Here is a 69696-nt window from a genome sequence, read left to right as displayed (position 1 = left end):
CTGGTTCCACACTGCCCGTCTCCTTCAGGGAACGCACCACTGGGCTGAGGAAGGAAGCAGGGGGACGGGAGGTTAGGCTGAGCGACTCCTTATTGTTCTGTTGGCTTCCAAAAGCTAAATAGGCTGGCAGGTGTGTTAAGGTTAAGCGTTACGAGTATTAGGGTTGTTAGGGTTGAACCAGGATGTGGACATAACGCTCAGTTTAGGGTTAAGGTTAGGGTGATAGCTAGGGTTAGGGTTGAACCAGGATGTGGACGTAAAGCTCAGTTTAGGGTTAAGGTTAGGGTGATAGATAGGGTTAGGGTTGAACCAGGATGTGAACATAAAGCTCAGTTTAGGGTTAAGGTTAGGGTTGTAGCCAGGGTTAGGGTTGAGCCAGGATGTGGACATGAAGCTAGTGTTAGAGTTAGGGTTAAGGGTTAAGGTTGAGCTGGGATGCATGACATACGCTGGCAGGAGCAGGAAGTTGAGCCTGTCAGCCCTGTCCCTCTCAGCCTTGTACAGAGAGGTTCTCTCCTCCACCAGGTGCTCCAGGTTCCTGGAGTACATCTGCAGCCTACGGATCAGGTTGTCCATGTAGCTCTCATTAGCCTGGTTGTGCAGGTTGCTGAATGATTGTGGAACATGGAAAAAAAATGACCAAATCTCTGTAATGGTAAAAGCCCAATAGCTCAGAAAATCTTTAACAAGAGAAAAATCCAAATTGGAGATTGTCTATCACGCCAACGTTTGCATTGATAGAACTCTACATTTTTAAGACGTCTGTATGTTAAACACAAATCAGCTGTTGACATGCCATGGCTTTTGGTTTGTAAAAAGGGTTTTGATTGACTGAATGTACTGAGTGTACAAAACATTAATAACACCCGCCTTTTCCATGACATAGGCTGACCAGGTGAATCCAGGTGAGAGCAATGATCCCTTATTGATGTCACTTGTTAAATCAACTTCAGTCAGTGTAGATGAAGGGGAAGAGACATTTTTTTTTAAAGAGAAGAGAATTTTTAAAATATATATTTTTAAGCCTTGAGACAACTGAGACATGAATTGTGTATGTGTTCCATTCAGTAAAGTGCTTTGAATGGGGTATGGTAATAGTAATAGGTGCATGGTGCACTGGTTTGTGTCAAGAACTGCAACGCTGCTGTTGTTTTCACAGTCAACAGTTTCCTGTGTGTATCAAGAATGGTCCACCCCCCAAAGGACATCCAGCCAACTTGGCACAACTGTGGGAAGCATTGGAGTCAACATGGGCCAGGATCCCTGTGGAATGCTTTCAACACCTTGTAGAGTCCATGTGAGGTGCAACTCAATATTAGGAAGGTGTTTTGTACATTCAGTGTAGATTTGGAATATCAGGCATTTTGTAAACACACAAACAAACTCACACATCATGCACTCACACTCTCCCTCTCATAAAGCACTGGGCTTACCTGAATATCTTACCCAGAGATCCCTCTATCTTCTTGAAGTCTGGCCTCCTATCTGGGTCCTCTTCCCAGCAGTTCTTTATCAGCATGTGAAGCTGCAGGAGACAAGTACAATGACAACCATACATACAAACTAACACAGATATGCATGCGTACGTGAGGAATGCTATGAGGGGCCTTGTACCTCCGCCTCGTTTTCTGCTGCTGTCTCAAAGTTCAGATCTGGCCTGAAGAAGCCAGTTTGACTTGGGTACTGCACCATGTACAGCTTCTCTGGGGAGGAAGGAAAGGGTAATTCAGTTGACAGACATTTACAGTAAAATAATATGAATTTCACTCTCCTTTTGCAAAATCCCTAGAATAGTAATTGATAACAGTGATCCCTAGTGAGCAGAAGTTGTATTTACATGTAATGGCCTTCAGGAGCCGCTGTTAAATTACCAGTGTGAGATGTATAGACATAAAAAAAACTTGATAACTTTTACTATTGCTGAAAACTGTTCTGCATGACTCTGACTCTAGCCGCCAGACCGTTGTTACCTGCGATGTCGGAGCAGGCCTGGGTGAAGAAGGGGTTCTTCCTCAGTATGATCTCCTGAGCGATGATGGCAAAGCTGTAGACGTCCCCCTTCTGGGAGATCCCCTGCTTCCGGAGGTGTTCTGGAGCCGTCCACAAGTCTGACAGAAAGGAGAGGGACCAGAATGGGATATCAAATCACTCTCCTGCTTGAGTTTTTTACTAACTTCATGGCATAATACTTTCAGGTTGAATCATTTACTTGTGAAGGAAATAGTGGGCAGAGGGCTTCACCTTTGCAGGGGTTGAGGATGGTGTTGCAGCCAAAGTCTGTGATTTTGACCACCATTCGGTTGTCCACCACACAGTTTGAGGACTTCAGTCGGCCATGGACCTCAATGTTGCTGGAGTGGAGGTAGGACATGCCCTGAAACCGCCACCAGGGTGAGCCCCACACAGCTACAGCATGCAACACCAGTGGTTCCCAACCAGGGGTACTAGGACAACTGGGGGAACTTGGCCTATCCATAGGGGATACTTGAGAACTCATGAGACCATAGGGTTAGTGGTTCAATGAACATGAGGGGGTACTTAAGGGGTACCGCGGCCAGAGCAAAATTCAGTTGGTGGTACAGTAAGCAAAAAAGGTTGGGCGGCACTAGATTACACCATATTACAATGTCAGTGCATTTACCTACAGTAAACACATAGTACAACCAAACTATCTAAGCATACCTTAGCTATGTCATACATGACTGATATCTTGAATTCCAAGTCCATGAAGGTCTTTTCAGGATAGGAGATTGTGTCATTAAGGACATACTGTAAAGACAGTGAATTACAGAGTTTACTGCAGTTCAGTTTATGCTTGAGTGTTTTTGTTTCTGCCTGGTAGGGTATTTGAAAACTGAGTGAATGTAACTGTGATTGTGACCCAGGCGCTGTCGGTAAAGGAGTCCTGTAATTAACATGTGTGTAAATGTCATTTGCTTATCATTGCACAATGAAGATATATGGGTGGAAAGTAGGCCACTGATTCCCACCATAAAGTCATGTTCTCTGCCAATCCTCTTACCCTCAGGGATCCCCTCTCACAGAATTCAAACACTCCAAACAGACCATACTCAAACTTCACTGTGCCATAGAACTTGGTCAGGTTGTAGTAGTCAATACGCAGGAGCTGAGAGAGGCAGAAAGAGAGAGAGGAAGCAGGAGAGAGAAAGAGAGAGTCAGTGTGAAAGACATCCTCTCATGGGTGATCATGACTTCCTCACACTTATCTACCTTTATCACCTAATTGCTCACATAAGGTTACATAGTCTATCTCCTCTGATTGACAAGGAGATGAAAGATTCCTCCATAGGGCCACAAAGCCACAAAACATACATACGCAAACCTCTGTTGTTCATATCACATCAAGATAAGCAAATATATGGTTGACCTTGAGCTTGGGCCATATAGCCACTCAAAATGGACACTAGATCAGTGGATAGCTGACTGGACTAGTGTTTGAATCGGCAGGTTAGGAGGAACTACGATAGCAGGGGAGAGGAAGTGACATCACTAGCAAGAACCTTACAGTGTTGAGCTCAATCCTCTGGATCTCACTGAAGTTGCCATCTGTGTGTTGCAGCTCCTTCAGGATCACGGGCTGAAAATAACAGATCCATAATAATAGAGTAGAAGTTATGCCCATTTCAGCCTTTGAGAGTAGTTACTGGTGGGTCGTTCCTCCAATTCAGTGCCTTTCAAGAAGTGTCACTGTCACAAAGAGCACATGTTCAACTTCATGAAAAACACTTTTTCCCCATCTCAAGGGGTTAAATAAAAATATTACTATAGTAAGTGCCTATTAAGTGTCAAATAAAGTAACAGGGTTGACGATTTCATCTTAAATCAGCCTTAATCCCCGTGTGACGGGAAATGGAAGCTTGTTGTGTGCAACAGGGGGTTGCAAATTAATGCAACCGTCACAATATTTTTTAAATTGTTCTATCATTTCTAGCCTGTCTATCTATGGGTAACCTGGTTGACGTGTTATGCTCGAACCGCTCAGTTTTCCACCACAAACACCAGAAAATTGCCACAAAGACTAGAACCAGCTCACTTGCTTTTTACACTATGATTTGACAAATAAGGGAAAGGGGATATCTAGTCAGTTGCACATCTGAATGCATTCAACTGAAATTCTTCTTCCGCATTTAACCCAACCTCTCTGAATAAAGATGTTTATTTTGAGAAAAAAAATTCTCTCTGAATAAAGATGTCTATTTTGAAAAACATATTTAAAAGGAATAGTTATACCATATTAACGAGAGTTCAGTTCAAGTAACAGGGTTGACCTTAAAATGAGGAACAAACGTAAATGAACCACTAATCACATGAAATAAATAATAACCTTCAGAAACAACTTTGTCAAAGCAACAAAATAACTAGGGCTTTACAATGATGGTGAAATTCGGGGGCTAAGTGGGTTATAATCTTCCTAGACGTCAGAGAGGGGGCACAGAGGGACATGTCACAATGCTGAATGTTTGCACTTCAGCAAGTCTTAATTAATTGATTGAATTCTCCATGTGGCCTACATTAAAAGGCAATTCATTTAATATAACAGGCTTTTAAAATGTTATATTGGTGCACAAATCAAAGGGATACAAAAGGAAATATTTTCGCGGAACGACCCTGGTATGACAACTCACACCACGTCTTTAAGTCAGTTTATGGACCAAAGAGTGTAATGGCACCTTTTTGTCATAGCGAGCCCTGTGAATCTGGTAACAGCTGTCCTTCCTGTTGTCTTCATCGATCTGATATATAGAAAGAAAAAGGGATAAATAATGTGGAATTAACCGTCAACATTAATAAAACATCACAAGACTATAGGCATCCAATTAGATCCCTGGGTATTAGAGAACACAGGGATTATCAGAATGTAAATGAAAGAATTTAAACCAACATCACTGTAACACCAGCTTGTGTTGGCCATGCATTATGGGAGGTTGAGAGATGACATACTATAAATAGAAATAGACAGGCAAAAACATAATGATAAGGAGGAGGTGAGGGAGCTCACCTTCAGTGAGACCAGGCTTAACTCTTTCCCATCCAGCGGAGTAATCAGGTCTGGGCTGATGTGGGACCACCTCTTTTGGTTTTGACGTTCCTTCATGTTCTGCCTATCGGCCATAAATCAAATCAAATCAGAGTTTCTTTGTCACGTGCACAGGATACAGCAAGTGTAAACAGTACAGGGAAATGCTTGCTTGCCAGCTCTTCCTCAACAATGCAGTAATGCTAAGTAACATAAAAGAAAAATAGACACGAGAATAAATACTATATACAAGGTCAATTTCAGCTCCAATCAATGAAATGGATTCTGGTGACAGTTGTGTAATCAGGTTTAAAGTGACTGAGCAGAAGGGTAAATATAATAATAATAATAATAAGGTTAATAATAATAATAATAGGTTTAATAATAATAATAATTATAATAATAATAATAATTAGACAAACACAGAGGTGAGTGAGACATGTCATCAAGTAACAATGTGATTGGACAGAAGTGAGAACACAGAGGTTGGTGTGGTGCATATTTGACCTGTAGAAGATCAGAGCGATGGCAGTCACCACCACAACACTGACACTCAGGACGATCACAATGATATCCTTTGTCTTCAGATCTGGAATCACAAACATAGAATAAGTATTCCCCCCAGCAATACTGTATCTTCGTAACAGAAACTTCAAAAGAGCTTGTGTACTAGAATAAACTTTGTACTGTTACTAGTAGCACTAGTGTTTATAAATAAAATAAAATAAGTGTTTGTCACATGTGTCGAATACAGCAGATGTAGACCTTGCCATGAAATGCTTACTTACAAGCCCTTAAACAACAATGAAGAGTCTTTAAAAAGTAAGAAAAATTTGCTAAATAAACTAAGGGGAAAATAGTAACACAATAAAAAAACTATAACGAGGTAATGTACAAGGGGTAACGGTAGCGAATAAATGTGAAGGGGTGTGGCTTAGTCGAGGTAATTGAGATAATATGTAGGTAGGGCTAAAGTGACTATGCATAGATAATAAACAGAGAGTAGCAGCAGTGTATTGGAAGAGTGTGAACAAATGTGCATGTGTGTGTGTGTGTGAGTATCCAGTGAGTGTACATTGAAATGTATGCACTCACTACTGTAAGTCACTTTGGATAAGAGTGTCTGCTGAATGACAAAAATTGAAATATAATAAGGGGGTCAATGCAAATAGTCCAGGTAGCCACTGTTCAGCCATCTTATCGCTTGGGGGTAGAAACGTCTACTGGCCTGTATTCAGATCCCTTGACTTTTTCCACATTTTGTTACGTTACAGCCTTATTCTAAAATGGATGAAATTGTTTTTGTTTTCCTCATCAATCTACACACAATACCCCATAATGACAAAGCAAAAACAGATTTTAGACATTTTTGAAAATGTATATTTACGTAAGTATTCAGACCCTTTACTCAGTACTTGGTTGAAGCACCTTTGGCAAAGATTACAACCTCAAGTCTTCTTGGGTATGACACTACAAGCTTGGCACACCTGTATTTGGAAAGTTTCTCCCATTCTTCTCTGCAGATCCTCTCAAGCTCTGTCAGGTTGGATGGGGAGCGTCACTGCACAGCTATTTTCAAGTCTTTCCGGAGATGTTCGATCAGGTTCAAGTCCGGGCTCTGGCTGGGCCACTCAAAGACATTCAGAGACTTGTTCCGAAGACACTCCTGCAATTGCCTTGGCTGTGTTTTTTAGGGTCGTTGTCCTGGTGTAAGGTGAACCTTCGCCCCAGTCTGAGGTCCTGAGCGCTCTGGAGCAGGTTTTCATCAAGGATTTCTCTGTACTTTGCGCCGTTCATCTTTCCCTCGATCCTGACTCATCTCCCAGGCCCTGCCGCTGAAAAACATCCCCAGATCTGTGCATCGACACAATCCTGTCTCGGAGCTCTACGGACAGTTCCTTCGACCTCATGGATTGGTTTTTGCTCTGACATGCACTGCCAACTGTGGGACCGTTTATAGACAGGTGTGTGCCTTTCCAAGTCATGTCCAATCAATTTAATTTACCACAGGTGGAAATTGAAGTTGTAGAAACATCTCAAGGATGATCATGGGAAATAGGATGCACCTGAGCTCAATTTCGAGTCTCATAGCAAAGGGTCTGAATACTTAAGTAAATAAGGTAAACTTGCTTTCGCTTTGTCACTATGGGGTATTGTGTGTAGATTGATGAGGAAAAAAAACGAATTTAATACATTTTAGAATACGGCTGTAACGTAACAAAATGTGGAAAAAGTCAAGTGGTCTGAATACATTCCAAATACACTGTATGCCATTACCGTTAGGGTTGATTGGCTTGTCATCTGGCAGTTGGGACCCGGGCCAGGGCAGTGAGGGGGTGTTGTCCTCCACTCTGGTCTCATTTATGGAAGTATCAAACACAAACAGAGTTTTGTACTGGAGGGGAGGTGCAATGACAGTGTTATTAAGTGATCATTAAATGATGTCCTGCTGCTGTTTAACAGGGGACGGAGATGGTGACCATTCCAACAGTTACATTGGATGAAGCCTACCTGTTTATCGATGGTGGATGTGTAAATCACAGAGAAGTTCACGTCCCTGTCCCCATTCTCATCCAGCACGTAGTGTCCCCCCATACCTACACACAGACACTATTATGTCTAACCCTTTAAGAGTATCACCATTTATCCTCCTGAGCAGAAAACTGTTGACTGAAACACCTGCCCTTAAGAACCATTTGCTCCCTTATTATAGCACCAATAATCACACCACTGTGAGCAACAATTCCAAAGAAATTGAGGCTATGACCTAGTGCTATACTCAAGGTTCAAGTTGGGAAATGTTATCTAATACAAGAGGTTGCAGAAGACATATAACCAGCTGAATTACTATGGTCCTCAGCTTTAAATGGACAAAATGTGAAATATTGTCCATAAAAGTCAGCAAAGAGAGAACACTCCAATTAGCCATGTACTGCACTGTAAAATAAATCTAAGTGAATGGGTTTCTGCATAATGTGTGGCTTTTTGTTCCTGTGTGGAGAATGACGGTGGTGTGACAAAAATGAAACATTTACTGTTCTGGTTTGCGCAAGTTCCCATTGGACGAGAGTCAAAGATCAGATGCTAAAGGTTGCTGCCGAGCAGCTTTGCCAAGTCCAACAAGTATAGGTTCTCACCATTGCCTGACGTAAAATGTTATGGTGTTTAAATGGAGGACTGAGGACAGGATGGACCATGGCCCTGGCCATTAGGCCCTCCTATACCTTGAAAAGAGACATTCCTGAAGGGGTTTACATCGGTGAGCTCTGTGGTGGTGGGCTGTGTTGCTCTGCCTCTCAGCTCACTGGTCAACCTCTGCCTCAGCACATGGCCAAAGAGCAACACACCGTCATGGTACCCCGCCACATAGTCATTTAACTTCTGCAACAGGAGAGGAGAAGCAGTCAGGAAGACAGAGAGAGAGAGGTGTTATCTCTGTTTAGACTTTAGGAAGTCAGACGGACTGAGGAATGAAGACAGATGAGTGGAGCAGGGACTAACCGTGCTGTTGTAAACTACTGTGTTGTTGTATTGTCTCTCAGGCAAGGTGAGCACCAGAACATTGTCCATGCTTGGGTTGGCAGTCATGTTAGTGTGATACCCATGGCTAGAAGATAGAAAAGTTACATGGTTTCAACTTCCAATCAGTGTCCTCAACAAAAAAAAAATGTAATGTAGTGTAACAAACTACCAAAACCAGTCTCACTTATAGATATCGATGAGGATGAAGACAATTTCTGGGGGAATCGTTGTTTCGTTCTTTATAGTGGTGATGTCATCTGGGGTTCCACAGAGAATAAATACTGGAAAATATTGTGCAGGGGCTATAAATCTGTGTGATGAAATAACATCTAAAAGATTGTAGCTAGGTGCCAAAAGTTTAGTTTTAAGTATCCATTGATTTACTTCCTATTTGTGTTGGAAACAGTGGCTGGTGTGTAAGGCATGGATAAGACTTGAGAAGGTATTGAAGAAGACAGAGGGAGATACACACCGTTGCTGTGTCTGTTTTCAGACTGAATAGCTTTCTTTAGCTCTTTCTTGCTGCGTAGCATCTCTCTTAAGATTGACATAGCAAACTGGACCGAGGGTGCCTCCAGAGCATTGATGTACCTATGACGATGGCAAAAGGGAAGTGATGTAACGGTGCACCATGGAGCACCCAACAATAAACGCTTTTCTCCCTGGCATCAAACTTACTCTAGATATGTATGTTACAGTGTTACAATCTACCATACACATGCAATGAGCATCTCTGTACTTTCTGTATGTGTGGACGTGGCAGAAATCCCCTTTCAAATGCACAGGTGTTCCATCTCACCAAAAACAGTCTTCAGTTTGGTCTGCCTTCTTGTAGACATAAGCCCTCCCCCAGTGCATCTTCAGACCATGTCTGGTGAAGTTCCAGAAGTGGACAAAGAAGTTGGAGATCTTGCGTGCCGGGGGCAGCAGGCGGGACAGGTTGGCCTTGTAGTCACAGGACAGACCGAAGCTCCCGGCGGAGATGATGGGGATAGTCAGGGTCAGGCCTATCTCCACGCTGAGACACACAGACCGGGGGTCACAATCTGTCCTTATCTTACAGGACAGCATATTATAAACCAGCATAGCAATAAACACTGTTATCATAATCACCTAGTGGGTCATTTACCACACATACACATCATCAACTACTAATAATCAGGCAAAACAAATGCTTGTTCAATGGGGATGACAGAGACGGGGATCATTGACATGTGTGTGTGCGTGCAAGACAGAGAGAGTACTTACTCCACCATAAAGAAAGTGGCAAATGTACAGGAGGGTCCCAGCATGGCACATCCCACCTCACCTTTAGTCTGGAGCACAAACAAATATGTACATAAACATAGGCACTCATGTTGTTGAGTAATGGGGAAGGGCTTGTCCCTGTCTCGTTTCTCTTACTGAAATAATGTCATCTTTATTAATCTTATAGGCCCTCTTCTTCAGCCCAATTTTAATCTGACTGAAATTACTGCTTAGTTTCAGTATAGTAATTGCAGTATACATCAGTAGGAATGGAGACTTCTCCACCTGATGTCTTAGAACAGTTTTACTAGCCAAGCGGATCCGCCAACAGTGAATGGTTGAAATTACACTTCAATGGCAATTCATCTTCTCATCTGCACATCAAAATCAGTCTGTCAGTCAACATATATAGTTGAAGTCGGAAGTTTACATCCACCTTAGCCAAATACATTTACATTCAGTTTTTCACAATTCCTGACATTTAATCCTAGTAAAAATTCCCTGTTTTAGGTCAGTTAGGATTACCACTTTATTTTAAGAATGTGAAATGGCAGAATAATAGTAGAGAGAATGATTTATTTCAGCATTTCTTTCTTTCTTCACATTCCCAGTGGGTCAGAAGTTACATACACTCAAATAGCATTTGGTAGCATTGCCTTTAAATTGTTTAACTTGGGTCAAATGTTTAGGGTAGCCTTCCACAAGCTTCCCACAATAAGTTGGGTGATTTTTGTCCCATTCCTCCTGACAGAGCTGGTGTAACTGAGTCAGGTTTGTAAGGCCTCCTTGCTCGCACACGCTTTTTCAGTTCTGCCCACTAATGTTCTATAGGATTGAGGTCAGGGCTTTGTGATGACCACTCCAATACCTTGACTTTGTTGTCCTTAAGCCATTTTGCCACAACTTTGGAAGTATGCTTGGGGTCATTGTCCATTTGGAAGACCCATTTGTGACCAAGCTTTAACTTCCTGACTGATGTCTTCAGATGTTGCTTCAATATATCCACATCATTTTCCATCCTCATGATGCCATCTAAATTGTGATGGCAAAGCACCCCCACAACATGAAGCTGCCACCCCGTGCTTCACGGTTGGGATGGTGTTCTTCGGCTTGCAAGCCTCCCCATTTTTCCTCCAAACATAATGATGGTCATTATGGCCAAACAGTTCTATTTTTGTTTAATCAGACCAGAGGACCTCGATCAGAAACTATGTCTTCAGGCACCCCGTAGTGCCCTAAGACGTGTGTAAACAGTCTGCAGGGCCGTAGGGAGACCGGGCAAAGGGAGGAGACGACAGGACTTAGAAAACCGATACACAACAACCAGGATCGTGGTGTTGCCCTGTGAGAGAGGAAGATCGGTCAGGAAGTCCACCGACAGATGTGACCAAGGCCGCTGTGGAACGGGAAGAGGGTGTAATTTCCCCCGGGGCAGGTGCCTAGGAGCCTTGCACTCAGCGCACACCGAGCAAGAGGAAACATAAACCCTCACGTCCTTGGCCAAAGTGGACCACCAGTACTTCCCACTAAGGCTTCACACCGTCCTACCGATGCCCGGATGACCAGAGGAGGGGGACGTGTGAGCCCACCAGATCAATCTGTCTTTTTTAATATTTTTTATATTTTTTGTACCCCGTTTTCTCCCCAATTTCGTGGTATCCAATTGTTTAGTAGCTACTATCTTATCTCATCGCTACAACTCCCGTACGGGCTCGGGAGAGACGAAGGTTGAAAGTCATGCGTCCTCCGATACACAACCCAACCAAGCCGCACTGCTTCTTAACACAGCGCGCATCCAACCCGGAAGCCAGTCGCACCAATGTGTCGGAGGAAACACCGTGCACCTGGCAACCTTGGTTAGGGTGCAATCCGCCCTGCCCACCACAGGAGTCGCTCGTGCGCGATGAGACAAGGATATCCCTACCGGCCAACCCCTCCCTAACCCGGACAACACTACGCCAATTGTGCGTTGTCCCACGGACCTCCCGGTCGCGTCCGGATACAACAGAGCCTGGGCGCGAACCCAGAGTCTCTGGTGGCACAGCTGGCACTGCATTACAACGCCCTTAACCACTGAGCCACCCGGGAGGCCTGAGCACTCTTCTGACCACCCCTTCAGAGTCCTCTGTTGCCACGAGATCTTGGGGTTGTGACGGGCCAACCAGGGTATCCCCAGCACCACGGGTAACGCTGGTGAATCAATAAGAATGAGCCCCGCCCGAACAGGGAGAGGAGCCACCTTTGGTGGAAGTTGTGACAGATATAGATACTTTTGTACCTGTTTCCTCCAGCATCTTCACAAGGTCCTTTGCTATTGTTCTGGGATGGATTTGTACTTTTCGCACCAAAGTACATTCATCTCTATGAGACAGAACGTGTCTACTTCCTGAGCGGCATGATGGCTGCGTGGTCCCATGGTGTTTATACTTGCATACTATTGTTTGTACAGATGAACGTGGTACCTTCAGGCGTTTGGAAATTTCTCCCAAGGATGAACCAGACTTGTGGAAGTCTACAATTTAGGTCTTCGCTGATTTCTTTAGATTTTCCCATGATTTTTCCACAAGCAAAGAGGCACTTGAAGGTAGGCCTTGCAATCCATCCACAGGTACGCCTCCAATTGACTCAAATTATGTCAATTAGCCTATCAGAAGCTTCTAAAGCCATGTAATCATTTTATTGAATTTTCCAAGCTGTTTAAAGGCACAGTCAAGTTAGTGTATGTAAACTTCTGACCCAATGGAATTGTGATACAGTGAGTTATAAGTGAAATAATCTGTCTGTAAACAATTGTTGGAAAAATTACTTGTGTCATGCACAAAGTTGATGTCCTAACTGACTTGCCAAAACTATAGCGAACAGGAAATAGAAATTTGTGGAGTGGGTGAAAAATGAGTTTTAATGACTCCAACCTAAGTGTATGTAAACTTCCGACTTCAACTGTAATTCAAGTAGCAATGGTCTCCTGGAAGAGATGGTATCAAGATGGGAATGGACATTACTGTCTAAAAAAGACTGGCTCACATGCAGGGACTTGAGTATCTCCACTCCCTCACAGGTGCTGCTCCCACAGCCCCTTCGTTTGTACAGCGTGGTGTTAAACCCATTGAAATTGGCCGTTAAATTGGTGTTCAAACCTTGGCAAGGGAGAGAGTGTTATAGGAGGATGAGATAATAACTGTTATCGAGCATAATGAAATGTCCAATAGGTTTGTGTGGTAGGATACAGCTGAATTTTGTTTAATCACTGACATGTTTGTTTTATGTTGAAATGAAAAAATAAATGCATGTTTCTGTACCTGCTGCCATGTTCAGTTGCCTGTCCGCTTCAATTGCTTGCAACACTGCAACCTTTACAAACCTGAGGCTCCAGTCTGAGGTTTGATCCTCCAAAAGTACAACGTTCATGGTGTATTTGGGTTTGGATTTCATGCACTTGTCCAGCATTCGGCTCTCAACAAGAGCCACAAATAAGACTCCCACGCAAAGAAAACAATGTGAATTCAGCATTTTGATGCTGTATAGAACAGGATTTTTTAAAATACTGTAAAAAAGACTCCACTATCTAAATCCCGATGTAGAAATTCTTAACATCTTTAAAGACACACCCTTAAGGGTTACAGGCCACTCCAATCCAAAAAGGTAGAAAAGTTAGAAATAGAAATAAGAAAAAAGATTGTTTTAAAAAGCGGGACTGTAAAAATAAGAAAATCTATTTGAGTAAACTACTTCAATTCTTAGACAGGCTAAATATAAAATGAAAAACAATGGACAGACCATCAAATACAAAAACAAATGAACACTAAGTTAGTTGCAATCACAGGAGACACACCTACCAGAGCTAAGGTAGAACAAGAACAAATGGGATAGAAATAAGTTGTTTATGTCAGCTCAACCAACTCTCTGGATAAAGTAATGGTAAATTAACAAAAAAGTAGACAACCCTCTGATATTAAAAGTAGAAAGGTTTGAAGGAGTAGCAAAGGCAATAGATCCACCAGTGAGCGCTTCAGTGAGATAGTACCTGCCAGCCACTCTGTCCCACGCGTTAATGAACAACCACCAGTTGTGCACACAGAAGAGGGAGGGCAGCTATGCCTGACACCTACAGTTAATTTATTTATATATCTCAATATGAAACTGAATGATTTAATTATGTTTATAAACATGCTATTTGTCGACCCTGCTCATTTATGGGAATAATCCTGTAGTATGCAGAACACCCTATAGAAACATTGTAATTGCCCGTATTAACTTATTGTAGGCCCTACAATAATCTACTTGCCTCTGAGAATGTATCTCTTTAAGCATGGCCTTTATTGAGTCTCTATTGTTTCCTTGTATAGGATACAGGTGAGTAGGCCCAAATCCAATGTTCAACTGACTAGAAGAAGGAATTGGAGGAAACAATGTGTTTCTCCTAATGAGAATTAGGAGAAACGAATATACAAGAAAGGAAAACAAAGACAAAGGAATGTTGACCAGTTCACAAGGAGGTATGTGAAAATCAAACAGGTAGATGTCAAATCGTATTGAGGACAAACAGATGTGAAATCAATGGAAATTACAGAATTATTATACAGCAACACAGTCTAGAATGCCCCAGAAACTCCATGTTCAGTAGAAGGGAGAATTTTTGCAGGGAGAGGGGCGAAGGTCACAAAAGGCCATAAAATGGATACCTTGTGTGCTACAGATAAATGTGTCGGTTATAAAAGCAGGTAGATTGCAAGCCTATAAAACTGTTTGCTATACCTTTAAAGGGTCAATCCGCAGTTGTAACAATAACAAAGTGCTTCCCCGCCACTGTTTTGGTAAAAAGCTGAGTAACGTGGCTGGAGAAATGTAACCACTCTCAAATTCATAGATAGAGCTATGAATGCAAGGTCTGACTATCCAGGCTGCATCACATCTGGCCATGATTGGGAGTCCTATAAGGCGACGCACAATTGGCCCAGCGTCGTCTGGGTTTGTGCGGGGTAGGCCATCATTGTAAATAAGAATTTTTCTTAACTGACTTGTCTAGTTAAATGAAGGTTAAATAAAAAATAAATTAAATATCCATGATATCAAAACGATGCAATTTATGTTAACATTTACACTGTTTACAAACATTGGAGTAAAACAATCAGATATTTTATGGTTCTGATGGGGTATGACAGTTGAACTAAGCTCATGAGTTATTTATGAGTTATATTCTTCAAGAACCAATGGGTACATACTACTAATTTATAGGTCCAAAAAATGGATGTAACAACTGCGGATTGCCCCTTTAAAGCACACACACTACAACATTTTGTGAAATATACACATTTTGGAGAGACATATCAACTAAAGATTTTCATACATTTATAGGCTATTACACAGTTTTATTTTCAATTATCCAAAACATGTATGGTTCATGTAAAATCAAGAGAACTGGTTGCAGAAACAAATATGCCTTCTCTGTGGCAGAACCTGTGTGTACTGTAGTCTAGACTATAATACATTTTCCAGACTGGCATATGTGTTTGAGTTGTTATATTCCACCCCTCCTTACTGCCCTCCTTCCAAGATTGTGCCCAGTCTCCATGTGTATCATTCATTATCGTGCTCGTTATTGTTCATGTTCTCACATTGCTGTTGTTTTGCTCCTCAATGATTAGAACATCATGACTTGCCGTGTGTGTGTATTGTTAGGGTTGCCATGTCAACATCTTAGCGTATTTACTCTGAGTGTGCATCTCTTTCTGGCATAAAAACATATTCGCCCCAATACCTTGAACTCTGACAGTAACTCCATCATGTTCTGAGGCAATGAGCTGTTAGTTCTGTTTACTCAAGTCATATACTCTGCACACGTTCTTACATGTAGACCGACGTGTTCAGGAAGGAGAACTGGACACCGGGGCTGTAAAAACGTATATAAATATTACATGGAATGTGTCTAAGTGTAATGACTGGGTTGGTTTGGGAAACACAGTTATTCTGTCACGTTAACACAGAGAGAGAGAGAGAGCTGATAATGCTTCCGTCTTCAAACACCCCAGTTGATTAGCAAATGGAGTAATAATGTGTTTAAGGAACAAGAGATTGTTTTTATAGTGACTGTAAAGCTCTCTGATTGCCACTGGACAGAGTGGCATGACACATGCCTGTTATGGATGTTTTTGTTTTCCTCAGAAATATGGACTTTACTGAACACTTCAGTGCATCTATAAAAAGATACATGTAGAAAGGCTGTCTATGTAAATGCTTCCTCACACACACAAACACAGACAAAACCTGTAGGCATACCATAAATAAGAAAGAAGTCATTTTTAATATAAGTACTACTACTTAAAACATGAACACATTTTCAAATATAAATCATAAATTGTGTAAAAAGTTCAATCTTGCCTACTGCATAGAGTGATTGGTTGTGCATCACAAAGTGTTTATGAGCAATAACCGCCCACACTTCCAAGCAGAGGATTTCCTGTTCCGCTGAAGGGTCTCTCAGTGGTTTTTTTCTCAGTGACTGAGGCTCATGATGGGATACCTATGGCCTGAGTGATCATCTGTCTCCTTTAGCCAGCCCTATTTATCTCTGTCCGTCCTGTAAATAAAATATTTAGCAAAAACACAGATAATACAAAGCTCTGGATACTGCAGAAGCAGACTGTCACCCCGACTAGGACCCTGACACATTTTTAATGAAGGGGAAAGTGAGAGTTGAGTAATGGTAAACTCACTGAGGCATGCTGTAAGTTGTGTGTTGTGACTTGTGGCTGTAAGTAATCCTGTCTCTGCTTCACAGTATCTGTGTTCATGATTATGTAGCCATTCTCTTGAAAGTGGTGAATGAGGTTATACAAAACCATCGTATTCTATAAAATATGCTTCTGATATTGATTCCTAGATGAAGGTGCCTTGTGCGTACCAGCTAAATATAGAGCAAGGGTATACCAAGATAACTGGTAGAAGGATAAAAGACACACAACATAAGTTTTAATTAATTTAGTTGCAAGTTCTATTAGTCGTATGTACAGGATACACGTGGTCCAACGAAATGCGTACTTGTAGGTTCCTTCTCGACAATGCAACAATAAGAAATATTTTCGAAATCTATTTAAAATGCATGGTTTTCATGTCCATTCATGATGTTAGAATATCAAAATATGGACTTTTTATTAAGGAGTGACGCAGAACAAATGGCCATCTGTGCTAATAGGGACCAGGACTATAATCATGTCTTCATGTAAACAGATACCCTTAACAGACAAATCCATCTAACAGCCCTCAGAACCTCCTTCGGGATATAGCTATTCTGCACTATGCCATTTGGCTTCCATAGTGCACCGGCATGTATATTGTTTTAGCCTGCCCTCTTGTGGGCAACTAACTTACTGATAATAAAAGCGACCACACACAAACGTCCTGGTAATCCTGAACAACAACTCTATCCAGACGGAGCCAAGTGTGAGTGTGTATTTTGGAAGTTGGATCTATTTTACAGAGGTAATTAAAGCAACACTTGATGGATCTATCACCTAAACGTTATTCATCATACATTTCTCATTGCCTTGGCTGGCCTGACATGCAGTAAGGAATCATTCCATTGCTTGGGCTGTGAATTTATTATACGATAGCATATCTAGGCACAGTCTGAGCACTGTCCTCCCCTCTAGGTGAATGGTCGAATGACTGTTGAGATGGGTCTTAATCAGTCTTGATTTGACATGGGGGGCAATGGACTTCTATGTTTATATATCTTTACCAACGCCCACCTCGCGTCATCAAACATAGAAGCTGCGATTGGCTGTTTGCATGTAGTTTACGAGAGTCGAGACACTGTTGCAAAATAAACCTGAGACGTGTCGAGCTGCATGTGATGATTCTCTGAATTCGATCGAAAACGGTGGCAGAACTATTCTTCAGTCTGAGGATAAGCTACAGTTCAACAACCATTGGATATGGTTTGTCGTTATCTACTAGACCGCGTGGCATAAATTATTAATCCAACTAGTGGTAGGCAATACATTTAACAGTGTACTGTATTGTAGCCTATACAGTAGTCTTTGTTTTGCATAAGAGGCTAGATCAGAAAATAGTCACTCTTACATATTAGTAACACTATCATTGAAAAATAAGAAATGGATGAATCAAACGGTTCTTCAAAAAGGACTATTCTGTGTTTATTTGACGTGGACGGCACTCTTACCCCACCGAGAGAGGTAGGATAAATAACATTTTTCATTATCCCATTGTGTTTTGTTTGTCATTTTCTTTATTCTAATGTTGCTGTCGAACTTGTCAAGGCTTTCTATTTTTAAAGAATTATACGGCGCTTTGCCAATTGCCGTGCCATCTTGATAGAGCAAAACTGTTGCAATAATGTCAATGTCTTATCTGCTGCAAGGTCTGGAATGTTCCTGCACGCTATGTAATGATTTACTATTTTCTGTCGATATACTTCCTGATAATGTAGGCAAACAGCATCATTTTCTGTCCTTCCAAGTTCTTGCTTTCATATATTATTTCATCCCGTGGTTGTAGCCTACAAATGCAGTCGTCCGCCAACTCTTTTGAATGAAACTGAAATGTCTTCGTTCGCATCTGAAGTTTGTATTTCACTAAAAGTAGCGCGCGCCCCATGGAGCAGAGATATAATTAATTTGGAAGAACGTTATGTCCCCCGTCCGTACTAGAACACAACTGTAGGCTACTGTTGCCTACTTGCACAACACGTATGATGTCAAGTTTCATATAGCATCCTGCTGATGGTCAACCCTAGACCTCTGTTACACTGCTAATGCTTATTCAAATTACCCTATAACTGCTGTTTCCTGAAAGTTTCAAGTCCGTCCATATGAAGTATCAATTACTTATATATTGCCACACTATTAGGTTGGAATAATATTGTGAAAATTCTAATAATACCCTTTTAGTGTAAGAGCTGTTTGAAAAGACAGCTGTTTGAATTTCAACCTGTTTTGGTGGGATGGAGTTTTGGCATGCCTGGTGATATCACAAGGCAGGAAATTAGTTAATAGACCAATGAGAAAGAGACTTCCAGACCTTTCTGCCAATAACAGCACAATTTTTCGTTTTCCCCTCCCCACTCAGACCACTCTCAGACAGTCCTAGCTAAATTCTTGCTTGAGAAATTGCTCTTTTTTGTTTCTTTTTGACAATTAAGGTACTTAATTTTTACCCAGATTTTGAGATAACAACAGCTGCATTGGAACTTTAACAGACAGATAACTGATAGTAAACAACTTAAATTGGGAACATGGGGTAAAGAGTCACATTAAGTTCCTACCCTAAAAACTTGGACTACTTTGATCAAGGATGTTGACATTCATAATGGGGGTAGCCTATTAGTTATGTCCTTATGCTCTTTTGACCCTCAGACTTGAAATGCAAGATAATCAATTAATAATCAGTGAAACGGCTCTCTAGTGCTTTTCATAATGATTTCAGTAGTTTAACAAAAATTACTCATTCATATGTTGATAAATGGTTAACTCGGTTGCACAACGCTGCATCCAATGAATGTCTTTGCAATTGTCATGTGTGAAAATAGGCAGTTCTCCATGTCTTCAAATAATTCAATTAAACAGGAGGATAAAAATGTTGATTATCCCTCTTATCTCTGCCCATCATCACAAGATGATGTCTTTGTTGTAACAGCCTACAATATGATCGTTTTTTTGTCTATCTGTATTCTTGTCTCAGTGTCTGGACCGGTGATGTACAGAAATGTTCAATGACCGCCGTGTAGGCAGTGTCCAGTTCAGCAGGCGTTGGTCGGTCACAGAGACATACGTGTGCAGAATAAACCCACTGCCCTTATATTATGTAATGCAGTTTCCTCATGTGAGCATGAAGCGGTCCCTTCCTGATTCATCTGCCCAAGTCTCTCTGGCAAGATGGAAAGCTGGTTTAATAGGATTATTTCTGAAGAGGATGAATAAACCACTATCAAAGTTGCTCCTCCTTCAGAGACAGATGCCAATCTCACTCTGTCTATGCTACCTAACCTCACAAACAAAAGCATTCTCCTGCTTTGTGGTCAGACAACAAAAGCAGTTTTCAGGACTGTAAATGGCCTGTCTTGTCACAGTTTATATTATGAGTCCCTAAAACTGTGTTTTCAATGATAGACAACACAAACAGGTACAGACCGTGTGTGTGTGTGTGTGTGTGCACTTGTTGTGTGTACGCATCATGCATGTGTGCTTACATCCTGCAGAAAATTGACCCTACACTGGATGAGTTTTTCCAGTCTCTGCGCAGGAAAGTGAAGATCGGCATAGTGGGTGGATCAGACTACTCAAAGATCGCAGAGCAACTGGGTGAGGGAGATGAAGGTGAGCGCTCCTCAGACTCACTTTAGTCTCATTTCAGTCTCACATATTCACCCTCAAACCCACATTATTGCCTTTCTCTCACAGGGCTTTGCAAACCCCAAAAGGATGTCGCTTTCATGGTAATTAAATTATTTCAGGGAAATTCACCAGAGACAGTTTAGGGGCATTCATGTTGGCAGCCCACTCTCATTTGACATCAGTCCATAAATAACAGACATAGACGAAAGCAGCTACATCATAACTGATGTCTCCGCTCCGGGTCGCACATGGACCCAGGTGGAGTTACATGTTTGCTCATGTACCTGTGTTACCTTGACACACTGACCCTGTGGTGGAGTTTACACACAGCAGTGGAGACTGGCCACCAATACACTGACAACTGACAGTTATCACTCAGAGCAGCAAAGAAAGTAAAGCAATGAATGATAGAGTAGTTATAAGTGGGAGTGCTACTAGTGCATTCAAGGTTTTGTTTTCAGTGCATTTTTTTGCATCAACAGTTCTCTATCCTTATCATTCCCAGACTGCATTATGCAAGACAGATTGAGATGCTCAGTACTTTGATACTCTAGCCATGTGAGATATGTGTACAGTGAATGGACAGGACAGAGATTAAACTGGACTATTCCAGGTAGTGTTACATAGGTGGTAATCCACAATGACCAATAATCCCGCTGCACCAGGTGCAACATGCCTGTGTTCCAGTTGGGGGAGGATTTTTTTAGGCTATGTGCTGGTAGCTTGTGTTGTCTATTTACTATGAATGTTCTCACAGTAACACACTTTTACCTAATTTGCCCTCTTTTTCTCTTATAGTGATACAGAAGTTTGACTATGTGTTTGCTGAGAATGGCACGGTGCAGTACAAAGATGGGAAGCTCCTTTCCAAACAGGTGGGTGTGACTGAGGTGAGGGAAGGAGTAAAATATATTTTGGCTCACTAACAAGCTATTTAAACCTGATTCCATGTAAACAACATGCAGGGACAACCTTTTTTCTTGTAAACTGTACTCAGCTAAGATTGGAAGGGAAAGTTATGATCGGGCCTTTAAGAAAACTGCACTGTGTTAATAAGAAAAGACAGTTCAAATATTTGAACTATGTCCTCTGTCTTACAGGCCATCCAGAACCAGATAGGAGAGGAACTACTGCAGGACCTCATTAACTTCTGTCTCAGCTACATGGGGCTGATCAAGCTGCCCAAGAAAAGGTGAGACTCCCTCCCTCTGACCTACTTCCAGCTCCTTTTCCTTTCAGCTCCTTTTCCATCCTAGTCATTCAGAGGCCCCATGGCCACTACAACCTGTCTATCACAGCTGTAGGCATTGGAGAAAGGAATTTATTATTTTTTATTTTACCTTTATTTCAACAGGTTTTTTCTCATTGAGATAATATCTCTTTTCCAAGAAAGACCTGGTCCAATAGCAGCAGGGGTAACAACGTTTCAGACAAAACTATGTACATACACTAACACAACATTAAACAAAATTATTAACACACATACAGTACAACAATTACATATTACATTAAAAACACAAACATCTTGACTAAAAACAGCTGGACTACAAACAATTACACTCTTCTATGATATATACATCGATCAAGTGTTTAAACTCCACCAACAAAACTAGATCATCACATTTTAAAATGTTCAGGAGAGAATTCCAGGACCACGGTGCTAAGTAACCTAAAACTATTTCTACCATGACCTGTTCTAATTTTTGGTACTGTTAGAAGCAAATCAGAATGGGACCGTAATTTATATTTATTTACTGACCTGACTAAAAAAGAACAGAGATAAAATGGCATTTTACCCAATATGGCCTTATAAATCAGTGTATACCAGTGTTTAAGCCTACGCAAGGTCAATGACGACCAGCCAACAGCGCTGTAGAGATCCCAATGATGTGTTAGACGTTTCTGATTTGTAATGAACCTAAGGGCTGCATGATACACTGAATCAAGTGCTCTCAGGGTAGTGGCTAAGGCATATATATATAAAACATCACTAAAATCTAAAACCGACAGTAATGTACATCGTACCAGCTCCTTCCTGGCCTCAAAAGAAAAACAAGCCTTATGCCGGTAATAAAATCCTATTTTCAGCTTGAGCTTCCTTATCATGTTCTCTATATGCACAATGAAGCTCAGCTTATCATCAACCCACACACCCAAATATTTGTACACTTTAACTTGCTCTATAGTATGTCCAGCCAATGTAGCAATTACATGATTTGTAACATGCCTGGCATTTGAAAATACCATGCATTTTGTTTTACCCAAATTTAGAATCAGCTTTAAATCATACAGATTCTGTTGTATGATGTTACCTGCTCTTTGGGCATTTTCAAAAGCTAAAGACAAACTACTACCACTTGAATAAAGAACAGTATCATCTGCATAAAAATGAACATCTGCTGTTTCAATAAGATCCCCAATGTTGTTTATATACAAAATGAACAACAGTGGGCCAAAAATAGAACCTTGCGGAACACCTGAGCACACCTGGATTTACAACCATCCGCCATTACACATTGTGTACGATTTGATAGGTAATTTATAAACCAATCTAGAGCTTGACCAGTAATTCCACAACATTTTTAACTTTGCACTAACACAGCATGGTCCACGGTGTCAAAAGCCTTCGACAAATCAATAAAAACAGACACACAATGTAACTTCTAATCAAGAATACAGTGGATGTCATTTAAAACATTCAATGTTGCTGAAACAGTGCTGTGGCCAGACCTAAAACCTGATTGCATTCCATTTAAGATGTTGTTTTCTTGGAAGTAGGTCTTTAGCTGCCAACTAACTAAGGACTCCAGTACCTTTGACAGTACAGACAATTTTGATTTGGGTCAATAGTTGTCAAGTAGTGAGGGATCTCCACCTTTCAGGAGAGGCAGTACAAAAGCAGATTTCCATAACTTGGGGGTTTCCTTAACATCAAGCATAAGGTTAAAATACATGTTAAAGGGGAGCAATGATGTCTGCGGCTAGGTGTAAGAGGCGGGGGTCTATTTCATCAGGGCCAGGGGATTTTTTAAATCAATTTCTTTCAGGGCTTTACACACTTCTGAAACAGAGAAGGATGAAAAGGAGAACCTGGTGAAGGAGTGCACAGGGGTGTCAGGTAAATTTATAGAGGGCTCAATAATACCTTTGACCTTTAAAAATAAACTGCCTGCATCTAAAAAATGATGGTTCAAGGCTTTCAGAATGGAGGTTCTCTGAGTTACAATCTGTGTGTCGACCAACAATTGTTTAGGAAGCTGTGTATCTTTTCTGCACTCCAACATTTGGATGGATTATTTACATTTTGTGAAGTAGATTTCAGGTAGTGGTCTGCTTTCAATTTACAAATAATAGCCACACCCATATTTCAAAGATGTTTAAAAGCCATCCAATCATCTGCCAAACCAGTCCCTCTTGCTTTAGCCCACAAAGCATTTCGTTCCCTTATGATTTTTGTAAGTTCCTTAGTAAACCAAGGGTTCTCTCTGCCCTTAATCCTGAATTTTTGTAACGGGGCATGCCTATTGCATACATCCTGGAATGCGTTGTGGAAGTAAGAAAAGGCTAGTTCAACATCAGGGATTAATTCCATTCTATTCCATTCAATGCTAGATACATCATGTAAAAAAACTTGAATGTCAAACCGCTTCCAGTTTCTTTTCGTAATAACACATGGAGATTTCTTAGGAATTTTACCATCTCTCACACAGGCAATAGCACAGTGATCACTTATGTCATTTGCAAAAATACCAGAAGCATTAAAATGATGAGGAGTATTGGTTAAGATCAAATCAATCAAAGAGGATTTCAGAGGATATTTTATATTCAACATAGTTACACTGTTGACAATCTGAGTGAGATTGTAGGTATTGCACAGATTTTTAAGTTGATCAGAGCTAGATGTTAGCCAGTCCTGATTCAGATCATCCATCAGGACAAACTCTGTGATAACAATTTGAAAATACAATCCAGAGAGCCAACAGTAGCAGATGGAGGTCTAGAACAGCGAGATACAACAATATTTAAAGATCAGCCAAGGTTTAGGTTCAAAGACAAATATTCAAATTGCTTAGGTTTAGTAACCGAAGTCAGAACGACCACCGAGAACTTGTCTTTTACATTTACAGCAACACCACCACCCTTAGATTTACGATCTGTACGAAAAACAATGTAATCATTTATGCCAATATTTTTTTGTCTGTAATAGATTTTTTAAGCCAAGTTTCAGAAAGCATAAATACATCCGGGTCGGCAGTTGTTATCCATATATTCACAAAATCAAGCTTCGGCAGAAGACATCTTACATTTATATGCAAAAACTTCAGGCCACTCTGACTACTTAATTCGACAGGGGTAAGAATGTCAGGACCTGGATTAGACTGGACATTTCCAGACAAAAGAAGCAGCAAGATAATGGCAAGTCTAGATCGAGGGTTACAACATTTGGAGTTACAGACAACACTTGGACGAGAATCCATAGTCACCAGAGTCTTTAACGCCACATATTTCAGGAGATGTATGAAGTCCAGAGACATGGTTAAGTACCAAGAGAACAGTCCTGACATGTAAGCGCAAGAGTCAGATTTCTCCCATATTGTTCGGGAGAAATGTGCATAGTTCTCATGTACATTTCCGGAGCAAGCGTGGGGTTTCTCATTAACTTCTAATGATGGCTCTGTCAGCATTCCTAAGGGAGAGACTAAGACAGAAGGATTGATCTGTATCTACTTATTTCCTTAAGTCCAATTCTGACTTTTAACGCTAGAATCTCTAGAATTTTTGTATGATGGATGGCAACAAAGCCAGACTAAATTCTCTTCTTACAGATTAATGCCCTATTCTGCCCTCAGGGGCACCTTTATCGAATTCCGCAACGGAATGCTGAACATCTCCCCCATTGGCCGGAGCTGCACACTTGAGGAGCGAATCGAATTCTCTGAAATTGACAAGGTATTACACAGTATAAGAGTGCCTAAATAATGATCCAAACAGCAGTCATTATCTTCTAAGGAAAACACCTAAACATCTCAACTTTTTAAAATGAATAGTAAACAAACAAAGCTCGTGTTATTGATTGAGTCATGCTTTCAACCTCTTATAACCTCAAATCACTGCACAGTGCAAGCAGGCATGATTGTTTTCTTATACTGTTATGTTGGCTCCTATTAAAAGAGGAAGAGAGTAAACAAGTCAAAACAATGCTGAGCTTTCAAGATGGCTGAACAGACATTGATGTTTCACAGCCACACATTATGGAGGGTCTAGGTGGTCTGATGGGTGATGTGGAGAGGCTTAACCTTTAGTGGCCTGAAGCCTGACCCCTTTCCTTAACCTCTTCACAGAGAGAGAAAATCCGGGAGAAGTTTGTTGCGGCCCTGCAGGAGGAGTTTGCTGGGAAGGGTCTAAGATTTACTAGAGGTAAGCCAACTGGCACAGGATGTGAGCTGGGAATGAATATCAGTGTAACTATTAGCACCTCTAGTCTTGTATTTCAGTATTATTTTGTATGTCATCTGTGCATGGTGTGATATCTACATTTGAATACTCTTTTATCTTTCAGATAGAACCCTGTTATGATTTGAATATACTTGCTCCTTTGCTGTCTTTTCCTTGCTGTTGTTTCCTATCTGCCAGTTCACAAAGACGATCTGCCATGCGTAGTCAATCTCCTGGACACATTGTGCCCAACTTCATTAAACATTACTCTCCCCTGCTCCACTCTCTGAGGTTCAGAGATGTTTTCCTCTGGTTAGTCAGACTAGGTGTTTGCTGACTGTAACGAGGTGTGGGGCTTACTTAATGGCCTGTGAAACTGTACACAATTCAGGCAGCTGCACAAACAACTGGAGATAAGGCTGTTGTCTTCATAAGGCACTCTGTTAAAGCCTTGGGCCAGTAGCAGCAGTCGTTACAAACACACACATTCATCCTTACTTCATCCTAACGGCCTTACTTCACCCTAACTGAGTGACTGCCCTGGGAATCCCTCTGATTGCTGATATTAACTGGGAATCCTTCTGGTTGCTGATGTGGAAGCTGATGCTAATAGCACTAGCAGCAGAGCAAGTTGGAGGGCTGTTTGTACTGCAGCCGCAGAGCCTGATAAAACGAGCCAATGAGAAGGCTAGTGGATAAGATTTATGTGTTTTGCTCATTGCAGTCTGTATCTGCACGTCTACCCTGCCTTGGTTTGTTCACATTTCACATATGCAATGCTGTTTATGCCTATGCAGCACTGTCTGTTCTTACGCCATAGATTTTTGCCTGTGTCACTCAGCTCAAAAGGCGACATTGCAGTGTCACTTCAGATACAGGCACCTTTGTCCTGGCTCTGTTTTCTTTCACCTTTATGGTGCAGGGGCGGGGAAGGAACTGTGTGGGGGATGGGCTGAGGATGTGGGCGTTTGTGGCCAATACACCCTCTGATTGGCTGAAACCTCCCTAGCTGTTGCATTTGTGAGCTTTCCCTTAGGGTTAAGCCGCAGTTGCTACATCCATTTCTGGACGAATAAATTAATGATATGTAACCATTGATTCTTGAAGGATATAACTTATAAATGCCATATGATCTTAGTTCAACTGTCGTACCCAATCAGAAAACAAAATATAAGCTAGTTTTACTCCAAAGTATGTAAACAAAGTAAATGTAAACAAACACTGTATAGCCTGAAAACATGGTTAAAGTTATACTTTTGATAACATGGACGGTCAGTCCTTGCATTCATAGCTCTGCCTTTTGAATTTGAGAGTGCTTACATTTCTCCAGTCCCATCGCCACACCTTTTACTGAAACAGTGGTGAGGAGGGCGCTTTGTTATCGCTTCAACTGCTGATTGCCGCTTTAAACACTGGGGGGTAATGAAGTAGAATCTGAAGGCAGGGGGGATGGGCAAGAAGCAGAATTTAAACTTTGCTGAGGGCTTTTCGTGCACATTCACGGCTCGTTGACCTGAATATGTAGCAGAATTTAAAGACTAACTGCTCTGGTTGTAGAATGAAAAGGAAAGAGCGATTTAAAAGAAAGGAGTCAGCCACAGGCTGTGTTTGTGGAACTGAGTCCACTTCATGGGGCAGCCTGATGGCTGTCACATACTGTTAGGGACCTCATGGAGGTCAGCCAAGTAGTGAATAATCACCAATAATAAGACTGTCCTCCCTGGACACAGACTGTATGTCAAAGCCATCATCACACAGTCGATGCACAGAGCATAAATAAGTCTGTTCTACTGAACTGAGCACAGTGATTGGGGCTTTTAATAACCTTCATGCTTTTCGAGGGGAGAATGTGTTGGGCTCCAAGTCTGTTGCAGAGAAATGTGCAGCATTAACTGGTTGAAGTTGCAGATAAAAAAATATCTTAAAGCTGCTGTTCCTGTAATGGGGGAAATATCACACCTATTTTACATGCATTGGGCATCCTCGCTAATCAGTGCATTGACCAACCAAAACCAATATCCCTGACATGGCATGAGAGAGCTGGTTGTAGTGCGTTAATAATCATCACTAAAACATGACAGGGTTTATTTTATGGGGGGGACTAATATTCTGTTCAGTAACATGATGTTAAATTGTAATGTATCAATTGAATTTGACTGAATTATTCCCCCTTTTGTGCCTCCCTATTCAGGTGGTCTCATCAGTTTTGACGTGTTCCCTGAAGGCTGGGACAAGAGGCTCTGTCTGGACGTGCTGGAGGGGGAGGGCCTGGACGCTATCTACTTCTTTGGCAACGAGACGTCGTCTGTAAGTGAAGGGGAGGACCTTGTGGACGTGTCAGTGGTGGGGAATGCTCTGAGGCTAAAGATAGCAATGAGAGTAGGATTGTGCTGTGGCTTGAATGTTAAAGGTTAAAGTTCAGATATCATTGTTGTTGTCAATCTAAGTGGAGTTGCCTGAAACAATGTTGCATGAGCTTTGTGATGGTTGTGTTTATTTAACTTATTTTACGGAGACATGGAGAGAGATAAAGAGTGAGTGAGGAAACAAGGAAAGAGGTCGACGAGTGAAAAGGGCAGTCGGTGCAAACCTATTTGTGAACAAGCAGATTCTAAAGCCGTATCTACATTCCTCTCTGTTCAGGGGGGAAACGACTATGAGATCTTCAACGACCCGCGCACCATTGGTTTCACAGTATACTCACCAGAGGACACAGCCAGGCACTGTCGAGAGATTTTCTTCAAAGCTCCCGCCAATGAGTCGTGATAAATCATGCAGCAGGCACTCTCACAGTCAGCTTCCCCTGGGCTCCCCCTGCTGTTCAGGGCAGGTACTAAGAGCACCTGAAGGAGAAGAGGTGGAGATGGGAGATAAACCACTACAGATTTGTTAAGTAATCAATGCATTGTTGTTGTATAATATTATTTTAACTAGCACTGGACATATAAAGGGATCATCAGTTATTCACATTGGCTGGACTCCCATGAAAAGTACTATGAGATGTGGACAGATCTGCTTTTTTAAAGGGATGGTAGCTCAAACAATGTGAGGAAGTGTACTAATGTTTTCAGTTTTTTATCATGACTAAGTGTTTCTCTAAGGTTTTAATGTAATATCTGATTATTTAACATCTATCAACCCAATGGTTTTTGTAGCGTGTCCCTGTATTTGTATGTAACATCAAATGAACCATAATGTCTTATAGGCCCTCCTGTAAGACAATCCTCTTTTGTGAATATCATGTGAAGAATTCTATACATTTTGAGTATATAATGTAAATACCCACTTATGTTTTGCACTAATATTGATACAGTTATCTGACTAACTGGGTTTTGGATCATTTGTTTTCTTTGTAAATGTAGGAAGTGACTAGTGTTGTCTTTGAACAAAATGGAGCAAAACAGAAGAGTTTTGTTTTTGCTCTGTGCCAGTCCACTTTCAGATTAATCGCCTATAGAAAATCTGCACCCCCTTGAATTTGTTTCACATTTTGTTGCGTTACAAAGTGGGATTGAAATAGATTTAATTGTAATTGTTTGTCAAGATTTTTACAAATGTAAAAACTAATTTGAACTCAAATATAATTGTTCCTTAAGTATTCCCCACCTTTGTTTAGCAAGCCTAAATTAGTTCAGAAGTCAAATGTGGCTTAACAAATCACATAATAATTTATATGGACTCACTCTGTGTGAAATAATGGGGGTTGATATTATTTTTTTTTATGACCACCTCTTGCTCTGTCCTCCCAGGGCTTTTCCGAAAGCTTCAGAAATAAAGGGCAGTGATTGGTAGATAGATAACAATAACATATCAGACATTGAATATATCTTTAAGCACGGTAAAGTTAATAATTAAGTTGTGGATGATGCATTAAACCACCCAGACACATCAAAGATGCAGTCGTTCTTCTGAATTGAGCTGCAGGACAGGAAGGAAACTGCTTAGGTATGAGGCCATTGGTGATTTTAAAACAACTACAGAGTTCAGTGGCTTAGATGGGAGAAAACTGAGGATGGATCAACAACATTGTAGTGACTCCACAATAATGACCTAAATGACAGAGTGATAAAAAATTATAAAAACACACAGAATTAAAATATTCCAAAACATGCAACAAGGCACGAAAGTAATACTGCAAAAAAAAACACAGCAAAGGAATGTATTTTTTGGCCTAAATGCAAAGCCTTATGTTTGGGGCAAATTCAACACAATGCATCACCGAGTAATTGCCTTCATGGTATGGGTATGCTTGACATCGGCAAAGACGGGAGCTTTTCAGGATGAAAACCAATGGGATGGAGCTAAGCACAGGCAAAATTCTATAGGAAAATCTGCTTCAGTCTGCTTTACATCAGACTCTTGGAGAGGAATTCATCTTTCAGCAGGACAATAACCTACAACACAAAGTTGAAAATACACTGGAGTAGCTTACCAAGGAGACAATGAATGTTCTGGAGTGGCCAAGTTACGGTTTTGACTTAAATCTGCTTGGAAATCTATGGCAAGACTTGAAAATTGCTATCTAGCCATGATCTCCAACACCTTGACAGAGCTTGAATAATGGGAAAATATTGCATAATACAGGTGTGCAAAGCTCTTATGAAACTTACCCAAGATGTAATCGCTGTCAAATGTGTTTCTAACATGTATTAACTCAGGGGGGGTGAATACTTATCTAATCAAGGCATATAAAAACAAATGTTCACATTTTTTCTTCCACTTTAACAGAGTATTTTGTGTAGATTGTTGACAAAAAAATATATAATATTATAATGAAATCAATTTTAATTCCACTTTGTTACACAACATGTGAAGAAATCCAAGGGGGGTGTAGATGTTCTACACAAAATGGTTATTCAGCTATCCTCATAGGAGAACCTGTTTCGGTTCCAGGTTGAACCCTTTTTTATTCCAGCTAGAACTCTTTTGGGTTCGATGTAGAACCCTCTTTGGAAAGGGTTCAACCTGGAACCAAAAAGGGTTATTCAATGGGGACAGCCGAAAAAACCCTTTTAGGATCTAGATAGGAAAAAAAGGTACTAAGTGTTTAGGTACTGTAGGGAGAAGTCTTACCTCATCTATGCAATTACATATAAATTATTCCTACTACTTCAGTCTGCACCACTTTAAGAAATGGATCTCACAGATGGCTTATACAGCCTTTACATTACCTACCCAGTATTCACAGGTACACATCCTTTAGTTGTATCAAATCAAATTTTATTAAAAGGTTAATGCCGTCTGCTACAAATATAATAATCTGGATGTCTTCACCCTTCTGCCAAAGGCCATTAGACCTTCCTGAATGACAAAGGTCCAGTGGACTCACTTGTACAGTTTGATCGACATACACTAATTGTGAAATCATCATGTGATTGTTGAGTACTGTATTCATTTGAACTATGTTCATTGTAATAAATTATTTTATATCATTGTGCCAAGTGTGACTTGTTATTTTTTTGTACAACAGATGGAAATTATAACTAAGGCATGGCATTCTAATGTGTGCCTACACCCTTATCTCCAAAGATAAATACTAAAAAAAGATAAGCCATCATAATTGTGAATCATAAAATGTTATTAGTGCTCTTTCAAGGCTCACATAGAAATAAATGAGGGTAAACTATAGCCACAGTGGCTTGTGTAACAGAAAATGCTCTGAACTGTGACCAATGGAAAACCTAGCATTTTAACTAAAACTAAAATATGAAATAAAACAACCCAAAACATTAAGAATGAAGGATATAAATATGCATAGAAATTTCCTAAATATTGAGAAATGCTAAACATAATAGGCAGACATGAAACAAATATGAATAATGGTTCAGTAACAATCAAATGATCATATCAAAACTTAAACAAAAACATTAAAATGTATTTCAATTCCATTGACAGTGTGTTACAGTGTCTCTCAGACAATAGAAAAGTTTCAAATAGTTTCAAAGACCTTGCAGTAATTTGCTCATACCATCATGGTGAGTTACAATTTGCAAACAGGACTACATATTGCCACATGATAAAGCCTAATAGGAGTTGTAGTCGGTTCGGCAGTATTTCAGAATGGAAGTTCAAGTTAAGTGCATTTGTTTGACTACAATACCCAAAACTTAAATCCAGTAACCTCAAAACTAACGGATACAAAAAAAATCTAAACAAAAGGATCAAATAAATATATATAAATACAAAGATGGTTGTGTACCTCGAGAAAATATTAATAGTGGCTTTTCCATTCACAGTAAAATATAAATCATTTTTCCAAGCTCGTTTTTGTCTCCCATGACATCATCTCTCCCTCCCTTCTCGATTGCTCTCTCAATCAGACGTTTTTTGTCTCCCATGACATCATCTCTCCCTCCCTTCTCGATTGCTCTCTCAATCAGACGTTTTTTTGTCTCCCATGACATCCATCTCTCCCTCCCTTCTCGATTGCTCTCTCAATCAGACGTTTCCAATTCTGTACCTCTAAACCTTCGTCAGTTATTTTCTCTCCAACCTCCTTTTGATTTCATACCAATAGTAATGCTTCTCCTCAAAATGGTGTCGGATTTCTCATTCTATTTCCTCCACCACTCTGCTCTGTCCCCTCACCCATTTTCAGTACCTTCAGGTTGAACATATTCTCCTCCCTTACTTGCTTTTATGACTTATCAATCCAGTCTGTACCAACCACATCCTAGTTCACAGATGGCCAACTTGTGTCCTGGGGAGCCAGTCAGTGTATCTAGAGTTTTGTTTCAGCCCAGCTCTAGCACACCTGATTTAGACAGACTCTCCAGCACCAGTTGGCCGTCCCTGCCTGCCCTAGCCAGACCCCTCAACCTCCCACCCTAGCCCTCCCTGTAGCCAAGTGTAGATAAACAGGCCAGCGCTGAAGCCTAGCTCTCGTCTAGCTGGCTGATGATCTGGCCAGACCAGGTCTCATGCTTCGTCCCTGGGTTCAGATGAACAATCTTCACCTCCACGGCCTGGATCTTCAGGTTTTTGGGTGGGATCCGGGAGACTTTGTATGTGACCTCATCTCCTTCTACTGGGACATACTCGCCCTCGATACTGAAATAGATTGAATTAATGATTTAGATGTTCATTTACTGCACAATATGAATATGCAGTCAGTTCTTGCTCTGAACCTTGCCATATTTTATCTGACACTGAACACTGATGTTACATTGCTGCTCTGAGATAGAAAGCTGTGCAAAACAGGGCATTCTGTTCATTTTAGCAATTTGCCAAGCTAAAGAAGGCTGTTGTAGTGATGAAGGCCACTCACTCCGAGATGTGAACAAAGATGTCATCTCCGCCATTGGAGGGATGGATGAAGCCATGACCTTGTGACCTGCAGAAGCTCTTGCACACGCCCTTAAACGCTGGCCCTGAGGTGGCCCGCACCGTGCTGATGAGAGACAGAGGAGAGAGCATCATGTCCACTCTCAACAAAACATTACATCAAAACACCATATCCCTTCTGCTACTGCTTGTGGAAATAAGTTATTCTCTAAGTTAAGGAATGTATATATAAACGTCATAAAAGTGAAGGATAATAAACATGCACTATCAAACCAATTATAATACAGAAACGCATTAATGAGCAGCATATCTAGATGCTTACGCTGAATAGGTGCGGTTGCGTTTGGTGGGCAGTGGGCTGGGCAGTGACCGGGGCAGGGGTGGTACTCCTCTTTCCCACACACGGCTGCCCTCCCTCAAAAAGGGGAAGGAGAGGGAAACGGGTGCAGCCCGGGGGGAGCGCAGAGGGGCCTCTGAGGGGGACGTCAGGCTGGGGTCTGCCATGGATGAGTCACAGGCCAGGTCGTTCTTCTTACCACTCTACTGGTTCTTCACCACCTGGCCTGATGCTGACACTCCAGTTATGTGTTTTTCTGCTCACTGTCACTGCTTTAATATATCTTGCTATTGAGTACACAGGTCAGTTTGTTTCAGCAAGTTTCTTAAGGGGCCTGCTGTGAAGAAAGAAAGAGAAGAAAACAAACAAAAGTAAAAGGCAAAAGTGGAACCAGAAGGAACAACTGAAACAAAGACAGATTTCATTAAGTTCATCCCTACCGCAGAGAACATTATGTATCATTCATAACAGCTTCATATTAAGATGGATGTTTGGATTTACATTACTGGACACTTATGAAGCCATTTAGTCGAACACCCTGGTTAAGAGTATCAGCCTAGTGGCAATGTTTTACCAAAAATGACACTGGCCGCCTTTCAATTCATTACAGACAATTTTTACTTTCAAATCCCATTCATTTAAACTGCAAACCATTCCCAAGTCTGCCCACAAACAATAACAGGCTCAACTTAGATATATGACTGTTCTTTACATTATGTATCAAGTCCTTCAAGCTCAAGAAAAGCACAGCTTTAGGAATAGCTGCAACAAAAGCAGTTAAATAAATGGTTAAATAAAATAAATAAATAAATAAAGCAGCCATTGTGTGCCAAGACATGGTGGAGCATATTGATGGCATGGGCACACAATAAGATAGGATACAGCACACACTCTAAGGCCAAGATGGCTTTGCATGGTTTAAGATTGTTACATGCTTTCGCTCTGCCTGCATCATCAAGGTTACAGTAAATCAGAGTTCTCTTGACAGCTCGCACGCTTTCGACAGAGCTGCTGGCAAAACGCTAGCCGTGTGTTTCTGACGTCAGCATGCAATACTGGAAAGCGTTGGATAATGACGACAAACCAAAACATTAGGGCTGCTACATTGTAACACCAAAACGGTCAAATTAGAAAAGTAGATGATCCTTTCACGCGAATGAAAAATGACTGTTTAAAGAACGAGAGGAATCCGTTTTTATAAAGTAAAAATGAAAAAAGAGAAACAGTGAAGTCTATCTCTGGATACTTTCTCTGGTCTACATCAGAATTAAATATCTGAAATAGTCAGTTGACTCGGCTCAACGTGTCTAAATATCGCAAGAAAAATCCCTCTACGTGAGACATTGATAACATTGTATGATTCGTCATGTTGCGGAGGCGTGCATTTCGGGCTAAGTGAATGACCAGTTTGCATTGCCAAATTATTTTGTAATAAACACGCATATCATCCGACTTTTTCCTCATTTCCAGAACATTCGAAAAGTCCGAGCGCACAAACAGAGACGGTATAGGGATGAGTAGCCTCGTCAAAGGTATTCTATACCCAACAGTTGTCATTATCATACATTTCCTTTAGCCTATACTTTGGTCAAAAAGGCGGTCACACGTTAATGAATAGGCGACACAGATTTTCTACAATCCAAACAATAGCAGGCATACCCATACTTGAATATTCGTACAATTATATTTAAAAAAACATGGGCCTACTTACTGCATTGCTAGAGTCCGTTTTGTCGGTAGAGAACGGGTGTGTGCCTTGTCAGTTACCATTATATAACATCAATTAAATAAATAACTCCAGTAAATACGCGTAGTCGCGGAATACCCTGATCTGCAGTGTGTTGTTGAGGCTGCGCAGCTGCCGCTGGCTGAGATCACACCGTAGTTGAGAGAATGGGCGTGATGCTTGTTTCCCGGAAAATTTGTAGGCATAACAAGACTGCTATGCTCATACGTGTCAAATCAGTTATTACATTAAACATTTAGGTATTCGTATTGTAAACCATACTGATGTATTCCTTCATGTAATGGTTTAAGTAAAAAATAACCAAAATCAAGATCAGACTATGATACATTCATTTGGCCTGGAAGACACTGGCTTCTATGGTTTATCAAAAGTGTTGTTAGGCGCTTTAGAGGACCAACTCCACACCCACTAAAATAAACAAAATACAGTGAGGTGTAGTGCTTGTGGGTTCATGACAGCATTTCCTAAGGACTGTACTTTTTTAATTATATTTTTGGGATACATGTCCTATACACAATTATAAACTGGGTGGTTCGAGCCAGAACATATACCACAGGTATGACAAAACATGTATTTGTATTGCTCTAATTACTGTTGGTAACCAGTTTATAACAGCAATAAGAAACCTCAGGGGTTTGTGATATATGGCCAATATACCACGGCTAAGGGCTGTGTCCAGGCACTCTGCGATGTGCCTAAAAACAGCCCTTAGCCGTAGTATACTAGCCATATACCATCACGTCCTTGGGCCTCATTGCTTAAATAACCCAACTTAAAATTATGCAAACAAAAATGATCACTGAGGAAACATTATACTGGTCACAAAGACAACACACAACTGTATATTTAGGCACACTCACTCCATTATTTGTTCAACTGAACACTCAGACTTACATGGTGACACTAAATAGGCCAATTGGGGACCTTTAATCAGTCTTTCTTACAGTCATGTGCACCAGGTGTAACTGCTGGTACGTTAACAGTTATGGTGGTAGTATTTACAATATACAGGGGGAAGTGGATCTACAGCTTTGCAAGTGAGACAGTTCTCCACGTCCCCTGCCTGTGTGCTCTATTAGAAATCCTTGCTACTAGTCCCTTGTCCTCGGGTTTGCCATTATGAAGGCAGATAGGGCAGTTCCTATTATGGGAATCCTGGCTCCTCTACTTGAGCCCACAGTTCTGTGTCTATTAGCCTTGAGGACACTTAAGAGGCATGTTTCTCCAGTGTTAAAGTCACAACCTGGGAGGAGTGACTGAGAAGAGTCCAAAAAGAAGGTGTATGTCCAGCAGCTGGGATGAATACTTGACAGCAGTCTCCCCTGTTTTCTCTACTGTAATGGTCTCTCCTTTCGCTAGCTGTTCCACCAGGACAGGAGGCCCAAGCCTGGCTCGCTAATGGTACCCTGATACACAAGAAAGGGAGGGAAGGGGTGGAATTAATCAAGGCCATTATTAGAAGAAAAACAACTGACATATAGTATTGAAAAATACCTTAAAATAGTCATTTGTAATAAGGATGTGTGATGTTGGCCTCCCGGGTGGCGCAGTGGGTAAGGGCGCTGTACTGCAGCGCCAGCTGTGCCATCAGAGTCCCTGGGTTCGCGCCCAGGCTCTGTCGTAACCGGCCGCGACCGGGAGGTCCGTGGGGCGACGCACAATTGGCCTAGCGTCGTCCGGGTTAGGGAGGGCTTGGTCGGTAGGGATGTCCTTGTCTCATCGCGCACGAGCGACTCCTGTGGCGGGCCGGGCGCAGTGCGCGCTAACCAAGGTTGCCAGGTGCACGGTGTAGCCTCCGACACATTGGTGCGGCTGGCTTCCAGGTTGGATGCACGCTGTGTTAAGAAGCAGTGCGGCTGGTTGGGTTGTGTATCGGAGGACGCATGACTTTCAACCTTCGTCTCTCCTGAGCCCGTACGGGAGACAACAATTGGATACCACGAAATTGGGGAGGAAAAGGGGTAAAAATTCACTTTTTTTTTTTAAATATAAAAAAGGATGTGTGACGTAAACCAAAAGTACACCTATGTGACCTGCTGCTAACAGTTTTGCTTCACACGCACAAGTGACACGTGACAAGTGACACGCTTGACACTAACCAGTACTAACCAGTTGCCAGTACCCAAAAGGTACCAATTTGGCAGCACCATCACCATAGACTTAGATAGACAGCTCCAGTGCCCCAAAGCTTGTTTTAGCATGGGCAGCATCATTGAGGACTGTCAAAATGTTGAAGTAGTCAACTGGGTGGGACTTCCATCCAGGTCATCAGGAGAATTCGTCCAGTGAATTATACTCCTGATCAAACATCCAATACTTGCTCACTGGACGTTTTGAGTGAGCTTACCGGTACCATTTAATAAAATTCTCCCACTTAAAAAGATGAGAGGCCTGTAATTTTCATCATAGGTACACTTCAACTATGACAGACAAAATGAGAAAAAAAATCCTGAAAATCACATTGTAGGATTTTTTATTAATTTATTGGCAAATTATGGTGAAAAATAAGTATTTGGTCACCTACAAACTAGCTCTCACAGACCTGTAACTTCTTCTTTAAGAGGCTCCTCTGTCCTCCACTCGTTACCTGTATTAATGGCACCTGTTTGACAACCTCAAACAGTCACACTCCAAACTCCACTATGGCCAAGACCAAAGAGCTGTCAAAGGACACCAGAAACAAAATTGTAGACCTGCACCAGGCTGGGAAGACTGAATCTGCAGTAGGTAAGCAGCTTGGTTTGAAGAAATCAACTGTGGGAGCAATTATTAGGAAATGGAAGACATACAAGACCACTGATAATCTCCCTCGATCTGAGGCTCCACACAAGATCTCACCCGGTGGAGTCAAAATGATCACAAGAACGGTGAGCAAAAATCCCAGAACCACACGGGGGGACCTAGTGAATGACCTGCAGAGAGCTGGGACCAAAGTAACAAAGCCTACCATCAGTAACACACTACGCCGCCAGGGACTCAAATCCTGCAGTGTCAGACGTGTCCCCCTGCTTAAGCCAGTACATGTCCAGGCCCGTCTGAAGTTTGCTAGAGAGCATTTGGATGATCCAGAAGAAGATTGGGAGAATGTCATATGGTCAGATGAAACCAAAATATAACTTTTTGGTCAACTCAACTCGTTGTGTTTGGAGGACAAAGAATGCTGAGTTGCATCCAAAGAACACCATACCCACATGGAGCATGGGGGTGGAAACATCATGCTTTGGGGCTATTTTCTGCAAAGGGACCAGGACGACTGATCCGTGTAAAGGAAAGAATGAATGGGGCCATGTATCGTGAGATTTTGAGTGAAAACCTCCTTCCATCAGCAAGGGCCTTGAAGATGAAACGTGGCTGGGTCTTTGTGTGAAAACCTTGTGAAGACTTACAGAAAACATTTGACCTCTGTCATTGCCAACAAAGGGTATATAACAAAGTATTGAGATAAACTTTTGTTATTGACCAACTACTTATTTTCCACCATAATTTGCAAATAAATTCATAAAAAATCCTACAATGTGATTTTCTGGATTTTTTTTTCTCATTTTGTCTGTCATAGTTGAAGTGTACCTATGATGGAAATTACTTTGCCTCTCATCTTTTTAAGTGGAAGAACTTGCACAATTGGTGGCTGACTAAATACTTTTTTGCCCCATTGTATATGGATACTGAAATTATAAAATTCACAACAATAGTAAAAATAAGTCTGTTATATCAGTGAGCGCCTTCTTACTAGCAGTGTGTAAGGGGCCTCTTTCTTCTGGCCACCCTCCTCTGCTCCTGGAGCTGCAGGGGTGTTGGTTGCTGCGGCAGAAGGTCCTGTGGGCGACGTGTCCAAGAAGACTTCATCTGTGATCCGGAAGCGGATGTCCTCACCTTGGTCCATGTAGAGGTCATGGGCCCCTTCGTCCGTCTCATACTCCCACACCCACACCTGCTCCGCTTCGTCGCTGAGGCAGCAGTCAAGGAGTGCTTGCTGGATTGCTTTATTTTCAGCAGCTTTTACAGGTAAACTAAAATGTCTATCAGATAGCTTCAACATGAGTTGAATTAACATTTACATGATTGTATTCCAGAGCCATCAACTCAGCTTTAAGCAACAAATTGTCAAATGTGCACATTGGTAAGAAATACACAAAAACACATCACTGGGCAGGATACAATTTTGCAGGCTGCTGTAGGGACTCTGGGGGAATGACGATGTCATCAAAGAATCCTAGGCTGACTGTGAAACAAAATATGGCATTGTGAACAAATCTATACAGACAGACTGCCACATCAATGTTATACTTCATACTGAGACATTCTCCCTGTTGATCCACTTTATGCATTGAGAGACAGGGTCAGTAGAAATCACACTGCAGTGTGTACAGACTCCTCTGGGGCTGTGACGGCGGTGTATAAAAAGCATCTGACCCAAATTAGTGTATCAGCAAATCACAGCATGTTCAAGTGTTCTTATTTTGACACGATGAGGCCTATTAGTCAAGAATAGACATAGGTACAGTTGAAGTCGGATGTTAACAAACACTTAGGTTGGAGTCATTAAAACTTGTTTTTCAACCACTCCACAAATGTATTTAGAACAAACTATAGTTCTGGAAAGTGGGTTAGGAAATCTACTTTGTGCATGACAAGAATCTTTCCAACAATTGTTTACAGACAGATTATTTCACTTATAATTCACTGTATCACAAGTCCAGTGGGACAGAAATGTACATACACTAAGTTGACTGTGCCATTAAACAGCTTGGAAAATTCCAGAAAATTATGTCATGGCTTTAGAAGCTTCTGATTGACTCAAATTATGTCAATTAGCCTTATTGGAGGTGTACCTGTGCATGTATTTCAAGGTCTACCTTCAAACTCAGTGCCTCTTCGCTTGACATCATGGGAAAATCAAAAGAAATCAGCCAAGACCTCAGAAAAATAATTGTAGACCTTCACAAGTCTGGTTTAGCCTTGGGAGCAAATTTCAAACACCTGAAGGTACCACATTCATCTGTTCAAACAATAGTACGCAAGTATAAACACCATGGACCCACTCAGCCGTCATACTGCTCAGGAAGGAGACGCGTTCTGTCTCCTAGAGATGAAGGTACTTTGGTGCAAAAAGTGCAAATCAATCCAAGAACAACAGCAAAGGACCTTGAGAAAATGCTGGAGGAAACAGGTACAAAAGATTCTATAGCCACAGTAAAACAAGTCCTATATCGACATAACCTAAAAGGCCACTCAGCAAGGAAGTGCTGCTCCAAAACCACCATATAAATGCCAGGCTATGGTTTGCAACTGCACATGGGGACAAAGACTGTACCTTTTGGAGAAATGTCCTCTGGTCTGATGAAACAAAAATAGAACTGTTTGGCCATAATGACCATCGTTATGTTTGGAGGGAAAAGGGGGAGACTTGCAAGCCGAAGAACACCATCCCAACCGTGAAGCACGGGGGTAGCAGCATTGTGTTGTGGGGGTGCTTGCTGCAGGAGGGACTGGTGCACTTCACAAAATAGATGGCATCATGAGGAAAGAAAATGATGTGGATACATTAAAGCAACATCTCAAGACATCAGCCAGGAAGTTAAAGCTTGGTCGCAAATGGGTCTTCCAAACAGACAATAACCCCAAGCATTCTTCCAAAGTTGTGGCAAAATGGCTTAAGGACAACAATGTCAAGGTATTGGAGTGGCCATCACAAAGCCCTTACCTCAATCCCATAGAACATTAGTGGGCAGAACTGAAAAAGCGTGTGCGAGCAAGGAGGCCTACAAACCTGACTCAGTTACACCAGCTCTGTCAGGAGGAATGGGACAACATTCTTATTGTGAGAAGCTTGTGGAAGGCTACACGAAACGTTTGACCCAAGTGAAACTATTTAAAGGCAATGCTACAAAATACTAATTGAGTGTACGTAAACTTCTGACCCACTGGGAATGTGATGAAAGAAATAAAAGCTTAAATAAATCACACTACTATTATTCTGACATTTCACATTCTTATAATAAAGTGGTGATCCTAATTGACCTTAGACAGGGAATTTTCACTAGGATTAAATGTCAGGAATTGTGAAAAACAGTTTAAATGTATTTTGATAAGGTGTATGTAAACTTCCAACTTCAACTGTATATGCGATATGGACATATTGGCTACTAGGACTTAACATTCAGATGGGTGGGGAGAACACTGGAAGGTGGGGGGAAAGATGAGGTGTTTCTCTCACCATGTACTCCTTCTTGACTGCAGTATTTGATCTTTCCAACAAGAATCTCATCCAAGAAAGGGTGGAACACAACATACCTGAAGTGGACTAACAGAGTAGGGAAAAGATAAGGTCACATCAAAATGGACAGTCAGTCCTAAGAGAAAGTCCCTGCCCAGAAACATCTCTTAGGCCGTGACCTCCAGGCACTTGTGTAGATCTGATAGTAATATGGTGCAATGTGGTGAAAGTTCCACCTAACCTATCAGAGGGCAAGGTGGAGCTACTTCTATAACATATGGAATGCCTTTTGGGTCTTTACATGTCAAAAAAGCTACGCGTCAATTAAGCTTTTAATTTGACGTGTCAAATAACAAAATTCTATTCTAGAATGTTGTGTGAACTAAATGTGCATGCGCAAGCTCGAGCGCCACCACTATAGTCAGTAGCACGGTCAAAGCTGGGGAAAAAAAGTCTGCAAACAATCACACACATCGGCCACAATGCGTTTACAATACCGCTTTGGTAATAAGCCATTATTTGTTAGACTGAATTGGAAAACGTCCGTGTGAGCATTTGGAATAAGATCAGGATCAAACGAGCAGGATCAAGAATGTTAGCTAGGAAGTCCAACATTCTCCCAGACTTCAACCATTCCAGAGGCAGGGGAGAAAGGATGGTGAACCTGCTGCTTCTGACACCTAGCTAGTAACTGATTATGTTGCTAGATCGAATCCCCGAGCTGACAAGGTAAAAATCTGTCATTCTGCCCCTGAACAAGGCAGTTAACCCACTGTTCCTAGGCAGTCATCGTAAATAAGAATTTTCTTAACTGACTTACCTAGTTAAATAAAAAAGTTAAAATAAAAAAGTAATGCAAATAAAATAAAAACGGCACTGGTCCAATGAATGTGATTATTTTCGAAAGGCTCCACATGGAATTATTACGTAGTCTGTCCTAACCTGTATTTTTTCTACCTTAGATAAGACAACGTAATAATTCCATGCGGAGCGTTTGAAAATAAACACGTTTATTGGACCAGTGCCGTTTTGATTTAATTTGAATTATTTTGCTGCGTTTTGATCACGATTATTGCATGAATTTTGATTTGCAGGTAACAAGTGAATACATTTGTGGGATCAATCCTAAAACAATGTATTCACTTGTTACCTGCAAATCAATATTCATATGAAACATGTAGGCCTATCAGCAACATTAAGCAGGTTTCCATCCAACCATTTCATGTAGATGAAATCCACATTAAAAAAAATAAACTCACAGCAGGCCTGATAGAAACAGCACATTTGAGGGCAAAATGTCAACACAAAATACACTAGACAAGGGTGGATAATTTTTTTGCCTGTGAAAGATTATGCAATAATCATGGTCGAAACGCTGCAACTATTGATATATTAACCATCTTGTCAAGGTTAACTTCGAGTCACGCAATGATGTTACGTTGTAGCTTACTACCACCATGCCATGGAAAAGCATGTAGTTAATAGGCAGATTAAATAAATGGAGGTTAAAGGCCCAGTGCAGTCAAAACTGCAATTTCCCTGTGTTTTATATATATTTACATACTATAAGGTTGGAATAATACTGAAATTGAAAATAATGATAATGCCCTGTTATTGTAAGCGCTGTTTGAAAAGACAACCTGAAATTTCAGCCTGTTTTGGTGGGATGGATTTTTGGCCTGCCTGGTGAAATGATTTGATATTACGATACAAATGGCTGTACTGGCCCTTTAAGTACACTGTAAGCTTGCAAATGTCCAATAAATATTGAGGGAATTATTTGATTGCTAGTGACATGATCCGTGTTTAGCTTTATCCACATCTCATCATATAACCTACTCTGTCAACTTTATAAGTGAACTGTTGTCTAGAGAGCATGCGCCAAAACCAGATTGAGCACGTTTGCTATTAATTGTAACAGTTTGTAACAAAACCATCGGTCGAGTTGAAAATAAAAATAAATAAAATATTCGGTACAAAGAAATGTAAGCACAAAAGGGCTTTTAATGTGCACCGTCATCGCACAGCTTTTTATCTGCAACAAGTCCGTTTGATGGAAACCCACCTCTGCTGGGAAAATGTGCATAATATTTTTATGCTGATTTTTAAATATTCACATGAAAATCTGTCGCAAATTGTAATTTCCTTACCTTTGGTGTGGGAAGCTCCATCACCTGGGAATATGTAGGAATCCTCCAGTTTTGTGATGTCATACAAACAGATACAGAGGCCAACCTGGTAAACCACCTGTCGAGATGCAGTTAAAGAACAGCCAAACATAAATAAAGCAGATAAGTTAACAAGACTACAATGTCACAATTGTGTTAGGCTAAACAAAGCAAACAATAAAAGATTAACTCAGCTGACAATATACAGAACCCCTGTCCACTGATGAATAGGGGAGTAGGTTACAGTATCTTTGGTACTGCATCCTCTCACCTTATTGGCCAATTTCTTGTTGAGTTCTTCGGCTATGGCTTCATTGAACTGCCGCTGGAAATTCCATGGGGGGATTCTGACAGTGTCAACCATCTCCACTGCCACGAACATGATTCTGGTCCGAGGAAAAACAAGAAACAATATACAGTAGCTATGAAATCACAGAACAATTACCTTTCAGACAGGGTGGTATGACAGTAAGTCTGCAATATGTTAACGTACTATCGCACAGGTACATTTACCAGCTACTTTATCATATTCAATTCCATTGTTACAGTGTAATGAAACAATGTAGCTAGTAACGTATAACAATTTCACCAAGAAACATGTTATCTCCCTAGTTAGCTAACACAGCATCACTGTCCTGAAACTGTTAACGTTACCTACTTTTCCTTTGAATCCTTTAAACTACTCAAATTATTAAAATTCTGACAATGTATCTTCAACTGCAAGGACCAACATCGTATTAGTTTGAATAAATACTGGTATCATAGATAAACTGACACCAAAATCCCCATCTTCGTGTCGCTAGCTTCATTAAATCTTTTTTTTTTTTTACACGTGTTATTGATTTACTACATTACCGTTTACGGCAGGTCGCAATCTTAAAGACACAGAACGCTTCTTTTTTTTGCTGACATTTTATTTGATTATTTTGTTCGTCAAAGTTCTTGGCTTCCTCCTCTGGTCTCCTTTCCTTATCTGGTCTACTGATCTGAGAACTCATACATTTGTTCTCACCTGCCCAGTTCTTCAACATAGTGTAGAAAAGGACACAGAAAGGAGGCCACTTATTAATACTATTGAGATACACATTATTTGTCCTTATGCTCAGTCATGCAGTTTCCTCTGTATGTATATATGTATGTATGTATGTATGTAACACATGAATAGTGAGTTTCCCTTGAGGGTTTACCCTGGTTGTTTACCCAAAAGACCCAGACTTGTCTGTTTTACATAACACTGACTAACTGTGAACTTCAGCACCTTCTCACAAATCAACCATCTTGAATGACACAGAGGTTGTTGATTCTGCTCACCCCGTCTTTAGTGTCACACTCCTGAAGGAATCACAATTACACTGGAGCTTACATTAAACATAAAACACTGGCAACCAACTGGTGTGGGGGTAGAGGTCTTCATGGGTTCGATTGAACCCGAAATTTGGCTCTAGGTCTGGTTGTCATCGGGCCCATTCAGGTTAAATTGTTCTCGGGTCCATTCAGGTGCGGGTCACCCTTTTAAAAAATGTGTTTGGGCATTCCGAGTGGTGCAGCGGTCTAAGGCACTGCACGGGCACAATTGGCCCAGCGTCGTCCGGGTTCGGAGAGGGTTTGGCCGGCCGGGATTTCCTTGTCCCTTCGCACTCTAGCAACTCCTTGTGGCAGGTCAGGTGCCTGCAAGTTGACTACAATCGCCAGCTGAACTGTGTTTCGTCCGACACATTGGTGCGGCTGGCTTCCGAGTTAAGCGAGCAGTGTGTCAAGAGGGAGAGGGGTTTGGCAAGGTCGTGTTTTGGAGGATGCACGGCTCTCGACCTTCGCCTCTCCCAAGTCCATAGTGTAGTTGCAGTGATGGAACAAGATTAGATTTCGCAAAATTGGGGAGAAAAGGGGGAAATTGGCCTTGGGTCTGGGTCCAACTTTTAGGACCCGTGAAGATCTCTAGTGTGGGGTTAAGTCTCATTCGAAAAGCACCATAATTGCATATTTCCACTCGAGACTTACCTCAGTTTTTTACCAAAAAGGCTCAGACTTGTGTTTCCAATTCCACAGCCCTGCTCTATTATGACTAAGGGATACTATATTCACAGTGCTGAATTGTGTAGTATTTTAACTGTATTACTTGTACAGTAACTAAAAAAATGCTGAATTAAATCTAATTAAACTTTCAAAAAATAAAAAATTAGAAAAGATTTTATTCATCTTTATTAAATATTAATTTACCACATGAAATATCCTAAAATCTCTTTTTAAATCTTGCACGCTATGAAACTGCAAGCATTCAAATCACCTAATACAAAACCAACTTTAAAATCAAAACAAATACAGAAAATCCATGAAGTGGAATTCACCACTTGAGATTACATTAAATAAAACCTGTCAATGGGTTTCTACATTTAAATTGTTTGCAGTGTCTGAACAAAATTTGCATTCTTATTAAGTCAATCATTGACAGTGTTTCTAAATGGAAAATAAATAGCTAGGCCAATAAAACAAAGCAGTTCAGGATTTGGATTTCCTGAAGACAACTTAAAGAGTACAACTAAGCGTTTACTTTGTCACAGTAGCATTTCAGAAACTCCGATTTAAACCAGGGATCAACATATTGTATACTGCTTCACGGGTGGCTGTTATTCTTATGAATTACAATGCAAAGGAATGGTTCCATTTAGAGACTGCATTAAATACTTGGGAATTTAAGACTGTATGAATTATTTTTAAAAGCCACACAACTAACAAACTTAAATGCTGCTGGCATTACACTGGTCATCTTCATACTCAAACATGGGGTTCATAGACATGAAGAAATTAAACAGAATGGCAAACCTTTGTAACAACACTTATGTTTGTTTTAGTATGTAATGGAGCATTTTCATGAGGCATCTTTGGCGATTAACTTCAGTAGACAGACCAGAGAATTCATCAGCAATATGTTAACTTTGCTAAGGTTAAGCAAATACCGAATTAGTATAACAAGTTGGTTAATGTGTTAATGTGCTCTAAACCGCATACAACATGGGTTAAAGTTGCAACGATCTGGAGCCAATCCTGTTTCAAATCAGGGGTTCCTTCATCTGCATCAAATACCTTTAAAACAAAACCTAGGCATGTCTCACCTGACCAGTCTCTCCCTTTACATTGACAACTCCAACATTCACCTGGGTGCAACACAAAGACGGACCACTGTACAGCACAGGTCCAAGAGCGACAAAACATTGAGACGTACAGTACAACCCTACTTTAATGCTTCAACAATAATTGACCTTTCATTTAAAAACCTCCAACCACCTGTTAATTAGTTTGACAAGTTGTGAAACCCTTAGATTGGAGAGGGGGGAATGGAAAAACTATTTTAGGCTTCAGATTAACAAAAGATAATTGATGGGAGATTAAATGATTAGTTTGATACAGTGGATTTATCAGAGAACGAAAGGCTCTGCATTCAACCAGGCAGCTACTGCCCACCCTCTCTCCATTTTATAATATAGTGCATATGTACACCTCTATATCACATTTACACACAGGCCCAAAACAAGTTCCTTTAAATACATTTGGGTTTGACAGAGCTATTGCCATTCATCTGAATATATTGTCACTGAAGTCAATATGCTAGTGGACAAAAATAGGCATTGCATTTCTACTTTCATTACACCCTACTGCAACTACAAAAACTGAGACAGTTAGCTCTTCAGTTCATCACTGACAAGCAAAATAAACTGACATGAAAATAAATGTTGATTTGATAGCAACATTAATCATCTTGGCTCCATGACCAAAGGATTTAATGGAAGTAGCCAATCCAAAGTAATCCCATGAATACTTTGATTATAACTTACTTTAAAGTAAATTAGTCCTTAGTGACAAGACAACAAATGCAATGAATAGGTGGTCATGGCCCCCCCAAAGCCAACTTAAAACAGTCACACTTAAAGACTTAGCTGCAATATCCTCAAACACACAATGTACCATTTAAGTGGCAAAATGTAGATACAAAATGGCAAGAGTTTTAGCCAAATGTAATAACTTGAATCAGATAATGGTATACATTTCTCAAATTACATTTGTCATTGTATCCTGTTATTTCAAATTAAAAATCACATCCTTGCTTGAAGATGCTATGGAGTGCAGCATTTGCGATGTATAAGTGAAAGCGTGGATGAGTGTCTACAATACTACTACATATAGCGCTATGGTACAGCAGTCTGGAAACTAGATTGTGCGTTCATTTTGTAAGAAGAGGTCCCTCAAGCTGTGCGTGGAGCTCTGGTATTAGCAAGGACAGAGGAGCAGTACAAAGCCAGACAGGGATATGGACAGGCAATGGTCTGATTAGCTAGCTAACATATATGGACACGCACATGGAAAGTAATGGCAAGACTAGTACAACACAGCAGTCTGTAGCATTTTACTCCCACCTACAAAGACACACAGAAAAGGGCTGCTAGGATCTAATATAACTTCATGCAATAGCCCTCAAGTAGAAACAAATGGAGCATGTGGAGAAAACAGCAGTAGAGATTTAAAGTGTGGAATCCAAAGGAGTGACCAACGGTACCCCAAATTCCATGGGTTAAGAGAAACGCCAGAAAAGGAAAACCCTACAAAAAAAAGTACATGATTACACTACACTCTGTAGAAGGATTGACCTTGTCACTACAACCTGGTCCTGGGGCCACATAATCTAATGGTTCCATTGATGCCTTTAATCTACTCTGTGAACAGTTATTAGGCCTGGGTAACCAGGTTAGCCTACTTGCTCTCTAATCAATGACTAAAACAGATCAATTCAGGTCAGTCACAGGAAAAATGTGCAGCTCCTGAGGCCCACTAGAACTATGGTGGACTTAACTAAACAAATATTCACATTCATCTTCACTAGCAGTAATATCGAACTAACAAGAGTTGCAAATCCTGGGAATGAGAAGGATACATTCAGTGAATTAAAATGTGCAACTGGGTTAACCAGCTCTGTCTGTGTTGGAGGAAACAAGTGGAGGTCCAGGTACACAGCTTAACACAACAACTATGACAGGGAAAGGAATGTGAGCAGGATTCAAGCTACAGACCAGATATGGAGAGCTAGCAGTGTGTTTGTGAGGTAAGAATGAATTGAATACTGCCGCACTACAGTCAATGGCAAGAAGCGTGACAAATGTGATTTCTACACAAACGGAGTACTGCCAACAAGAGCAGTGCTGCCTAGAACGGGAACACTTAAATGCTATGCTGAAACAAAAACAAGGGTTCTTGTGTGTGTTATGTCAGAGTTTGTGTGTGCGTATACAGCTCTACCTGTCTGTGGGGAGAGCTTTGACAGTAATCCTGTATGTGTGCGCAAGTATTTCATCTGTACAGCGGCATGGGGTGTGGTTACGCTAGGCAGGCTGCTACCGCCCATTTCCCACCTCTGTGCACCCCCCCCCTCCCCCTCCAGGCCCGCCTCTCTCTGTGCTCCTCTGCCCCTCCGGACCCCCCTGGGTCCCTTCAGTTACTGAAGCTCCTTCATCCTGTTGAGGGCGCTGCCGGCGTGGAACCACTCGACCTGGTTCTCGTTGAAGGTGTGGTTCAGGGTGATTATGTCCTGGCTGCCGTCACCGTGCTTCACCACTCCCTTCAGGGGCTAGAGGAGAAAGACAGCTGGCCTGTAAGGCATCCGTGGAAAATACACATACTACCAAGTCCCATCCCCATTATATGGAGGGAAGTAATTTTGGTAGCTGAATGGTCAATGACGCTCACCTTGCCGGGGGCAAAGGTTGCGAGGCCCATGATGGAGAGCTTGTCATCGGGGCGGATTTTGTCATAGTCGGTGGGGTCGGCAAAGGTCAAGGGCAGCATGCCCTGCTTCTTCAGGTTGGTCTCTGAGAAGAGGACAGAATGACAATGAGGAGAAAAGAAAGAAAACAAGACAGACAAAAAGAAAGTGGGGAACAAGAGGGAGCTTTGGGAATTGGCTCGTATCGAGCTCCATTGTGTAAACAGAGAGGCCTTCTACCACAGCGGGGCAGTACCATTACATGCCAAGTCAAGGTCATAGAGAACAATGTGCACATTCAAAGTGTGTGGGTGATCTTGTTTCTAACCACATTTCCCCTCTTGTGCAATGGGTCTCATGATAGCTACATGAGCTCTCTCTCAACACAAATAGTCTCAGATTGAGCAGGTTCCCACCAAAAGCTTTTCCTCTCATGCTACCCACCCACGTTCCCCGCCACACCCCTATACCCTGTCCTCTCTCTTGGTGACTCCACTTGTAACATCTAAGCGTACCGTGGATCCTGGCGAAGCTCTTGACGAGGATGACCCTGCCTCCCAGGTGTCTGGGCTCCAGGGCTGCATGCTCTCTGCTCGAGCCCTCCCCGTAGTTGTCATCCCCCACAACCACCCACGACAGACCGTTAGCCTGGCGGGAGCAGAAAGGGAATATTTCTTAAAATCAGATTCTAATTTAAATATTGTCATTCTGGGACAGCCCAACAGCCTCTATAGGTCCTCTCCTGACAGTTACTGTCTGTCACACCTTGTAGTGGCGAGCCACGTCAGGCACGCCCCCGTACTCTCCCGTCAGCCGGTTCTTGATCTTGTTGACCGCGTCGTTCTCGATGTTGATTGCTCCGATGAGCATGTTGTTGGAGATGTTGTCGAGGTGACCGCGAAACTTGAGCCAGGGGCCAGCAGCGCTGATGTGGTCTGTGGTGCACTTGCCTTTCACCTGCGGAACAGGAAGGGAGAAAAGAGACCGTAGGGTAAATGGCAATCGAAATGTGGCACCACATGCCTGAACAACCATCTGCCAACTCAGTGGTTTCTAAGTCTCTAATAATTACAATGTAATGCCACTGTTGAAGGCCTCTCAATTCCAACCATGGTCCTTGGTGGAGGATAGAACTCAGCCAAACAGTGAGAAGAGGCCTTCCTCATCATATAGCTGTCTTGACATCTCCTCTACACCTCTCCCCTTCCCTCACCTTGATCAGCACTTGCAGGTCCTCAAGGTCCTTGCCGTTCCACTTGTCAAAGGGCTCCAGCAGCTGCAGGCGGGTGCTGGTGGGGCTGACGTCCACCATAACGGAGCCGCTCTCGGCAGGGGGGTGTTGGTAGGTGTCCTGGCCGGGGTCAAAGTCACGGGCAGGCAGCTCATCGCCATTGGGTGGCTCCAACTTGAATTTCTCACCATTGGCCGCGGTGAGGTAGTCAGTCTCAGGATCGAATTTCAGGGTACCAGCGATGGCCAAGGCTGTGACAATCTGTATAGGAAGAGAGAGGGTTATTAAGGCAGTTACAGGGGGACATAGTGTGGACGTCATAATATAAGAAGTGTGTGTGTGCTGTAATTATTGGTACCTCAGGAGATGTGACGAAAGCATGAGTGGCAGGGTTGGCATCATTCCTGGAAGTGAAGTTCCTGTTGTAGGAGGTGACGATAGTGTTCTTCTCCCCCATCTTCACATCCTTCCTGTCCCACTGGCCAATGCAGGGTCCACAAGCATTAGCAAGGACCACTCCACCCACATCCCTCAGGATCTTAGACTGAAGGAGAAAAAACAAACATAAGAATGTACCTACAAATCAAGTAAAGAGCAACTAGTTTGGCAATGGACATTTTTCCCAAAAGGTTTGAACTCACAAAGCCATCCCTCTCGATGGTGGCGCGGATCTGCTCAGAGCCGGGGGTGACTGTAAACGCAGCCTTGCACTTCAGGCCTTTGTCTAGGGCCTGCTTGGCCAGGGAAGCAGCGCGGCCCATGTCCTCATAGCTGGAGTTGGTGCAGCTGCCAATCAGACCTAGTGGGACCACAAGGGACCACCGGAAATCAGGTTAATAAAGACAGGAGAAACGCAGGGGATTTTAACAGTCATGTAAATATGCCTGCAAATATATGATAATGAAATGTTACTGTACTTTCCTATTATAGGGCTTTCCTTTAATATTAACAGAGAGCAAAATGTATACTTTTTAAGGGAGTGTTAAAGATACCGTGTGACTGCTGGTGCTGATACTGACCCACTTTGACCTCCAAGGGCCAGCCGTTCTTTTCAGCCACAGCACCAATCTCAGACACTGGGTGGGCTAGGTCAGGAGTGAAGGGCCCGTTGATATGGGGCTTCAGCTGCCAGGGACAGAAGACAGACAAACAGTTAGCATTGACAACGTGCGTTATTTCTTGAAAATATATTATATACAAGTAATGGATGTCAGCCTAATAACAGAGTGGACTCACCTCACTCAAGTTGATCTCAATGACATGGTCGTACTTGCAGCCTTTGTCAGGGACCAAGTCATCCTTATGTTCGTCAGCCAGGGCAGCGATGTCTGAAAGTAGATGGAAAAAGTCCAAAAGAGAAAACAAAAATGCTAAGGCTGTATGTGTATCAGTGGCTGTGAGGCTGACACGGAACATATTGTGCAATAACAGGCTTTAAAAATATTCCAGAATGTCTTATTGTGAGTACTAACCTGCACGTCCAGTCTTATTCAGGTAAGTCTTCATGCGGTGGTTGTAGGGGAAAACAGAGGTGGTGGCCCCAATTTCAGCTCCCATGTTGCAGATAGTTGCCATACCTGCAACCAGGAGGTGGGAAAAGTCACTTCAAGTTTCTATGTAAACTAGCACCAAATCAAGACCAAACCACTGGACAAACAACTGAAACAAGCCGTGTTAAAACAAACAGCATAGAGTAGTTTACTCACTAGTTCAGGTAAACCTTACTATCTTTTGGCCTCACCGGTGCAGGAAATGGAGTCAACGCCTGGGCCATGGTACTCCACGATGGCTCCAGTGCCCCCCTTCACTGTCAGGATACCAGCCACCTTCAAGATAACATCCTTGGGAGAGGTCCAGCCCGATAGACTACCAGTCAGCTTTACTCCAATCACCTGATGGGGAGGATGGAGTTATTACTACATTTGTGAAAGGTCTTTTTTTTTTTATACATGTAGGAAGGAGATAGATACATGAGTGGGTGAAGGGAATGTAGTGAGGTGGTTCACTGTCATGCAGCTCACATTGGGACACTTGAGCTCCCATGGGATACCAGCCATGACGTCGACAGCATCAGCGCCACCCACTCCGATGCAGATGGAGCCCAGGCCGCCCCCATTAGGTGTATGGGAGTCTGTGCCAATGAGCAGGACTCCTGGGTAGGCATAGTTCTCTAGAATTATCTGTCATGGGTAAGTGAAATATGTTAGCCAATGCACAACAATCCTTTGAAGTATTGATCTCAATAACGTTGAGATCTGAATGTATAACAGGTTTGATATCACGAGTGAACAATATATTCTGCTACTCGTTTCACAGCAGTATTCCTGAGCTCCAATCTAGTTGTTAATCTAAGTTCAGAAGTGGATATTGTTCAAATACAAAATGAGTCTCATGGCAGCTCAATCTAACCAGTTTAGTTCCAGTACCTGGTGAATGATTCCAGAGCCTGGTTTCCAGAAGCCAACTCCATATTTGGCTCCAGCTGTCGCCAGGAAGTTGTAAACCTCCTGATTCACTTCCTGGATTAAAAAGGACCAGGGAGAAGAGTTTGGGGTGTCAGTTGAGGAGAATATATTTTTAGCCGGTAGTCCCCTTTATGTAACGTTCACAGCACATATTTGGCTGCAGACCTTAATTCCCCTTTAATCCCTGTCCCTCAATTTGACCTCTGGAATTGGATGTAGTAAGTGTCACCCATGCTAAATATTCCTCAGGGCTTCGCTTTGTCTAAAAAAATATGTGATGCTGTGTGTGTGTGTGTGTGTGTGTGTGTGTGTGTGTGTGTGTGTAGCAGTTAACCAACATTCCCTCTCATTTGGGTCATCTTGGCCCCAATGCAATACTTATGGTAGGCCGTCATTGTAAATAAGAATTTGTTCTTAACTGACTTGCCTAGTTAAATAAAGGTTAAATAAACTTTTGGTTACCCCTAGGAACTTGTGATACCATGGAAAAGATGATCCCTCTGAAGAACACCCTAAATCTCAGCCAACAGAAATCAGCTGGAGCCCAAAAACATCTGGACAGGCCCTTGAGTTTCCTCTGCTCCCTACTGACCTTGGCCCTCTTTAGATCCTCGACCCCTCCGATCTGCGCCTCAATCAGGTGGTCACAGTGGATGGTTGAGGGCACGGCCACCTTGGGCAGGCCGCTGCTGATGAACTGTAGCATGGCCATCTGGGCCGTGGCATCTTGCATGGCGACACGGTCCGGACGCAGGCGCAGGTAAGTGCGGCCCCTGGCAATGTCCTGCCCCACAGGGTCATCCAGGTGACCGTACACAATCTTCTCCGACAAGGTGAGGGGGCGATTGAGCCTGAGGTGAGAGGAGGGCGGGGATTGGAGGCCACTGTGGCTAGAATTTAACTTCTAAAATACATTTTAAAAAGGTTAACTCACTAGGAGGAATGCTTTGTAATCTAAAGTTGGCTCAGTGTTGCTGAACATGAGAAGTCTACACACTAACATGTCAAAGGATTTAGTGAGCAGTTGTAATGGGCATGTCATAGTAGTAGTAGTTATTAACAGAGGAACACTGATGAGCGCTGGGTGTGAGGTTGGAACGGTAGCTACTTACCTCTTGCGCACAATGTCGATGTTCTCATGCAGCTTCTCATAGCTGATGCTGGTGCCAGGCTCAAAGCGGCTCATGGCCACCTTGGCTTTGGCATTGAAGGCTGCCGAAACATGGAGACGCCTTGCCCCTTCTCCAAGGACAAGCTAAAGGAAAGGGGGGTACATTTTTAGTAATGATACATCAAACTTGGAAACATGTTCATCATCATGGAAGAGGATAGAGGGGCTTTAAAGTTCCTAATCATTGCAAACATAGGACCTAGTCTCCTCAAACTCAGCTCTGGACCTCAAAGCCAGTTCCACTGCGTTCTCATAACTGTACCATGTGGGTGCAATTATCAGGTAGATCAGAAAACCAGCAGGTTCCAGACCTTGTAGGGTAAGAGTTGAATTTCCCCGACCTAGTCTATAGCCTAATGACCAGAAATTTTAAACAGAGACATATAGGATTCATACTCTCAGAGAACAAGATAAAGTTTCACTTGACTCATGTTCAAAGTGTTAGGCTCTGTTATTATGGGGGTCATTTCAAGTAAACATGTTGGCATTATCAACAGAGAGGCCCAGACAGACAACATTATGGATTTTCATGCTGGTTGAAGAATCCCAAAGCCAAATAAAATAAAATAGTTTGTTTTTTTAAACACAAAAAAACAAGGCCACCATAAAATGACTCATCTACAATCTGCATTATCTCCATGTGACTTATGTTCCATCACCTCTGACACAATGGAGACTGACAGCAAGACTAATAAAGTAAAAACTAGATCATTGCATTACACTAAGTAAATCTGTCAGCCAGCTACTTGTCACTCATTTTCCCAAATACACAGCACCTAAAGTTTAGAATGAGTAGCCTAACTGTTGGTTAAATGAGTGTTTCGCCCTAAAGCAGACACCTAATCCCTACACATTAGCACAACAATTTTGTGACAGCTCAAGTAGCCTAACCTAGTTATGATTTTCAACATTGCATCTTCAACACAGCTAATCGTCCTCAATAAGATGTTAATCAGCCTGTCTAACTTGAGTTATCTAGAGTAAAAAGACGTAAAGCAAATGGAATATCACAACCAACTGAGAAAAATCAGTAATGTTAATTTGCCGAATCAAATATAAATCTACCTCATATTAGCAGGCCCTTGGACAAATATCTTTACAGACGTAGCAGAATAGTATTGGACAGTGTCCATTCAGATAATTTCATTAGGTTTTTATAAGATCATATCATGTTCAATTACATTTCTAAATGTGGTGCCGCATTGTCCGATATCGTGTTTTTACTAAATCTGTTATTAGGCGTGGAAATCAGACAAGTGCGCACTTAACTTCAGTAACCTTGAATCACCTTGCTAACAGCTGGACATTTGGTGCAATTTGAAGTATCCAATTTATTGCATTTCGACAACACATTGTATTGTAATCCAGCATTATAGATAAAGCGTAATTATACACTTCACAGACTAACTTTTAGCCGTTGCATGGAGCGCTAGTTAGTGAAGTTAACAGTCTACTGGGACACCGCGACCAAACGACAAAGCCGCTAAAATGGATTGTTTACAATATTGATTATTTAAAAAAATATCGTTGTGGACAACAATATCTCGTAATTAATTTTTAACTGAGCATTTGCACTTGATGCATAGTGTTGAATATATTTATTAATATAAAATAAAGTTGTACTTACCCGAAGCCGAGTGACAGTCATACAGTAGGACGCCATTTTGTTCACTGACAAAGCTGTGTTGCTAATTTAAACGCGTCCATTTTTTTTGTCCTGACAGGTGTGTTAAAACTGCAAGTGTATATCTCTGTGAATCCTTACGACTGACTCTAATAACCCAATGTCAAAATATAATATTTCCATACAATTATCAAAGTGGTTCCAATAATTAAAGTGATAACAATAAATATCAAAGTGGTTCCAATAATGTAAGAGGTTGATGTTTAGTACTTATCTGTAAGGTTGTTGTCATCAGCTCCCTATAATAAACTATGCCTAGTTAGCGTACAGTTGATGCACTTTTACAGTTTAAAAGGGTCTATTTTACCTAACTAGGCAAGTCAGTTAAGAATAAATTATTATTTACAATGACGGCCTAAGAACAGTGGGTTAACTGCCTTGTTCATGGGCATAACGAGAGATTTTTACCTTGTCAGCTCGGGGATTCGAGCTACCACCTTTCGGTGACAAGCCACTAGGCTACCTGCCGCCTCATGAGAACACCAGCCGCACCATTAGGCTAACTGCCGGCTATGAGTTTTACTGATACAAATTAATTGGACGTATTTACATAGTACCACTGATGACAATGACTGATGTGACACAGCAGTCACATAATGAAGTTCCTGAAGAAGGTATTTTGACAGAGAAATTGGAATCTATAAAACTAATTATAATAATTACTTTTAAGAGTACTCATTACTCAGTATATTTCTTCCAGTACCTGTCCTGGTCCTGGACCAATGATGTGTCCAAATATTTTCCTTTTTAATCACTCTCCTTATGTGGCTATAGATTGTTGTTGCATATTCAAAAATATAGCATATCAAATAAAAGAAAAATACATTAAAAATTATATCAACAGTTAGAAAACAATTCTTAATTTTTGAAAAGTAGGGTTCACTCTGGGGGAGAAAATAGAAAAAAAGTAGAAACCTTGCCAATCTTACATGGTAACTTTACAGCATTATGTAATTTTATCTGCAGAATGATTTCCCAAAACAAGTCTCAGCGGGAAATTCAAGCAAATATTGTAAATAACGCAATATGTTTGGAACGACATTACCCACAACTCCTGCAAAACGTCATATCACTTACTTGCTGACTGGACACCCTTTTTGCAGCCCAATAAAATACGGGTCCTCCCCCTTCTCAGCCAATAGGGACTCTGTTGCTATCACCGCTTATATTTTTAGCAATGGCACAGTACTTACTTGGAGTTACAAATATCCGTTCGCCAACTAAACTAGGATTTCGCTTTCTGGTTTTGTAGAGCCATGGATGTAATTGTGTGGCTCATGGGTGGGGAAAAATAAAGAAAATGCATTTTGTTATTTAGCATCGTGGTTCATACCAATATGTTCAATCATAACTACCATAATTTGCAATCCTCAATTACCCGTAACCTATTTCATATGATTTACTTATTCTTGAAACTATAGGCTTATTACTGAGGGTCGACTATTCTCTCCTAGGAGTGTATGAGTTTATTTGATAGTGTACATTACAAAAGTATCAAGAAAGTAGTCCCTATTCAGACCAACGTCATAGAACAGGGGGTGTGGGCGAAATAGTCCTGTATAAATGCGCAAGGTTGTCAAACACCAAAGTTTTCTCGGGCAGTTTTTGGTCATCCTGTCGGTTGTGGAAATGGAGACCGTATGAAGAGAATACGTTTCAATACCCATTTAACACACCACATTATATCTGCCTCTAAACAACTACTTTGAAAAGCCACATCACCTTCAAATGCAATGTAAAATACGGGAATTAAAACCGCAGGAACTGAACACAAGCTGCATTAGTAAGTATACACAGCGTCCGCATATAAACATGTATGGCATTGACATACATTTTTATTTATCTGCCATAACCGTACATTTGGCTAGATGGTGCATCCTCATGATTTAATCAAAGAGGCTTTAGGACTCTCAAAATATGCCCTGCCTTTTGAGAAACAGACTGTAATTGGTTCTGTCATCCATTTTAGATTCTGTTTATTTTTATTTTTAGACAGACCCACTCAAACTCGTATTTGAGATTCGAGTCGTGTTTATTCTTCTCATATACAGCTAATCCATTTCTTCCTGTTTTCGGGCAGGACCAATTTATTATTGAGCTATTGTAGTCCTGCTCATGTGTCGATATAATGACATGAGACTGCAACATTCACCACTTAATTAGTCTCCTTACAAATTGGAATTGTAAATAAATGAAGGTCTTCCAGTTTGTTAGAATAGTGTATGTGTCCTTATTAGGGAAATGTGTTCTGTTACTATATACAGCTATAGTTTTCACTTGAATAAGCTTGCCACGTTGTTACAGTGAGTGGACAGATGTGTGCTTTATGGTGGTGATGATGCACTGTAAACAATGTCAACTATCAGATTAGGTCATGTAGCTACTGTTGGCTTGTGTAGTCTACTTAGTAGTAGGACACAACCATGACAAACAAACATGTTCATGGTTGAGTAATGTTGCATTAACTAATAGTGTATGCATTATAGGTCAATTGTCAAAATTAACTAGGATCCATTTTGATACATGACAGGTTTTACTTTGTACTGAACGTAAAGTCCCAGCTGCATATGAAAAGATGAAAAAACAGCTTTGTAGGGATGACATTGAATGACATTGGATATGGGAAATGACTATGGTGGTTAATGCTTTTTGAAGCTGTACTGTAAACTTAATTATCATTGATTTAAATGTAGTCATGAAAGTTTGTTTGCCGTCTGCCAAACATCTCCAATTGAATGGTTTCACACCTCTCCAAATGAGCTTCTTCATAGATTTAACACAAATAAAATACTGTCTTAAATAAGAAGCGAAGTCAGGTTGTGTATTGTCTTGTTCTTGCCCATCTTCTAGCCATCGATGCAATGTTCTGCCTACAAACAGAGTAGCTATATCTCATATCAATAATTATATTTTTTCTCAAGCTAATCTGATTCACAATATAAAATTAATCGTCCTTGATGCATACATTATAACCATGTTCTCGTAGATCTCAAGTATACAGTTGTTAAATTTAGCTTGCTGGGTAATCCTGCCTGCTGGGCAATGTTTATGGTGCGTAGGTGGACTATGTATTGCACGTGTTGTGATGACGTTAATAGTGCTGCATGGTGGGAAATGGTGTCTTTTATGCACTGTAGCCAGTACCTTGCCACTTACAGTATGCAAAACATGCCTACATGTGAACTGTACACCCACAGCCTTCTCTCGCACCTACACTGTTTGATTTTGAACTTTCTCTAATTGTGTAATCCTGAGTAGTGGAGCATCTGGCAGAAGCAGATGATCATGGTTTTCTGCCTTGATCACTGCAGCTGTTACTTCCCTCCATGTTGGCTGGCTAACCCATTCACTCTCTCATTATCCCTTCTGTTGAACCTATTTGGTCTGCCTTTTATCTTCCTAGAAATAACACCATGTTTTTATTTTTCCACCAGTTGGACTCCTCATCTTGTTACCTGTCAAGTCTTGTTACCTGGCAACTGAAAACAACTGGTTGGACTAGGTTTTGGCCTCCTGGCCACCAAGTCTGTCCATGTTGACCACCCAGGAAGAGGTTTAAAGATTCTGCCGGATTTCAACTGACCTGCAGTACATGTAGTGGAGAAGAAAACATCAGACCTCTCTCTACAAGCCAGAGATAACTGTTCCAGTATAGTCTAATTTTGGGCTTGATTTGAATACCTGGCTATCCAGACTGCATTGGCCAGATACAGTCATGCAGCTAGAGGTAAAGGTAGCTCTGAATTTCATTGTGTCCTACCTGTACAACAAACTGCCCCGTCGTCGTGCTGACCTCTTCGGGGAGGAGTTGGAGCGGATACTGTTGTCGCGCTATGAAGGCCACTGGTACCCTGAAGCTCCTTTGCGGGGCTCTGCCTTCCGCTGCTTGCACCTAGGGGCCCCCAGGGACCCAGTGGTGGAGCTAGCTGCCAGGAGAAGTGGACTGGACACAGAGGAAGTGCGTGCCAATGTCCCCCCTGAGCTGAGTGTGTGGATTGACCCCTATGAGGTGTCCTACCAAATCGGGGAGAATGGAGCCGTTAAGGTCCTGTACTTGGAGGATCCATCTGGCTTAGGTGGGGAAGGCGAAATGGTGGAAGTAGTAAGTGGAGTGAGTAAAGGGGACATGGAGGTAGAGGAGGCCAAGAGCTTAGGTTTCAACCCTGACGCCCAGGTGTTTGTTCCAATTGGAGCCCAGATATCTCCAGTTCTGCTTCCTTCCCTCTCCAGCTCACCCACACCTCTCTCAGCCTCATCCTGCCCAGTGATTTTCAGCTATCCCAGCTCCAGCACACCCACGAACCCAACGGCCCACTCTAACACATCCACACCTTCCCCTCCAAGTGGGGCACTCCCTTACCTCCCCTCTCAGCAGCCAACGACCGCACTGCCCAGCACCCGTCTACCGCTGCAGCCCATCACCTTCACCACGGCCAGTTTTGCCGCCACAAAATTTGGCTCCACTAAGATGAAGAAGTGTGGTGGTTCCGGATCGGCTGGCGGCTCGGGTGTAGGCGTGCCCCCGCCACAGAGGATGCTCGCCCGTTCCCCTACCAACATCTCTCCCCCAGGGCTGCTGAAACACAAGCCCCTCTCAGTCTCCCTGCACTCCCTGGGGGCTCAGATCCCCAGCCAGCTCTCCCCTAATGCCAAAGAGTTTGTTTACCCGGCATCCCCAGGGCCCCTATACTTTGACAGCGATGCTCCGCCCATACTACCACACTCAAGCCCCTTCCAGCACCCTCACCCCACCCACTCCCACCCCTCATTTGAGCCATTCTCCAGCCCCCCACCTGGTCCAGCTGTTGGCATCATTGGTGGTAGCGGTGGGATTTCTTACATTGAGAAGCCCTCATTTGTGGAGGGTATAGGGGGGTATAACCTGCAATATCCCAGCCAGGCCTTCCAGCCAGTGGTGCTGGCCAACTAAGCCTTTCTTATGAGTATTTCTGTTGCAGCAGTAGGGCGGTAAAGCTCAAGTATTTTTTTTTTGAAAATTGTTCTTACTGATATTACAGCGTAGAATTTGTTTTATTACTACTACAACCTCCACTATATATTTCAATATGATTATTTCCATATCATTCATGATTTTTTTTTGTGGATTTTGATTTCAGTTTCTCTAACCAGAGGAGTAACCAGCCTCCTATTGCACATACATAATTTTCATTGAATGTTCAGCAGAGTAAAATGCCCTTCAGCTTTGGTCTATTGACAGCAGTATGGTAGTTATGCTGTGAAAAAGGACCAATGTCCTGTAAAATGGCTTTGGAAAGCTTAGCGCTTTGCAATCTGCTCGGCCTTAGTTACCAAAAATGCACAGAGGGGTTTGTGCGGGTTTGGTGATGTCTTATTCATGCTAACAAGTGTTAAATGTGCTCTTCTGTGGCTTATGGTCATTGTGAATATAGTGAGTCTGTTACTAGAGCCTTGAAACATGTCTGAATTGGTTTGGCGTGAGGTATCAGTATTTGCCATTCATCAGCTCTGAAATCTGGTCATGGACTTGTTTAGAAAGGGAGCCTGTGTGTAGTGTCTTGGGAAAAGGGAGGGTTTAATGTGCAGGGTATGAGGAAATGTATCTGTCATGACAGAAAGAATTACTGCCAGGGAGGTCAGCGAACCTTGGTGAATGTGAGGCAAGTTGATCTTTGTCTTCGGATATAATGATGTACTAATCTCACACAGACACACACAGACCGGATCTGTCAGCTGTGTGTGAAGGTGAACGGGCGTTGTTGGAGGGGAATAGGATGCTGCTAAGCAATGGGGATTGTGATGACTGGCTTAGCGTGACTATGAAGGAGAGGTCTTACTCGGGAGAGAGTAAGGAGAGGAAAAAGGGATGGCAAGGCAGGGGCATCGATGATATTTAAACACTTTTTGGCATCTTGGGTGCAATGGCTTTAGACTGACACTTTAAAACCCGGAGCACGTTTCTGTAGAACTTTAGTGGCGTTGCAGCCAAAGGCCCACGCTAGGTCCCCTGCTCTTTAACCCCTTAATTATCTCTGTTCCAGTTGCTGCTCCAGTGGGAGACCAGCATCATATAATGAAAGCTGTTTTCCTTTTCAATTTCCAGGACTATGAATGTTAACTAAACCTGTGTTTTTGTCACTTTATGATGCCATGTCAGATCATTCTCATATAGGTGGTGGTGATACCCTGGCTCCATATAGGTAATCGAGGGGGCAGTAATTGTCACCAGGGTTCAGGCAGCCCCCACCTTTCCTTTTGAGCCATCCAGCACTTTATATTATTGGGCTATAGATGCCATGTGACCCCCCCACCCCCACCAGTCATGTAAGGCGCTAAACATATTTTTTTTTCTTCTTATTGGCCCATTATGTTCCAGCTGCATCTGCTAAGAAATGTTGGTTCTGTTCCAATGAGATTTGTATTTGGATAGAAGGGGGAGTGTCCCTATCCATCTGAATGTTTTCTAGATTGTGCCATGTTAACATCTGTGTATAAGCTAACATAAGTACACTGGTAATTGCTGTGATTGTTGGTCATATGCGTGTCATTCAAACTGTTTATTTATCTTTCCGTCCAGGGGTTGGGAGGGGAGGATCTCTTTATAAATGTAATGGTTGTGAGGGAAGGGGTCATTTTTACATTTGTAATTTATTTTAAAATTTCTATATTTTTCCTATGTTTTTTTTCAAAAGTAATTAAGTACATTTGTAAAGTTGAGAGCGAGATGTTATAACAGTAGGAATATGTATATATTATGTTCAGGTTTCCTTTGTTTAGTTATGTGGTGAAGTTATTTTTTACAAAAATAACTAAATATATATGCAAGTTGGGAATAAAAATAAAGATGTATAAAATAAAGTATTGAATGTGGATTGTACCTTGTACAGAATTTGTCCAATAAAAGACGGGTAAATGTAATTTGTTAAATTGGGGTTTTGAAGAGCTTCAGAGAGGAATGTTTACAATGGGTGGATAGAGAGTCTGACAGCATCATTTTCAGTCTGTTTCTAAGGGCAGTCTGATAACTTGTGTAAGATTTCTGTTCGTACACTTAAACCAAAATCTCCACATTTAAACCAAATCCCCTTAGTAGTGCTCATATGTTACTAATTTTGTCCCTTATTCATTCATATTCCATCTATATATTGTCCAGTGCCATACATCTTTGCTTTATACCACTAACCTTATTTGTGTGTTTGAACAGTCCTACTGTGACTGAATTGGCTGCCCATTTCATTCTCACACAGACTGAGGGAAAGCAAAAAACCCGTTCCTGCAGTCTAATCCTTGATGAGTATTCACCTCACGTCCATTTTGTGGTAACATTCCCCTGCTCCCGCTACTATAGCCATAACTAAGACTGTCTTTACTCACAGACACTGACCCTGGTCCAGTGCAATGTGTAACTAACGCCATATTTTAGACCACAATTGTGGGGGGGTCTTAGCCCTTTTAAACCACAAATATTCCAATACATTTCTTCAAGTCAAGAGTTTCAAGTAGGTTTAGGAGGAGGATCGTCATTGAATGTGCTGTTTATTATGATCAGTGACTGGTCAATCCTGGTGGACAGGCTGGTGATGGATAGAGCTATTTTTTATTTGTGCTTGTTGATTCAGTGAGATGTTTGGTTTCCAAAATCCCTACGAGCATCCCAAAGTGCTGCCGCCCCCCATTGCTTAAATAATGGTCAGATTACTCTTGGTAATCGGATGTGTGCTGTATATAATTCCCTGTGCCTGCAAAGCAGGTCTGGAGGTTTGAGTGGTGGCTTGGAGGCCATGTTGCGGTCACTGACTGCCAATGGGAAGGCCAGAGGACTGTGACGTTTGAGGATGGGGGCTGCTCTACTTGGAAGCTCTGATGGATTACAGGAAGACTATAAATATTGTTTCACATTGGCTTTTTGGCCACAGGATGGACAGTGTTTTGTTGCAGTATAGTGGTTGGCTGTTGGTATATGTCTTGCATTTAAAAATGAGTAACAGATTACACTATCCTCTCCAAGTATTGTAATTAAAAATACTTGGTTTTTAAATCCACACTAAAAGCAGGCTGTTCTAGCACCAGGATTGAATCAAAGTGAGAAACAGAGTTTTGTATTCTATCTACGTGTGTTTTATTTAACACTTTGGAATATTTTGTTGTAATAAAGAAGTATTTTCTATTTAACATTTAAGAATAAATGGATATAATTGAAAAGTAAGATATATTAATATAGTACTTTCTCTTTTGTGTGTATTTTGTTATAATTTTCCTATTTCGTATCTGATCTGTACACCCTGTAGATGTATATGAACCTTTCACTACTGAAATGCAATGACCTGTTTTCTGTGCTCCCCCATGGGAATGGGGACTTACTACTGCACTTTCTTATTGTATCAGATTATTTTTTAAGTTTGTAATAAAACAATTGCAAAGGTAAGCATGGAAAATAATACAGTTCTCTTGTCATTTTTGTCTTTCAGTTTGTCAAATGTGACAAATCCTGGGAAAATAATTATTACAAAATTATTTAGAATAGTGTCTGTTGTCCTACTTGTGATCATGAATTCTTCTAGTATTTATGTTCCCCTGCGGTATAAAAAGCCCTCGCGAGGTTGTAGAAAATAAACATGTATTTCATAGCATTGCAATGCATTCTAATATTGATGTAAACAAATTGAAGTCTGACTAATAATTCAACCCAGATATGAAAACCTCAAATAGCTCATCTCACAAACTCTTCTACTTAGACCCCAGACAAATATTGCCTAATTTCATCACCTAGAAATATGGCCGGTGGATTATTTTGATTGTGTTAGTATATCTGTCAGATGTTTGCATGACTCCCTGTTGTGACTCCACTCATCTCTGCTCCCCTATGGCGTGTCGATGTTTGGCATTAACATGCTTGGTCAGCTACTCCTTGGCTCCCTTTATCTCCTCACCGCCCACATCTCATTCCCATCCTCCATCACCCTCTCATCTTCCCTTTATCTCCTCACCGCCCACTCACCACATCTCATTCCCCTCCATCACCCTCTCATCTTCCCTTTATCTCCTCACCGCCCACTCACCACATCTCATTCCCCTCCTCCATCACCCTCTCATCTGCCCTTTATCTCCTCACCGCCCACTCACCACATCTCATTCCCCTCCTCCATCACCCTCTCATCTTCCCTTTATCTCCTCGCCGCCCACTCACCACATCTCATTCCCCTCCTCCATCACCCTCTCATCTTCCCTTTATCTCCTCACCGCCCTCTCACCACATCTCATTCCCCTCCATCACCCTCTCATCTTCCCTTTATCTCCTCACCGCCCACTCACCACATCTCATTCCCCTCCTCCATCACCCTCTCATCTTCCCTTTATCTCCTCACCGCCCTCTCACCACATCTCATTCCCCTCCATCACCCTCTCATCTTCCCTTTATCTCCTCACCGCCCTCTCACCACATCTCATTCCCCTCCATCACCCTCTCATCTTCCCTTTATCTCCTCACCGCCCACTCACCACATCTCATTCCCCTCCTCCATCACCCTCTCATCTTCCCTTTATCTCCTCACCGCCCTCTCACCACATCTCATTCCCCTCCATCACCCTCTCATCTTCCCTTTATCTCCTCACCGCCCACTCACCACATCTCATTCCCCTCCTCCATCACCCTCTCATCTTCCCATTATCTCCTCACCGCCCTCTCACCACATCTCATTCCCCTCCTCCATCACCCTCTCATCTTCCCTTTATCTCCTCACCGCCCACTCACCACATCTCATTCCCCTCCATCACCCTCTCATCTTCCCTTTATCTCCTCACCGCCCTCTCACCACATCTCATTCCCCTCCATCACCCTCTCATCTTCCCTTTATCTCCTTACCGCCCACTCACCACATCTCATTCCCCTCCTCCATCACCCTCTCATCTTCCCTTTATCTCCTCACCGCCCACTCACCACATCTCATTCCCCTCCTCCATCACCCTCTCATCTTCCCTTTATCTCCTCACCGCCCACTCACCACATCTCATTCCCCTCCTCCATCACCCTCTCATCTTCCCTTTATCTCCTCACCGCCCACTCACCACATCTTATTCCCCTCCATCACCCTCTCATCTTCCCTTTATCGCCTCTCTGTTCTCTCACCAAATCCCTATTTTTCTCCTTAGCCTTTCTGCTCTCTATTCCATCGCATTTCCCCACTCGTCCCTCACCACCCCTCTCCTCTATCCCCCCTTGTCTTTTAGGCTGTGTTTATGCAACACTGCTCCCCTGTGTGTGGATGTGATCATTACGCAACATCTCATACTCCATTGGAATACTAATGTAGATGAGGTAGGGGGATAGGCAGAGCAGAAACAGAGGACCTCAAATCACTGTTTTGTGTGTGTGTGTGTGTGATAAACAGCGCATGTGTTTGTGTGCATGAGGCAAGAAGAGTGATGTGCTCCCTGTTTGTCTCCCAGCATCACAATGTGCATCCTGTCAGCGTTGGTAAAAAAATCACTGCTGTTGGTCGATTGTTCAGGCAAGGTCAAGGCAAGGGCTCACCTTTCATTGAATTCCACTTCATTAATATACATGATACATATCCCATACATGGGTACATACAGATTAAAAATCACAACAGGAAATGCATCTTTATTTAAGAGTTGAAAAAAATGCACTTGACAGGTAAAGTTTGAAATGCCTTCAGAGTAATGTTTATCCTATCAGGAGTATTATAGCTGTTAAAAGAGACCGTTATAGTTTTCTTTGGACTGTTTTCACATACAAAGAGGCTATTCTTTTAGGATGACCTTGGCTGTTTTGTATTGTGAAGGGCTGTTTCAGCCTGGAGTTGGTATCTTTTATAACAGTTTTCTATGCAGATCTGGTAGGAAGTAACTGTAATTGTATTCATGAACCATGTAAAAATGAATAATTCAGTCCCCACCACCTCATTGAGAAGACTTCATTATCCTGAAACACAAAAAGCTAACGTCCAGTTAATTTCTAAATAGATATTAAGTATTTTACAAGATGTTTCAAACTAAAATAAAAGGAATCATTTATAACCTTGTGACTGCCCAAGGGCAAACACTACAACAGCAAAGATAGCGCTCAAAATAGGAAGTACACTACATGACCAAATGTATGTGGACACCGGCTCGTCAATAATCTCATTCCAAAATCATGGGCATTAATATGGAGTTGGTCCCCCCCTTTGCTGCTATAACAGCCTCCACTCTTCTGGGAAGGCTTTCCACTAAATGTTGGAACATTGCTGCGGGGAGTGGCTTCCATTCAGCCACAAGAGCATTAGTTAGGTCGGCACTGATGTTGGGTGATTAGGCCTGGCTTGCAGTCTGCGTTCCAATTCATCCCAAAGGTGTTCGATGGGGTTGAGGTCAGGGTTTTGTGCAGGCCAGTCAAGTTCTTCCACACCAATCTCGACAAACCATTTCTGCATGGACTTCGCTTTGTGCGCAGGGACATTGTCATGCTGAAACAGGAAAGGGCCTTCCCCAAACTGTTGCCAAAAAGTTGGAAGCACAGAATCGTCTAGAATATCATTGTATGCTGTAGTGTTAAGATTTCCCTTCACTGGAACTAAGGGGCCTAGCCCGAACCATGAAAAACAGCCCCAGACCAATATTCCTCCTCCACCAAACTTTACAGTTGGCACTATGCATTGAGGCAGGTAACGCTACCTGGCATCTCCTAGCATCCACCAAATCCAGATTTGTCCGTCGGACTGCCAGATGGTGAAGCATGATTCATCACTCCAGAGAACACGTTTCCCCTGCTCCAGAGTCCAATGGCTGGGCGCTTTACACCACTCCAGCCGACGCATGGTGATCTTAGGCTTGTGTGTGGCTGCTCGGCCATGGAAACTTACTTAATGACGCCCCCGATGAACAGTTATTGTGCTGTTGCTTCCAGAGTTGCTTCCAGAGGCAGTTTGGAACTCTGTAGTGAGTGTTGCAACCAAGGACAGACGATTTGTATGCGCTACAGCACTCTGCGGTCCCGTTCTGTGAGCTTGGGTCGCCTACCACTTCACGGATGAGCCGTTGTTGCTTCTAGACGTTTCCACTTCACAATAACAGCAGTTACAGTTGACCAGGGCAGCTCTAGCAGAGAAGAAATTTGACATACTGACTTGTTGGAAAGTTGCCATCCTATTACGGTGCCATGTTTGAAAAAATATATATATATATTTCACCTTCAATAAGTCAATAACACAGTAGAAAAAGAAAAAAAAGAGTCTATATACATTGTGTGCAAAAGGCATGAGGAGGTAGGCGAATAATTACAATTTAGCAGATTAACACTGGAGTGATAAATGATCAAATGGTCATGTGCAGGTAGAGATACTGGTGTGCAAAATAGCAGAAAAGTAAATAAATAAAAACAGTATGGGGATGAGGTAGGTAAATTGGGTGGGCTATTTACCGATGGACTATGTACAGCTGCAGCGATCGGTTAGCTGCTCAGATAGCAGATGTTTAAAGTTGGTGAGGGAGATAAAAGTCTCCAACTTCAGCGATTTTTGCAATTCGTTCCAGTCACAGGCAGCAGAGAACTGGAAGGAAAGGCGGCCAAATGAGGTGTTGGCTTTAGGGATGGTCAGTGAGATACACCTGCTGGAGCGCGTGCTACGGGTGGGTGTTGCCATCGTGACCAGTGAACTGAGATAAGGCGGAGCTTTACCTAGCATGGACTTGTAGATGACCTGGAGCCAGTGGGTCTGGCGACGAATATGTAGCGAGGACCAGCCGACTAGAGCATACAGGTCGCAGTGGTGGGTGGTATAAGGTGCTTTAGTAACAAAACGGATGGCACTGTGATAAACTGCATCCAGTTTGCTGAGTAGAGTATTGGAAGCTATTTTGTAGATGACATCGCCGAAGTCGAGGATCGGTAGGATAGTCAGTTTTACTAGGGTAAGTTTGGCGGCGTGAGTGAAGGAGGCTTTGTTGCGGAATAGAAAGCCGACTCTAGATTTGATTTTAGATTGAAGATGTTTGATATGAGTCGGAAGTCACTGTTGAAAGTCACTGACCTCTTCAGTAAGGCCATTCTACTGCCACTGTTTGTCTATGGAGATTGCATGGCTGCATGCTTGATTTTATACACATGTCAGCAACGGGTGTGGCTGAAATAGCCGAATCCTCTAATTTGAAGGGATGTCCACATACTTATGTATATACAGTGCATTCGGAAAGTGTTCAAACCTCTTCCCTTTTTTCACATTTTGTTACGTTACAGCCTTATTCTAAAATAGATTTTTTTTAAATCCTCATCAGTCTACACATGATACCCCATAATTACAAAGTGAAAAGGTATTTAAAATTAAAAACTGAAATATCACATTTACGTAAGTGTTCAGACCCTTTCCTATGAGTCTAGAAATTGAGCTCAGGTGCATTCTGTTTCCATTGATCATCCTTGAGATTGATTGAAAACTGATTGAAAAGTTTGTGGTCATACGCACATCCTTAAAAACATAGGTGCTGGGCTAATAAAGAATACTAGTATCGAACAAGGCCCACACACTGTTAAAGCTCCCAATTCACCGCTTTACTGACAACGTTTCCATCCAAAACGGGTCTTCGTCAGGTCGAACAAATAAACTGAGTGCTCATATCCCAAAATATACACATTTCACCTCACATGACCATTGCAGACATGATGCATGGTGGGTGCAAAAACAATTGTCTATCTCTAATAATTTAATAACAAGGAGATGGGTAAATGTACTAGTTCCAGAAAATAATATATTTAGCAAAATGACCAAGTAGGTGACCTGGAAGGCAAGACAAATCAAAGTGACATATTCATTTAAGAAAGAGTCTGATATTAAACTCTTGGTTCAGACCTCTAGGAGACATGGTACACAAATGGTGAATCCAATACAATTCTCTTCACAATAATAGATTATCAGTATCAATTCAATTCAATTGGACATGATTTGGAAAGGCACACACCTGTCTATATAAGGTCCCACAGTTGACAGTGCATGTCAGAGCAAAAACCAAGCCATGAGTCGAAGGAATTGTCCGTAGAGCTCCGAGACAGGATTGTGTCGAGGCACAGATCTTT

General features: G+C 41.9%; 6 protein-coding genes across 12 annotated transcripts in view; 2 read left to right on the top strand and 4 right to left on the bottom strand.

Moving 5' to 3' along the window:
• LOC110538365 (heat-stable enterotoxin receptor) overlaps positions 1-14613 on the bottom strand; it is a 17997-nt gene extending 3384 nt beyond the window's left edge. The window contains exons 1-22 of one of the 2 annotated variants that reach the window (XM_021625134.2): positions 13108-14606; positions 12833-12945; positions 9809-9876; positions 9360-9578; positions 9033-9151; positions 8745-8841; positions 8540-8645; positions 8263-8419; positions 7550-7635; positions 7316-7433; positions 5546-5627; positions 5021-5123; positions 4692-4754; positions 3527-3598; positions 3023-3127; positions 2683-2769; positions 2242-2374; positions 1971-2108; positions 1615-1703; positions 1434-1525; positions 449-607; positions 1-44 (exon numbers count right to left, since the gene is read on the bottom strand). The exon at positions 1-44 is cut by the window's left edge and continues 149 nt beyond it. In XM_021625134.2, the coding sequence (XP_021480809.2) occupies positions 1-44; positions 449-607; positions 1434-1525; positions 1615-1703; positions 1971-2108; positions 2242-2374; positions 2683-2769; positions 3023-3127; positions 3527-3598; positions 4692-4754; positions 5021-5123; positions 5546-5627; positions 7316-7433; positions 7550-7635; positions 8263-8419; positions 8540-8645; positions 8745-8841; positions 9033-9151; positions 9360-9578; positions 9809-9876; positions 12833-12945; positions 13108-13318 (2461 nt within the window). In that variant the 5' untranslated portion in view covers positions 13319-14606. Of the gene's footprint in view, positions 45-448; positions 608-1433; positions 1526-1614; positions 1704-1970; positions 2109-2241; positions 2375-2682; positions 2770-3022; positions 3128-3526; positions 3599-4691; positions 4755-5020; positions 5124-5545; positions 5628-7315; positions 7434-7549; positions 7636-8262; positions 8420-8539; positions 8646-8744; positions 8842-9032; positions 9152-9359; positions 9579-9808; positions 9877-12832; positions 12946-13107 lie in introns of both variants that reach the window. The other variant, XM_021625135.2, reaches the window with a different exon arrangement.
• A 2968-nt stretch (positions 14614-17581) lies between these two features.
• On the top strand, positions 17582-31032 carry LOC110538367 (phosphomannomutase 1). Of its 2 annotated transcripts, none has more exons than XM_021625139.2 (8): positions 17582-18003; positions 20025-20142; positions 20959-21035; positions 21261-21352; positions 25011-25110; positions 25503-25578; positions 27788-27903; positions 28240-31032. In XM_021625139.2, the coding sequence occupies exons 1-8, from the start codon at positions 17923-17925 to the stop codon at positions 28360-28362; spliced, it is 783 nt and encodes a 260-aa protein (XP_021480814.1). In that variant the 5' UTR covers positions 17582-17922; the 3' UTR covers positions 28363-31032. The 2 variants fall into 2 exon arrangements, with proteins under 2 accessions (XP_021480814.1, XP_021480813.1); XM_021625138.2 differs by having other exon boundaries at positions 24987-25110.
• Positions 30800-35156, bottom strand: LOC110538369 (cold shock domain-containing protein C2). The gene is made up of 4 exons (XM_021625144.2): positions 34929-35156; positions 33203-33551; positions 32864-32986; positions 30800-32646 (listed from the first exon to the last, which is right to left on the bottom strand). Exons 2-4 carry the CDS (start codon positions 33382-33384, stop codon positions 32472-32474), a joined length of 480 nt encoding a protein of 159 aa, XP_021480819.1. The 5' UTR covers positions 33385-33551; positions 34929-35156; the 3' UTR covers positions 30800-32471.
• A 249-nt stretch (positions 35157-35405) lies between these two features.
• On the bottom strand, positions 35406-44202 carry LOC110538368 (DNA-directed RNA polymerase III subunit RPC8). Of its 3 annotated transcripts, none has more exons than XM_021625142.2 (7): positions 44004-44202; positions 43621-43735; positions 43332-43428; positions 41182-41268; positions 39123-39186; positions 38695-38911; positions 35406-36370 (listed from the first exon to the last, which is right to left on the bottom strand). In XM_021625142.2, the coding sequence occupies exons 2-7, from the start codon at positions 43729-43731 to the stop codon at positions 36320-36322; spliced, it is 627 nt and encodes a 208-aa protein (XP_021480817.1). In that variant the 5' UTR covers positions 43732-43735; positions 44004-44202; the 3' UTR covers positions 35406-36319. The 3 variants fall into 3 exon arrangements, with proteins under 3 accessions (XP_021480817.1, XP_021480815.1, XP_021480818.1); XM_021625140.2 differs by having other exon boundaries at positions 44008-44201; XM_021625143.2 differs by lacking the exon at positions 41182-41268 and having other exon boundaries at positions 44008-44202.
• Positions 44203-45530: 1328 nt separating this feature from the next.
• Positions 45531-56867, bottom strand: LOC110538366 (aconitate hydratase, mitochondrial). 3 transcript variants are annotated; one of them, XM_036938448.1, is made up of 16 exons: positions 56727-56867; positions 53907-54049; positions 53387-53645; positions 52756-52848; positions 52351-52509; positions 52071-52221; positions 51802-51906; positions 51566-51657; positions 51349-51454; positions 50971-51128; positions 50688-50873; positions 50312-50590; positions 49864-50055; positions 49614-49746; positions 49083-49204; positions 45531-48963 (listed from the first exon to the last, which is right to left on the bottom strand). In XM_036938448.1, the coding sequence occupies exons 2-16, from the start codon at positions 53978-53980 to the stop codon at positions 48832-48834; spliced, it is 2241 nt and encodes a 746-aa protein (XP_036794343.1). In that variant the 5' UTR covers positions 53981-54049; positions 56727-56867; the 3' UTR covers positions 45531-48831. The 3 variants fall into 3 exon arrangements, with proteins under 3 accessions (XP_036794343.1, XP_036794342.1, XP_036794341.1); XM_036938447.1 differs by lacking the exon at positions 56727-56867 and adding an exon at positions 56058-56164; XM_036938446.1 differs by lacking the exon at positions 56727-56867 and adding an exon at positions 55593-55933.
• A 351-nt stretch (positions 56868-57218) lies between these two features.
• On the top strand, positions 57219-64066 carry LOC110538370 (protein Tob2). The gene is made up of 2 exons (XM_021625145.2): positions 57219-57432; positions 59084-64066. The coding sequence occupies exon 2, from the start codon at positions 59365-59367 to the stop codon at positions 60577-60579; it is 1215 nt and encodes a 404-aa protein (XP_021480820.1). The 5' UTR covers positions 57219-57432; positions 59084-59364; the 3' UTR covers positions 60580-64066.
• The last annotated feature ends 5630 nt before the right edge of the window (positions 64067-69696 follow it).

The sequence above is a fragment of the Oncorhynchus mykiss genome, chromosome 12 (assembly GCF_013265735.2).
Source record: "Oncorhynchus mykiss isolate Arlee chromosome 12, USDA_OmykA_1.1, whole genome shotgun sequence".
Lineage (NCBI taxonomy): Eukaryota > Metazoa > Chordata > Actinopteri > Salmoniformes > Salmonidae > Oncorhynchus > Oncorhynchus mykiss.
The sequence above is the reverse complement of the archived record's forward strand: the minus strand, read 5'-3'. Positions and strand labels throughout refer to the sequence as shown.

Excerpts from the sequence above, each read along its gene's own strand:
- LOC110538368 (XM_021625142.2), bottom strand. The coding sequence starts at position 43,731 with ATGTTCGTGGCAGTGGAGATGGTTGACACTGTCAGAATCCCCCCATGG. Across the intron at positions 41,269-43,331 it reads TGGAGCTTCCCACACCAAAG|TCCACTTCAGGTATGTTGTG; the intron begins GTAAGGAAATTA and ends CTACTCTGTTAG. Across the intron at positions 36,371-38,694 it reads AGGCCCCTTACACACTGCTA|GGTACCATTAGCGAGCCAGG; the intron begins GTAAGAAGGCGC and ends CTTGTGTATCAG.
- LOC110538367 (XM_021625138.2), top strand. The coding sequence starts at position 17,923 with ATGGATGAATCAAACGGTTCTTCAAAAAGGACTATTCTGTGTTTATTT. Across the intron at positions 21,036-21,260 it reads GGAAGCTCCTTTCCAAACAG|GCCATCCAGAACCAGATAGG; the intron begins GTGGGTGTGACT and ends TCTGTCTTACAG. Across the intron at positions 21,353-24,986 it reads ATCAAGCTGCCCAAGAAAAG|ATTAATGCCCTATTCTGCCC; the intron begins GTGAGACTCCCT and ends CTCTTCTTACAG.
- LOC110538366 (XM_036938446.1), bottom strand. The coding sequence starts at position 55,628 with ATGGCGTCCTACTGTATGACTGTCACTCGGCTTCGG. Across the intron at positions 52,222-52,350 it reads GGGAGCTCAAGTGTCCCAAT|GTGATTGGAGTAAAGCTGAC; the intron begins GTGAGCTGCATG and ends CCTCCCCATCAG. Across the intron at positions 49,205-49,613 it reads GAGCTTCGCCAGGATCCACG|AGACCAACCTGAAGAAGCAG; the intron begins GTACGCTTAGAT and ends TCCTCTTCTCAG.
- LOC110538370 (XM_021625145.2), top strand. The coding sequence starts at position 59,365 with ATGCAGCTAGAGGTAAAGGTAGCTCTGAATTTCATTGTGTCCTACCTG.
- LOC110538369 (XM_021625144.2), bottom strand. The coding sequence starts at position 33,384 with ATGGCAGACCCCAGCCTGACGTCCCCCTCAGAGGCCCCTCTGCGCTCC. Across the intron at positions 32,987-33,202 it reads CGCAACCGCACCTATTCAGC|CACGGTGCGGGCCACCTCAG; the intron begins GTAAGCATCTAG and ends GTCTCTCATCAG. Across the intron at positions 32,647-32,863 it reads ATCTTTGTTCACATCTCGGA|TATCGAGGGCGAGTATGTCC; the intron begins GTGAGTGGCCTT and ends AATCTATTTCAG.